The sequence below is a fragment of the Leucopleurus acutus genome (genome assembly GCF_964270905.1).
Source record: "Leucopleurus acutus genome assembly, chromosome: 5".
In the NCBI taxonomy this organism is placed as follows: Eukaryota; Metazoa; Chordata; class Mammalia; order Artiodactyla; family Delphinidae; genus Leucopleurus; species Leucopleurus acutus.
This window is the reverse complement of record NC_139147.1, coordinates 46974871-47046959: the sequence shown is the minus strand read 5'-3', so window position 1 is coordinate 47046959 and position 72089 is coordinate 46974871.

The window sequence follows — 72089 nt, the reverse complement described above, 5'->3', positions numbered from 1 at the left end:
ATAAGTCAGAGAGAGGTAGACAAATACTGTATGATATCACTCATATGTGGAATCTAAAAAATAGTATAAATGAATGTGTATTGCAAAACAGAAACAGACTCAGAGAAATGGAAAACAAACTAGTTGTTACCAGTGGGCAGAAGGAAGTGGGGAGAGACAAAATAGGGTTATGGGATTAAGAGACACAAAGTACTGTGTATAAAACTGGTAAGCAACAAGGGTATACTGTATAGCACAAAGACTATAGCCATTATTTTGTAATTACTTTTAATGGCGTATAATCTATAAGAGTACTGAATCACTGTGCTGTATACCTGAAACTATTATAGTATTGTAAATCAACAGTACTTTAAGAAAAAAGGAATAAAACCTTACAAAACTAGAAAAAATGTTGCTATTTAACTGGTATTGGGATAAGAAATATCCTTTCTTTTCAAACATGAGTATTAAGAAATTATTGGTAAAATTTATTACACGTTTTTTATTATTTACAAATACTAAAATTACACACAGTTTAAGAGCAAATCTTGACCTGGGCATAAATATTTGCAAACGATAAGCATAGGATTAATTCTCTTAATATATTAAGAATGCTCGTGAATCAATAAGACACATTAACATTGTAATATAAATGTGAACGATGATTATACAGAAGATTCAGAGGAAAGCTACAAATGACCAACATGAATTTGAAAATATGTTTTCTTTAAATGAATGTAATTAAAATGACAGTAATATAGTATTTCATGTCTATCAAATAATTTGAGATTTCTTTTTTTTCTTTTTTTTTTTTTTTTTTTTTGCGGTACGTGGGCCTCTCACTGTTGTGGCCTCTCCCGTTGCGGAGCACAGCCTCAGCGGCCATGGCTCACTGGCCCAGCCGCTCTGCGGCACGTGGGATCCTCCCGGACCGGGGCACGAACCCGTGTCCCCTGCATTGGCAGGCGGACTCTCAACCACTGTGTCACCAGGGAAGCCCTGAGATTTCTTATAAAAGGTAATATTTAATTTTATAAAGAGCACAGTGACATATCTACTAACTGACCATATTGTATAAGGAAGAAAATACATATAATCAAATAATTACACAAAAATATATAATTTCAAAGTGTATTCATTTCTATGAATGAAATGCACACAGTTCTATGAGAGCATATAATAAGGAATCTGAATTCTGGACAGTTAGGGGAGGTTTCCCTTGAAAAGTGATGATTGACCTGAAACTTGAGGGATGTTTAAGGGTTAAACAGATGAAGAACGTGAATTCTCGGAAGAGGAAATAACCGTAACAAAGATCCTGTGGTGAAAGCCCAGGGAATAAAATGGGCATTACATTAAGATGAGACTGGTGGTGGAGACAGAAACCAAAACATACAGGGATTTGTAATGGTAATGAAGTCTGGTGTTTATTCTAAGAGCAATCATTTAGTTTTGACAGTGGTATTTACTACACTGTGGAGACTAGATTGGAGGGGATTAGGAGAAGTTGCAGGAGATCATTTAAGAGCCTGGTGCAGATATCCAGGAAACTGGTGATGGTAATTTAACAAAGGAAATGAATAGAAAATTCTGTAACAGTTTTATTTTTCAAATAAGAAAATGTCAAAATGTTCTTTAAGCTGCATTCATCTAATATGATATTATTCAATTAGTCACTGAAATTGCTTTTCCTTTGAAGAAATAGGCAAATAGGCAATGATATAAAACGGAGTGAAAGCCATACTTATAGAATGCACCCTAACACTGTAGGCATAGAAAAACTAAACAAAGGAGGAAGAGGAAAAGGAGGAAGGAAAATGAGGAGGAGAAAAGTCTATGAAAATATTACTGGTGTCTTAGGTAGGAGTATAAATGAATTTTATTTTCAATTGTACAGCTTTCACTATTCATTAGATTTTATGCATTAAGTTCACATTGCTTTTAAAATCAGAAAAAAAGGATGAGGTATGATAATATAATTTAGTTCACACTTCCATTAGAAAAATAAAGCCAAGAAAAATGACTTAAAGAAGACCAAGAATCACAGCTGCTAGAATTGCATGAGTAGTGCATTTAGTAGATTAATTAGGTGGCAAAGCAAATATGCCACCTAGGTAATTGAAAGCTTTGAAAGGAATGGTCTTGGTAACAGTATTTTCTAGAACATCACTAGCAAATTTATCTATTCAGTTCCTTTTAAGTGTCTGAAACATTTATGGTCCTTTGAGGCTCATGATTCTTATGAAAATTTTCAAATCAAATGCAGATGCCTGACTGGGCCATAAAAAACAAGTCAAATGAGGGTAATAAGCTTCATTTGTATGATTTGTATATTTTTAATTCCTGATTATTCTCATTTACTCCAAGTTTTATTAGTATTGTTAGTAAATAATGTGAGCAGAAGTCAGCACTGCCAGTTAATTAAAGCCACAAATTCTCCATGCAGACCGCTGAGGATTGAATGATGTCTCCTTTCTCACTAGATTTTGTGACTTGGGACAAGACATTTAACATCTTTGTATCTCAGATTCTTCATCTCTGAAGTGGCAATAATAGTATCACCCTTATCGAATCTTAACAAGTGGTGGTATGACTTGCATAGTGATGAGGAACATGATTCTAGAGCCTGAAATATTTGCAGTGCCTCTTCTATACAGAAGGCAGCCAAGCAGTCCCACCCCCAGGTTGTTTTGTCCAGGAAAGGTTGAAGCTTCTGCATAGTCTCAAGTGTTTCCTTGAATGTGGGATCCAGAAGAAAAGTCTGGAGAATTGACACAAAGCAGTTCACTGACTTTCCAGATGTAATACATTTTCATTTTCCTAAACACACGGCAAGCCCCAAGGGAAGAATGCACTGTGTATAAAACCAGTGTCCCTGAGCTGTTTATTATTTATAAACAACTTAACATGAACTCACATACTTATTTCTTTATATGTGTTTAAACTTATTGGTTTATTTAGATAGTGTTTGGATTAAGTCTTCAAATTTAGCATTCTGAAAGTATTTAAATATTTCTGACAACTAAAATGTTTAGTTCTCTGCTCAATCCTTGACCAGTTCTCATGACTTATGGATTAACAGCAATGCATGATTGCTTTCGTCTTCATAGGTAAAGCTGTCCTACCAGTATCTGAAATGGGGAAGGGAAGAATGTGGTGGGTGCTTCTAGGTATGAGGGACTCACTGGTATCTTTGAAGACTTCAGGGACTGGTATCTAAGTTGAACTGAATTCAGATGTTGAAGTTAGAACAAGGAATTCGTTTCTGAACTTTGTTAATTCTTTAGTTCTAGGAAGTTGATGTGTCAATGAGTTCTTATTGATTAAAAAGTGCATAGTGAAAAATCAGATAAGTCACATCTATCACATTAAATGTTGATGGAAGAAATCATATACTTTGCTTTTGGAAGTCACTGATATTGCAACAGTCCAATATGTTATAGTTCTTGTCATAGGTACACAGGAATTTAACAAACATTTTGGTTGACTGGATGATGTCTTTGTTACAGAGCGTTGACAGAAATCCTCCTGAAAAGTTATATTGTGAAGGCTCAGTAGATCAGACTCAGAAGATGGTGAGAGGGCTTTGGCTCTGCTGGTTATTCAGCCACCAGAGGTTTAAAAAGAAGTTTAAAAAGAAGTTCAATTGTAGGGCTGGCTTTACTGGAAACTTACCAATTCATTCTATTATTCTAAATATTATGACATTTCTTTCTCACTTGTAAAATTGGAAGAGATTTTGTTGGGAAGAAATAAGTGAGTAATTGTCTTGGATCTTTAGAAACAATTGTGAATTACACTGAAGGCAGCTACAGTAATGTAAAACTCTTGGACACTTGAGATAAGCCATTTCTTGTGCAGATCCTGTTTTCTCAAAGTGTCTACTTGATCACACATCCAAGAACTCTCAGCTCCAAATTTCTTTGCCACTTGAGTAATTTCAAAAGATGGATAGAGGTCGTTATTCACTCAAAAGTAGATTCAATAGTGATGGTATAGAGAATACTGTAGTGAACAATCTAGTGCTTCTACAACCACAGCACTAACTGCCCTGGGTTACAAAAGTATTGGTTACTTATAGCTCTTAGCTGAGTCTTTCTCTGGGCATTGGTCTTGGCTGAAGGATCCACCTCACCCAAGGTTGTACTCCCTTCCCTGGGCAGCCTGCATTCAATATAACTGATTATTGAGGAGTTACAAAGACCCAACCTCATTGCTTCCACTTGGGCCTACTCTGAAGGGCCATTCCCAGTTCCAGAACTTCCTGGAGGACTGGCTGAGTCCTCTGGTAGAGGACTGTATTGCAGTTCAACTAGTCCCAACTTTGCCTCCCACAAAATATTGTCATTTGGTGGGTTTTCCAGACATACCAGGGCATATCTCCTCTAGCCTCTTCTTTTCTCTGCCTGTTGATCACTGTCTCAGCTGTTTGTCACAGTGGTTTTAGAATTACCACTTCATTTAAAACAGTCTTTTGTTTTTTCCAAGCTTCCAAGGATCATCCTAGCAGTATGTTAACACTTTTTTCCTAAAGTCTTGCCAGGGAGTTAAAGCCTATGTCCCAGAAGAGTGGCAAATAAACTCTCACTTATCCAGCTTTGTGTTCTGCCAGCTGATCCAGCACCTTGGGAAAAAAATGTCTTGACCCCTGCTAATATATGTTAATGAGATCTTACTGATCCTTTGGCATATACTCCTTTTCCTTTTTGAGCAGACCTAACTCTTCCCTAGTTGGGTTATATTGTAAATTGACCCTAGATATTGGTCTGGTGGTCAGGAGAGGAAGTGAAGACAGATCCTGAGAGGAATGCATATTGTCTTGCAAAGCAGAAAGGGAAGCACTGGGATATATGGGCCACTTCTGTGAGCTCAGAGGGATCAGGAGGATCTAGGAATTCAAGGTTTTTGATAAATTGACCCAAATGGCCCCACCCCTAGATTCAAGATTCCATGCTTTACCAGTAGGCTTCTAATCTTGGCGTATCAGATTTGCCAACTTCCTCTGGAGCTCTACTACTCTTATAAAGTTCTTTTCTTCCCTTCAAGCTGCAGAGTCTCTTTTTGTGCTACCAAGAAGGCCCTTCGACTTTCAGAGCTCATATTTAATTAATTATTAATTACTGTCCACACTTGCCATTAATCTGGCAAATGTGTTATTTTCCACCTCTGCCCATATATGAGCTCCTTGATAAGATGTGTATCTTATCAAGGGTAGGAGGTATACACTCAGAAAATTCATAGACTGACACATCAATGAATTTCACAGTGGTCAGGAGTATATCTATGTATCATCTCTAAAATAAGAAAATTTTTACAACTCATAATTCTCACCACTAGGAAGGTAGCACAATGCCTTGTAGGCCTCTTTAGGTACTGGGAGGCAAAACATTATACACTTGGGAATATTTCTTGGATCCATTTACCAAGTGACATAAATGCTACCTGTTTTTAGTGAGGCTCAAAAAAGATAAGAGGTCTGTAGCAAGTTCAGGCTGTAATATAAATAGCTCTTAATATGTGGACCATAAGGTCCAGCAGATCTTAAGTTACTAGAAATTTTTATGATGAGGAAAAATACCATGTTGAACTTGTGAGCCATCTGGTATCAGATAGCATCTGTCATCCACTGCTTCAGTGCTGGGACAATAGGCTCATGAATGGAGTAGCCACGATGGCAAGATGGCCATGCAAGGGCCCAAGCCATCTGTTCCACTTATCAAAACTTATCTAGCTACTGCCCCTTCTAAATATCCAACCTGCCAGCAAGAGAAACTAATACTGAGCCCCCGTCACTTGAAAGGGTACCCAGGCAACTGATATTAAATTGATTATATTGGGTCCCTTTTACCCTGAAGAAGGCAGCCTTCATTTTATCATTCCCGCTGACATAGGCTTGGTCATCACCACTATTTGAGGGCTACAGAATATTTAATCTGATGACCAGATAATCAAATATCCATATAACATCAAATCAGACCCCAAATCCCACCTACAACAAAGGGAGTGTGGTAGTAGGTCTTGACACATGGGAGCCACCTGCCCAGAAGCTGCCAGCCTGATAGGGGGATGCAATGGCCTTTTGACTCTGCAGCCCTGGCATGTGCTAGGATATGTTACTCTACAAGAATGGAATGTCACTGTTCAGGAGGCACTATACCCTCCAGGTCAGGGGCCAACAAACTGCAGTCCAAGCACCATATCTGACCTGCCACACTCATTGTAAATAAAGTTTTATTAGAACACAATCATTCTCTTTCATTTACATTTGCCTATGGTTGCTTTCACACCGTAGCAGCAGAGCTGAGTAGTTGTGACAAAAAAAAAAAAATGTATGGTCTGCAACACCTAAAATATTTACTGTTTAGCCTTTTACAAAAAAAAGTGTACTGACACCTGTTCTAGATCAGTTATTTCATATAGTGCTATGTTCCCAATAGGTTGAATAAATTGGTTCATGAACCAAGGTATGGAAATCAGTATAGCCCCATATATCATCACTTCCAGTGACCCACATGGGGGAAATGTATACTTTCCAATCCAACAGCTTTATGCTCTGAGGCTAGAGGGGGTAATGCTTTTATTAGGGAATATAGTAAAAAGTCCCATGTAATTTTAAGGTATGGCTGTCATCCAGTTACTATGGGCTCCCCATGCAAAGAGATTAGCAGGAAAGCGTAAATGACCCTGAATACTAGGGGAAAGTAAAGTGGCTATTATACAGTGGGAACAGGAAAGAATATACTTGGCAGCCAGATGATCCAGTGGGGCATCTTTTGGCATGGCCCTGCAGCCCTGCTTAATGTTGATGGTAATAGTAAAGTCTAGTAGTCATGGCCTGAGAATGTCATGGTGACCAGGGACTTGGATTCCTCATGAAAAGGGGTCTGGGTCACCCACCAAGTAAGCCACCTAGACCAGCAGAAGTGCTAACTGAGGTTGAAGGGAATCTAGAATAGTTGGTAGAGGAGAGAGATGCTGAGCATCAGTTGCTGTCTAGAGACAGCAATATGCGGCCTGTAGTTTATCCCATTAACCAATCCTTGTATAGTTTCCCAGAAAAAGAGACCAGCTTTAATTCTGGAAAAGATGCTCCCAGATGGGAGGAATTTACAGTAGGAAGAAAATGGATCCGAGTGGCATAACGAGGGATAATTTCTTTCTTCTCTAACTTTGCCAGTATCATTTCGTACCATTCTTCTCTCTCACTACATTCTAATTACATTGGTCTCCTTTATCAACACGCCAAGACCTCAGACTTCTAAGCCATTGGATTTTCTTATTCTTCCTGCCTGGAATGCTCTTCCCTTAGCTTTTTCCATAGTGATCTCAATTTCCTCCTTCAAGTCTCAGTTCAGATGTCATCTCCTCTGAGCAGCTTTTGCCAGACCACCTTATCTAAAGCAACCTTCCCAGATTATGTTCTATATTATCAGCCTGTTTAATTTATAACACTTACCACAGTCTATTGATTATGTTGCTTATTTAGTTATTTGTGTCTTCCCCACTAGAATGTAAGTTCTATAATGGCAGGGAAGTTGTCTGTCTTATCATTGTTTTCCCAAGGCAGACAGTGACAGGCATATACTAAGGGTGCAGAAATACTTGTCAATTCACTCAATAGATAAATGGATTAAGAAAATTAAGGAGATCTGTGTGGGAGGCAGAATGAGCAATTATTAAGCACCCTACACTGTGACATTGATGCAAATTTCTTATGCCACATTTTGAGAAAGAGTTGTTTAATGGTTAGGAGGTTTAAAAATGTCTTTGAATTATTTCTTACAAAATTTTCTTTTTTCTTTCTTTTTGGCTGCTTTGGGTCATCATTCCTGCACAAGGGCTTTCTCTAGTTACAGTGAGTGGGGGCTACTTTGTTGCGGTGCATGGGCTTCTCATTGCAGTGGCTTCTCTTGTTGCGGAGCACGGGCTTCAGTAGTTGTGGTGCGCGGGCTCAATAGTTGTGGCGCGTGGGCTTAGATGCTCCACAGCATATGGGATCTTCCTGGGCCAGGGCTCGAACCTGTGTCCCCTGCATTGGCAGGCGGATTCTTAACCACTGCACCACCAAGGAAGTCCCCCAAATATTTTGATGATAATAATAATCTACAATTTTATTGAGTTGTCTGCCATATGTCAGCTCTGTGCTTACTTACCACTATATGTATGTTACCACATTTAATCTTATGACAACCCTATTATTGTTTCCATTTTACTGATGAGGAAGCTGAAGCTCAGAGTAGTTATGTACTCAAAGTTTATACAGTGGTAAGGAGGTTCAGAACCAGAACTGAGAACTGTCTGATGCCAAAACCGATGCTTTCTTGTACACAAGTACATGAGTGGGTCCCCAAATCTGTTGCTCAGAGTTGATTCAATAATACGGTTCTCTGATCCTCTCCACTTTTTTTCTTTTGCCTTGTCACTAAACAGGAAGGAACTCATTACTTCAGCCAGATGGCAGCCAAATCACACCTCTCTGATGACAAACTGACGGCCTTTACTCTAAATGATACATGAATCTGAATGTTCAAATCACCCTTTCAACATACTGCCAGGAAAAAATACAGGGGACATGATTGAATATATCAGACATAGTCTTAAATCCCTTAGTGTGGAAAGGTTTGAAGCTTTCAAAAATGGAAAGGATATTTCAGGCTGTTAGATGTCTTGCTTCAGACTGCTGGTTGAAAGACGTTACCTTCTCAGAAAAGGTAGACTTGAGGATTCTTAGGTGATATTTCAGGAACTCATGGTACTAAATTGAACTGGAAACCTTGCCAAAGCAGAATTTTCCTAGGACATTAATTTTTATTCTGCTATTTGTCATCATGAATATATATTTGTTCCATAAATGTACATGTAGTGGATGCTTTCTAGCAATGATGACTGACTACTCCCAAAAAACATTCTATTTTGTTCTTGAGGCTGTTTCCTCTCTACCTGTTGGACTCATCTTTATCCTGAATAACTGTCTCACTGGAGAACATAGAGCATGACTTTGTAGCTGGATTTTCATCAAAGGAGTCAACCAGAATAAGATATTGTAGATTTAATGTCTTGAGTTTAAGTTCTAAATTCAATTATCTTTTTGTTGGCTGTTATCATTATGGTAGTGACAGAAACCAGAAGAGGAGACAAGGAGATTGACTGTTAACTCTGCTACTTAGAAATAAAAGTAGAGGCAACATACTAAAGAAGCTTTCATTTATTATCTAAGAAGTAAATGGAGAACAATAAATGAAATAACTTTTGTTAGTTTTATAAACTTTATAACTTAGTTCTGTTTAAAGGCTACTTAAAGTGAATTTACTTCAGTAAAGACCAAAATTTCACATTTAATAATGAACTAAAGACTTGTTGAAATTTATATTGAAAAATAAAACTAAAAATTATAAAAGTATATTTATTAAACCAAGTAATATAATTAAGTTATTAAATTAAATATACTTAAACCTATGCTAATATTAGGAAGAAATAAAATGTAAATCAAGTTCTCCCTTTTGTGGTGGGGAAATCAGGCAAAACCATTTGATATAATGTTATGGCATCCGTCATTCCACCTTTGACATTTACAGACATGAAGTGTCATTTTTGCGAAGAAATATGGAAGCTTCATTAATTTTTCCCAGTGGTCTTTTACAATTTATTATTCAAAACCATTTTCTTTTAGAGTATTCTGGCATCATTCTTGCCTTGATTTTCATCAACTTTAAACTGGACTAACTCTTCCAAGTCGTTATTTGTCAATGGCATTACTTGTGATTCCTCAGCACCTTTTTCTTATACTTGTAAGATTGGATAATCATCCATAAACTGATAAGATAGTTTCTTAGAATGGGCAAAGGATTAATGTAATTACTAAATAGAAAAAGATGTTTGAGTGGAAACTAATCTTTAAATTAATATTCTTATCCTTTGACCTTCGCTTTCCTAAAGAAAAACATGTCTGCAGAGACTTAGTGAATAAAAATTCATAGAATAGAGGAGTAGTTTAAAGAAAAGGTTGTGGACTGAGAAAGCATCTATAAGTCAGCTCAGGCTGCCATAACAAAATACTGCAGGCTGGGTGGCTTAGACACAGAAATTTACTTTTTTTTTTAGTTTTGGAGGCTGGAAGTCCAAGATCAAGATGCCATCAGGGTTGGTTTCTGGTGAGGCTTGTGTTCCTGGCTTGTAGATGGCCCCCTCCTCATTTGTCCTCACATGGCCTTTCCTCTCTGCCTGCAGGAAGAGAGACATCTCTGGTGTCTTTTTCTTTTTTATAAGGACACAAATCCTATCAGATTAGCCCCCAACCTTATGACCTCATTTAACCTTAATTATCTCCCTAAAGGCCCTATCTCCAAACAGAGTCACATTGGAGATTAAGGCTTTCAGCATATGGATTTGGAGGCACACAACTCAGTCCCTAGCAACATGTCCTCATATCATAGCTCTATTGCTTCCTCCCTGTTTCATCTTGGACAAATTATAAACATCATTTAGCCTTAATTTAATAATCTATGTGATATGGATAATTATTCAACTCATAGGATTTTGACATAAGTGAAAATAAGTCGTGTGTTTTAAGGACTCAGCACAGTTCCTGGCATAGAATAAGTGTACAGTAAATACTGGTTGTTGTTATGGGTTCCTGTTGATACCCTAGTACTGATTAACTATGAACAGTAAGAAGGAATTGACTCCTTTTCTTCATGGAAGTGAGAAATGGGGAAGCTGGGTTTGTGGATAAGGGATAGAGTGGGTGGAAAAAGCTACTAGGAAGAGGGAAAAGCGGACTGAGTCCCTGAGGCGTCTAGCAGGTGTAAGAAGAAGGAACCTGCCCAAGGAGTCTTGGTGCTTAGTGACCCAAAGACATATGGCTCTGTCTGTCTTTCCCAATAGGCTCAAAACTCAAGGAGAGAAATGGCCATGTTTTATGTACATTTGTATTCCTAAAATTATCTGGCATATTACTTTACCTATACTCAATGATCAGTTTGTGTTTATAGAATTTATATGGTATTTATTGATTTAGTTATTTATTATTTAATTATGATCAGCCTGGCTCTTTGCCTAACCAGTATTTTGGGGGTCCACCCACCATAGATGATTAATTGGATCACCCAGGTTATTCTGAAGTATCTAAGTATGCTGGAGTTTTAGAGAAACACAACTGTGTTAGTCTAACTCAGGGATAATGATGGCAGTCCTTCAGTTTGCTTAAGAGGAATATTGAGATGAATCTGGTATTCTATTGTGCATAGAAAACAAAAGTCATTAAATAAATACCCAACCTCTCTCTGAAGTCATTCCCTCTTCAGCCTTGCTTTAAATTTTTTCCTGTTTATTGATACTGGTGCATTTTAGGGAGGTTTCTCTCTCATTTGTTCTTTTGCTCATCATTGCTGTTCTGTGGTTTCTAGATTAAAAAAATTTTTTCTCCAGGATATTCTACAAGGTTGCTCCCTTTTTTTAGTTTTCCTCTTCTTTCTTTCTTTTCCAAAACTATAGAAATTAAAGACGGAAAAGACACATTGCTCATCAAGTCTCTCTTCTTCCAGGGTTGGATAGTCCTCTTTAATAGAGCAGTTTTTCCACTGAGCTGAAAATGATTCAAGTGATGGGGTTTCCACCACTTCCTGTGACTGACTCTTCCACAGACTGACAGATCCCATTACGTGTTCATTTTCTCCCTTATGCTCTGCCTACATTTTTCTTTGCTCAATTTAATTCTGTTTCTCTTAGTTATACCCCTTTGGATAGCTCAAAGAAATTCCTCTCCCCTTTTTGTTCCATAATTCTCTCAAATATTTGCAGATGGTTATTACTTCTCCTTAGTCATTATTTGGCCCAGCCATTTCAATTGGGTCTTTCATTTTTTCCTGTTATCCAGTGCCTATAGCTTTTTCAGTTTTTTGGTATTTGTGCTCAAAACTTATCATTTAAAAAAATGTTCTGACTACTTTGAAATGGAAAGGTCCAAATCTCAGCGTGAGACTTTTCTTTCAGAAACTTCAAGGTGAAAGCCACACACCTTGTGGTCTCATATACCTATAGTTTCTGTTGTAATATCAAGCAATTGTGCTTCTTGATTCAAATGTTCCAGGTTCAAATTCTGTCTGTTTCATGAAACCTCATTCACAGCATTTGGCATTGTTAGGGGAAAGGATAAATACTGTACTGTCTGAGGGAAAAGGATACTGCTGTCACAGAACATTTAGAAATATCCTAAAACAGGTACTATGCCTCTGAAAGAGGGATACAATTTTTCCTAAAATAAAGTTTTAATTAAAGGAGATAATTTTCCCTTAAATTGTTTTTAAAATCTAATTTACTCATCCAATGTGCTCCCAGATTTCTAGGTTCATTTGTGGCAGAGTTCCTTACTAACCACTGCGAGAAATACCGTTTGAATATTGTGTTCTGAGAAATAGATAGTTTCTTTAGAACTGCCATATTATTTTATTAGCAACATAAATAAGGATGGTGTGAAGTATATGTACAGCAAATATTAAAGGGCCCAAGGTGTGGAGAATTTCTGAACATCGCAGGTTCCCTGAGTCTCCTCCTTCTTGGTCTCCTGGGTAGTCATTGAATAAGTCAGATGTCCTTTTCTCATATCTAATGGATTTTTCTGTTTGTCAGTGACTATTGCCATGAAACATAATTACCATTTCTTTCTTTTTCCTTTATTCTTGTTGCTGCACACCCCTAATATTTTGCAGTGCCAATTGAAGCTACAAGGGCAAGTTGTTAACAACATTTGCTTTGTTTTCTGATCTTGGAAATGATGAAAATGTAAGATAGTTGCTTGTTAACGTGAGATGTCTTCAGTATAGACCTATTAGGACCATCGATAGAGGCCAAATAATAGTGTAAAAATACATGGGTTTTGGAGCCAGAGGGACCTATTATAGAGACTTATTTCTGCCTTGCTGTGAAATCTAAAGCAAATACCTTCTTGTTTTCTTTTTCTCTCCCTCTGAATTGGGAAATATGACTAGTGGTTTACTAGTGATTGCTTTTTCATCTTTCATAGCTTATTTACAATAGTTATCTCTACAGAGTGTATCAAAATTAGGTAACGTTGTGATCCCTACTCACTGGATTTGTTTGGCCAATCCTGCCCAACATCCTCATAGAAATCAGACCTTTAGGATGGTTATACTTTCCAAATAAATTCTTCACCTGTCTTTTGAGTCCTGAGTTTGCTGAAGTATTTTGCTTCCTTGCTAATATATTTTTCCCCTCACAGAATGACTGTTTTATGGCATCAATTCATGCTTACTACCTATATTATAATTTTCAACTACATTAAAACCATTTACTCAGATTTCACTATGACTACCATGATTCATTGCTCACGATTGTCTTCTATAAACACTTGTTATGTCTACAGAGTTAGCACATAATGTTCTTAGTGAGGGTGCTTTCTCATGTAATTGCTTCAGCCAGAATACGTGGAAAGAAAGGGCATGTAATTTTTGAATCCTTGTGAAGTCTGATAATGAAGGATATCTTGGGGAAGGATATGAATCTTTATAATTGTACTTTTTTCTTGTTAACACATTTATAGCTCTCTTTTATTATTTTCTATTGTAGTAGGTGGAAAAGCTGATACTCAGTGGGTGGCCTCCCGGAAGTGCATGATCCAGAGAAAAGTAAGGTAGAAGCCATAGTGTTTTTTATGACCTCCACAGTGGGTGAATACCAGGGGCAGACTCAACAGGAGCCACCTTGGAGGATGGCTACTGCAGTAGTTTACCATTTTGTTTAATTGAGATTTTAACTGATGTAATTGTAGATTTATATGTAGTTGTAAATGACTATATGGGGAGATGCAGCGCACACTTTGCCAAGTTTTCCCCAATTTTGCATTTTGCAAAACTGTAATATAATGTTACGACATTGACATTGACATGATGCACCAATTGTATTCAGCTTTCTCAGTTTTTCTCCTACTCATGAGTGTGTGTATATGTGTTTGTGTGTATTAAGTTCTATTCAGTTAAATTAGATGTTGGTTTATGTATCCAACACCTCAGTCAAGATGCTGAACAGTTCCAACACCACAAGAATTCCTCCTCTTGTCTTTTTATAACCACACCTTCCTCCCTCTTGTACCAACTCCCCTCTCCAACCATGACTCCTGGTAATCACTAATCTGTCCTCATTTCACAGGCAAATGATTAAACAACTGTAGTATATACATACCACAAAATACTACTCAGCAATTAAAAAGAAATGGACAATTAATGTAAACAGCAACTTAGATGACTCTTTAAGGAATTATGCTGACTGAAAAGTTCCTTCGTATTCTCTCTTTTTTCTTTTTTTCTCTCTATTGATCATTTCTCTTCTATTTGAAGAACTTCTTATAGCTAATTTTTAACAGGAGGTTTGCTAGTAACAAATTCTTTTACTTTTCTTTCTCTTGAGAATGTTTTTCCCTTAATTCCTGAATAATGATTCCTAAAGATATAGAATTCGCAACTGATCCTTTTTTTTCTTTTAGCACGGAAAACTATTGTGTCACACCCTAATGGCCTCCTGATTTCCAGTGAGAAACCCACTGTTATTTGAATTGAGGTTCCCCTACAGATAATGTGTAGTTTCTGTCTGGTTGCTTCTAAGATTTTTTTCCTTATCATTAGTTTTCATAAGTTTATGAAATGTCTTGGTGTGGATTTCATAGTTTATACTTTTAGGGGATTTGCTCAGCTTCTTGGAACTGTAGGTCTGAGTCTTTCATCAAATTTGGAAAATTTTCAGGCATTATTTACTCAAATCCCTTTTCAGTCCCACTTTCTTTTTCCTCTTCTTCTGGAATACCAGTGATATGAATGTTGATTTTTCTTACTGTCTCTCAGGTCCCCAAGATTCTGTTTCTTTTGGTCTGTTTTCTCTGTGTTGTTCAGCTTAGGTAAATAACCAGCCTACTGTTTTTATCCTCAGGTTCATCTAGTCTATCTTCTGCCATCTCCACTGTACTATTGAGCCCATTCAGTAAGTTTCTATTTTTGTTATGGCATTTTTCAGCTCTATAATTTCCATTTTGTTTATTTTTTATAACTTCTATTTCTTTGCTAATATTTACTATTCTTAAATTTTATTTTAAGAGAATTTGTAATAGATTGTTAGAGTATTTTTATGAAATTTCTTTATAGTTGTTGTCAGATAATTCCAACATCAGATTCATCTTTTTTAAAATTTCTGTTGATTGTCTTTTCTCACTCAAGTTGCAATTGTCTTTGTTCTTGGTATGGTGGATGGTTTTCTATTATATTCTTGATGTTTCTTGTCCATTATATTAGAGGACACAGCATTTTAATTAAATCTTTTATTTCTGGAAGCAGTACCCTGTTTAGATTTATTGCATGAGATTTTGTGTACTTTGTAGATTGTGATTCCCATGATAGTTTTATATTTAGAGCCTATGTGGTATTATTTTGGTCTACTTGGTTGACCTGGTAATGCTGGGGCACGTGTTGTTCCTCCCAGTGTTGCCTGAAGGTGGAGAAGGGATACCCCAAGATGAGTGTGCTGAGTTTTTCTCAGTGGATGAGGGCTGATACCTCCTGGTTGTCCCAATATCTCTGGGCGGGGATGGGAGATTCTTAGGCCTCTGGGAAGTGAGCTTCCCAGACAAGGCTGAGTCTCCTTTGCTGGTTCCACATCATGTCTACTGCAAAACAGGAGTATCAGGCTCTGCAGGGAAGGAGAATGCTTCCCCAGGCTCTTTGTTTTTGGTATAGCTCCCAATCCATTCCCCTTACCTAAGGAGTCTGGCTCATTTGATATTGTCAGAGGGACTTCTGTTCAGTCCAGGGAAGTGATGAGCCTACCTCAGCTGCCTTCTTTTGTTAGGTTGGGGATCAGGAAACATCAGGCCTCTGCTGGGTAGGGCTATCACTGTGTCATTCCTCCATTCCTGGGCTCCCAAACTAGCTCTTCTTCTTCTCCCCATCTTTCAGAGTTCTTTCTTTGTACCTTATACCATTTCCAGTGTTTATAGCTGTACTTGCCAGAGAGGAGCAGAAAAAAACAGGTCTACCTCATCTAGTAGTGTATCTTTTAAATTTTCAACTTAGGTAACTTTTCTCTAATTCATTTATTCCTTCATTCATTCACTGAGCACCAACTGTGGGTTTGGCACCATTTTAAGTATTGGCAATGCTAAAGAAGTACAAGATTCCTGTCCTCATGGAGTTTACATGCTAATATTTCTTTGATTATCACTTTTACCACATCTATTTCTTTTTATTCTTTACATCTCTTATGTTTTTGCCTATGAGTTTCCTTTCTTAGTATTTTGTAATATATGTTTAAAACTATACAAGCTATTTCTTAGTGATAGCCAAATTATTTTCAATTTATCTAATTAATTTTAAAGTTTTTCTGGTCCAAAAACTGTTATGTGTGTGTACTCTAATTTATCTCCTTAATAAGATTTTGATTAGAGTTTTCTTCTGTTTCTGCCATTAGCTATGCTTCCACTATTCTGTTTATTTGATGCTGCCATTTTCCCACAAGCAGTTACATCCCCTTAAATGACTCTATTATTGCTCTTATCCGTAGGTGTAGATGGGACAGTAAATAATGGCATAAGGAATTTTTCTCTGGGAAATTGGTGGAGATATGTTTGGCAAAGTGAGGCTTCTCTGTTGAGGCATCTCAGAGGAAGTCTTTTTCTAATTTAGTGAAAGTAAGAATGGTTTGCAATTTCTCTCTGGGGCAGTGGCACTAGGGAAATGGCTTGTTTTTCCCAGAGCTGCATATAGCAAGCTATATTTTACCCACTCCAATAGATTTAACTTAATGGCTGGCCAGATCCCCAGTATGATTCCCACCCCAGGATACATGGAGAATTGGTGCTTTGTTTTGCAGAGAAGCAGCCCTTTTTCCAGGACACTGGGCTCTCAATTACACCCTGTGCATATACCTGATTCATGAGGCTATAAGGTTTAAGATATATCTGCATTCTTCCCAGCCAGGATTATTTTGGTGGTTATGTCCTCCAACAGGGAATGGTCAGGGAAAGTACCATCTAATTTAATTGCCTCTGCCAGTTGGAGGAAAGAACTGGAGTATCTGTAAATCATGGCTGAATTCACATTGGAATGGACAGAGAGTTACTAGCAGAAAAAAAAATATGAAGGTTACAGTAAGGGTGAGGACATGAAGAAGTGTGAGTGCTTCTATGGACAAATCTTATAGCATTTGTATTTAGAATGTGAGAAGAGGAGACACTTAGGGGAAAACGTACAAGCATGGGGGTTACTGAGACCAAAAGATGTAGAAAAAGGGATATAAATCTTTACCTTGATGTATGATTAGAAACTCCTCCCACCTGGAGTTTTCTTGAGTGACAGTAATGTATACTTAATCTTTAAAAAATGATGTCTGAGTATTGGATCAAAGTTTCTCTGAATATAACACTTGGTCAGGAAAAGCCAACCAGTGACTAAGTTTTATGCAGATTAGAAAAGAGGCCCTAGGGACTTCTCTGGTGGTCCAGTGGGTAAGAGTCCACACTCCCAATGCAGGGGGCCTGGGTTCAATCCCTGGTCAGGGAACTAGATCCCATATGCAGATCCCACAACTAAGAGTCCACATCCTCAACAAAGATCCTGTGTGCCACAACTAAGACCCTAAGCAAACTAAATAAATAATAAATAAATAAATAAATATCTTTTTTAAAAAAAGAAAAGAGGACCTAAATTAACAGGTAAAGGGGCTTCCCTGGTGGCGCAGTGGTCGAGAGTCCGCCTGCCGATGCAGGGGACATGGGTTCGTGCCCTGGTCCGGGAAGATCCCACATCCCACATGCCGCAGAGCAGCTGGGCCTGTGAGCCATGGCCGCTGAGCCTGTGCATCCAGAGCCTGTGCTCTGCAAGAGGAGGGGCCACAACAGTGAGAGGCCCACGTACTGCAAAAAAAAAAAATTAACAGGTAAAAGTCATAGATTTTGGAGGTAGGCAGTACTTGTTTAAAAACCTGGCTTGACCAATTACTTGCTGGATTTTTAGGAACATAGTTAACCTCTCCAATCAAATTTTCATACCTGTTAAATGAGGATATAGCTTCCTATGTGGTTTGGGATAAATTCTAAAGTCCCCAAACATACTTTTAAAAGACTATTATAACATGGCCATGGCCTCCAACCTCCTCTCATTGCGCACACCAGCTCACGGAAACGAGGACTCATTTTAGTTCCTTGAATATACTATAATCTTTCACATGGCTGTAATCTTCCCAAAGGTTGTTCCCATTGCCTATAAATCACTCCTCTTCTCTCTCTTTTCCTGTATAACTTCCATTCATCCTTCAGGTCTCAGTTTAAACATACTTTTCCTCTGTCTGCATGTCCCTTAGTCTAATTCTCCTTCTGTTCTCTCATAGTGCCCTGTTTCTTTATTATAACATTCAAAACATTTTCCTATGATTATCTGATTCTTTTCTGTTTGGGTTCTGTCTTCCCCATTGGTTAGGGACTGTCTCAGTCTTGCCATTATAGCTTCTGTATTTAGCAGAGTGCCCGTCATATATTAAGTACTCAGAAAATATTTGTTAAATGTAAAAACAAATGAGCAAATGATTCAGTGCCTAAAATGAAGTAAGTGTCCAATTAATGGCATCATTATCGGATCCTCTCAACTTCATTATTGGCATGATTATATTAGCCATTAAAATGGCTGTAAGAAGAGAATGCTAGAGTTCCCTTAATCTCAATACATCCTTTGTTATAGACTTTCAATTCCACAAAGTAAAATTAAAAGCACTGTATTTTTTTATTCAACACAGATAATAACCCACATATCATGTAGGGAGTCAGCAGCCCTTTTGCTAAAATTTATTCCATATGTCATATCAACAATAAGTCACACACCAATATTTTCTAATAGACTTAAAAGAAAACCTAGCAGTTACTTCTAAACACCATGAAATTGCTAATGTGGAGAGAAAAGCACTGCTTGTCATACTTAAAATCCCAGGAGTCAATCAGATTTGTTGTTACCATATAATTTTTCCTTCACAATCCTTCCTGTCTGCAGAGCCCACACATATGAAAGAAAAGACTTCTCTTTTGTAACAGTGTACAAAATAACCATAGAAAATTCTGCTGTTTCCCACAAACCAGAACTAAGGTAGCTCTGTCACATTTATCAGACTACTGGGTAAGTTGCCAGGAGCCAAAGTACTTTCCAACTATTTAGCTCAAGGGGAAAGTTCAAGAGCCCACCAAATCCTCTTGAGATATGGGAAAAATAACAGATGAGGACAACTCCTGTCAAGGTTACTTTTGTTTCAGCTCATCATTCTCACCACCGAATTAAGAAAGATTGAACAGCTCCTCTGAAATCTAGCGTGAAGAATATTATTTCTCTCAGGACCATTAATCTTTGAATAATTTTCTGGCCAAGAAGATGGATCTGGACATGCCAGACAAATTCAAATTAAGAGACTGTTGCTTAAATAAAAAGAGAGAGAACCTGGATATACTGTGAGTTGGAAAGTAGCTTACACAAGCAAGGGACTTCATCTTTCTTGCAGTCAGGGGAGTTGGGAAAGACTTCTAAGTTGGGTGATAAGAGCCCATGACTACAGATCCCATGGAGCCAGGCTTTGACATCCAAGATGATTCAAAGGTCCAATTCAGTGAGAGTTCTTAAATCTCAGACTCACAAGTATCTTTTGTCATTTATTGTTTGCTTCTGTCTTCCCTACTGTCCTGTAAGTTCCGTGAGGTCATGGACTGTCTGTGTCTTCGTTGCCACCACAGGCTTGCCGTCTTGTCAGGTCCACATCCTGAGGTGAAACTCTGGTGTCCTCATTTTGTCCTTGGCAGGCTGACTAGGGGCCCAAGGCACTAGTGCTCATCTCATCCCCTCATGTAAAAAAATACTTTTGCAGTCCACAGTGGTTATGAAAGAAAGCTTCAAGTCTTCCCATTAAATTAAAGCAATGACTATCCTTCCAAATGGAGGGCATGCAATGTCCTCTCTAGTGGAGACATAAACCACATCTCTGTACTGTTTTCAAACTCTCATAGTGAAGGGATCAAACCAGGCTGTTTTAAGAACTGGATTTCATTTATGAAATGTCCTTCTTTGGACCATCTCTCTCTCTATTTTAGGTCTTAATGTTAATAGAGGCAAATGCTATTTTAAAATAACATGTTCTTCAGATAGTACCAAGTGCTGGAGGCTGTGTGATTATAGTAGGAACCTTCCCGTACCAGTAGATTGCCTGTAGCCCATTCTAGTAAGCAGAACTCAGTTTTAAAAACTATAGCTTTACCATATGGCCCAGAAATTCCACATCGAAGTATATACCCCAGAAAAGGTCTCACACAAGTCTACAGAGGAATGGTGTTGTTTGTGGCATTGAGGTATTGCAGCCAAACTTGGTGTCTGCCCCCAGAGGTTGTGATTTAGAGCACATTGTGGAATATTTACAACAAGAGAAGAAATACTTAAGTACACATGAGTAGATTTTTTTAAATTAATATTGAGTATTGAGTGAAAAAATTTGGAAACATAAGATATTCACCATACCACGCATCCATGCATTTCCCTTTCTATCCCTCCCTCCCTCCCTCCCTCTCTCTCTCTCTCTCTCTGTCTCTCTCTCTCTCTCTCACACACACACACACACACCAGTCAAAATAGCTATTCTAAGAATACAAGTAGAATTAACTAAAAACACATTAGGATGGGAGCCCATGGAAGGGCAAGAGTAATAGAAGTGGGTAATTGTGATAAATGGGGATTTAAAAAATAAAGTGAGAAATGAGATGGGTCTTGCATGAACCAATGGGGACAATATACTATGAAAGAATAGGGTGAACTCAATCTGAATTCCTCTTTCCACCTGAACAATACATATATACATACATATACACACATACACACACAAATATACGTGCATACAGGCAGGTATTATGATAATCTCTCAAGGCCCTCAGCCTCCTAAAGTCACCTGCAAGAGTCAGAAACCTTTGTGGAAATCATAGGCATCTAATGGGGGTGGGGAGGAGGAGGTAGCCCAAGAGCAGTTCACAAATAAATGTTGCCTAAAATCCATCTTCTAATCCTGGCTTAGTCACTTCCTCTCTCTGTTAAACTCCCTAGGTCTCAATTTTCTTATCTACAAAAATAAGCATATCAATACCTGTTACAGGGGTAGATATTAATGAGATAATATTTACAAAGAGCTTAACATAGGGTTTGGCACATAGTGAGCATTCAAATAATACAAATTTTATTTCTCCCCTCTTTCCATCCCTCCTTCTTCCTTTTTTTTTCTACTTTTTTTCCCCTGCTTATATAGAGAAGGTGACCCATTTTCTCAAATTGGGTTAATAATGATCAACTTTCAAACACTCCCTTATTGAGCCCTCTGTGCTTCATATATGGTGTTTCAAAAGTGAGGTATAGTATCCTAACGATCCTGCCATTTGATGCTAATATTATCTTTTTCTAGATGAGAATACTGGAGCTCAGAAAGACTAAGAAATTCAGTCAAAGCTTATTCAGATATTATCTAGAAGAATTTAACCATACTTTCTCAACCCTCACAGAAAAACAAAAATATTTGAGCACATAATTCTTTTGAGGTATAATTCTCACACTTAGCTACTCTATGTATGTCTAAAAGAGTACCATTAAAGGATACAGTGCAACACTGAGTTTTTTCCTTTCCTCTGAGTGGGCCAAAGGTGTCCACAAATTGAAAAAGGCATGGGTCAAGAGAGATATAAGGAAGGGAAGAAACGAACACACCTTTGAATAATTGTATAAAATGTTGAGTCATTTGTTAGAAGTTTATGAGTCAATTATGAATATATTTCTACTCCTTTCATGGGTTTAGACTGTACAATCTCTGAAAATAATTTATTTAGGGGCGCCACGCTAACATGGCTCAACACTTATTCACTGGCCCAATCAAAGGAGGAAACAGGTTCGTCTGAAACCCATACTGATGGACAGAACCTAAAGAGAAGTTGCTCGAAGGGCCCATGCCTCACCTGACGTGGGTTGTGGAATATCTAGCAGCAAGTCTTTCTCCCTCCAGATCATTTTATGGAACCTGAAGTTTGACAGTTAATCCTGTTTAGCAGAATCTCCCAGATGATTGCTTTAGAGCTGTAGTTCTCATCCCTGGCTGCATGTTGGAATCACCTGGGAGCTTTAAAAAATGCTAAGGTTTGGGTTCCACCTTGCAGAGATTTGGATTCAGCGGTCTGAATATCAGTATTTTAGAAGCTCCACATTAGAATTATCTGTCTGAGGATCACTGCCTTAAGCCTGTTGTGCTTGTACAGCCTTGTCTGTTGGCACCGTGGAAAAAAGAAAGGGCCGTGGCAGTACTGCATCTCACTCAATGTGACCCTTTCCGGGTGAGAAGTAGTAACATCCTTTCTAGTGGAGGGTGTCCTACAGTTCTGCAGACTGCAGGGTGTCTGCAGTCCCCAATACCAATGACCTGCATTAAGGAGATGGAAATGGTCCTAGGCCAGACGTAGAAGCAGTTTAGAGAAGCACAGAGGCTGGGAAGCAATATTCAAGGAGAGATGTCAGGAGCCATTTTCAAATAAGTAAATCTAAACTCACTGCTTTTTTCAGCACATTTTAGAAGGAAGCTGAGGTTATAGTGGCAAAATCAGAAATCAGTCTCAAAACCTGGGTTCTTTCCCCTGTACCACAGTCTTTTTCCATGACTCATAGCCCAAATCTTAAATATATATGCTTCAAGCCCAATGGCCAAGCAGATATACTCATTTCCTTGTACCCTCTGAGCTTTTTACTACCTGTGAGCTCATTTCACACTCTCTTATTTAATGCTTCCCGCCTCCATTCCATTCATTAAGGTGTAGATCAAGTTCAACCTCCCTCTGAGGTCTACCCCCAAATACCCCAGCCCTCATTGCTGCGTCCCATCTAGATATCAAATTTTGTTTTCAACTGGCATCAGATGGACAGTTGTTACTTAATGTCTGCGTGTGCTTAAGTTCTATTTCTACAACTAGATTTTAAGTTTCACTTGAGTAGACACATTGTTTTACTTCTTTTGTGGTCCTCATATTCCTTGGCAGAGTGCCAGCCACATATTGGGTACTTCTAAGATATATGACTAAGTGATGAATTTTAGGTATTAATAATCCTCAATCTTTTCAAGGAAAGTACATAAAAACAGGTAAGACAGAGTCCCAAGAGGTAATATGATAAAGAATTATTATGTTAAACTTAATAAATGAAACTTTTTAATGAGAGTGGCATCCTTGCTGTGCACCTGTGTTCAACAAATGTGTAATCACATCATCAGCACAAGACACCCACCCGCAACCTAACATTTAGACACGACATCATTCTTTCCTATGATTCAGTTAGATTATTTCACTATTCAGCTATCTATGACCATTTGTTCCAGAGTTTTCCTTTCTTGTTTTTTTTAACCATATCCTTGATCTTCCTCCTTGTTTGAAATCTGTGGCTTCAATATATTTTCTTCTTTACTAGAAATTCTAACTCTCAATGTACCACTGCGAATCTGGAGTTTGAAAGAGAGCTTCTGGGGCATTGAGATAATTTTTCCCTCTTTTCCAAGAGCCAAGTTTCTTCCCCCAAATTTTCCCAAATGCCACAGCCAATTATGACCTGAATACCTCAATGAATTCCAAGGAAAAATGCCACTTTGCTCGACTGACCTCACTGTTGGGACTGTCTTGCAAAAGGCTACTTGAACATTTGTTTTTCTCCTTTTGAGAAAATACTACCACTAGATTGTTTAAAATAATTTGCTATTACTCCAGTTCTTTTTAGCTACAATTTCAAAAGTTTCTTTTTTGTTTTGTTTTTTGTTTATATAATATTACCCTTGCTAGATCTTACTAGTCCCTCTCTTTTTATTTAGGAGAACTGAGAAGAATGCCTTCATTAAGCCAATGAAGGGTGTCGTGCATTCAAGACTCACACCCATTCTATGATAGAGCAATGAAAGTTTGGCCATGGTTCAACCTACATGGGAATTTTGATTACAGAACATTGGTTATCCATTCTAGTGTGCATCCAAATAAACTATGGACCTCTGTGTGTCTGGTCCATCCCTCTGAGATGGACTTAGACAACCTTACATGCCATCAGTTAACAATTTTGCCTTTTAAGAAAACAGATGGGTTTAATAAACTGTGACCATTGTTCTTAACTCACCCAGATCTCTCTGCCCCTTCTGCTGAAAATAAACTACTTGTTATAGCAAGGGAGAGCATGTAACATTTGCAGAGTTCCCATTCAAGCTCCAGCTCTATTTAGATATGAGTTCTCATTGTGTTAGGTTTCCATTAGATAATAAAGAAAAACAAGGCCCTTAGAGTAAGGAAAGAGGTAAGAAGGTTATGGTACAATATTCTCATGAACCTTCAATTTCTGGCTCTACGTACAAGCGTATAGACCTCTTCAACACAAGAACAGTTGTTCAGTTGCCTGCTGTTTTCTCTCCACCAACAGTTCGATTGTCAGCTATGTGCAAAACTCCTCTAGGAATACCCTGTTACTAGGAAAACCAGCTCTGCTTACAGTACAGGACTGTATTCACTCATGTCAAGAGGCTGGATAGTTTGGGGTATCATTTGTTTATTACTTAATATCTTGTTTAATAGGAAAAAAGAAGAAAGAGCAAACCATTTGGTTTCTGCTCTGTGATGTCCTGAAACCTGTGTTTCAATGGGATTAGATGATTCATAGTAAGACCTAGCCCATAGAGGGTCTTATTTAGGTCTGACAACAGCAAGACGAGGTGCCAAGATATCTGAATTTTTAAAAGCTCCACAGGTGATTTAAATTTGTCCCAAAGGTTTAAAACCTCTACCTAGAATCACTTGAGGAGTTTGTGAGAATGTGTGCTGTCTTCTGTTTTAGTTGAGAGCTGCCTAGTAATGGAGCACAGAGAGAGGACTGCCATTCGCCAGACTCACTCCTTAATTTCACAGTCATTGTGGAGGCCCTCCTGAGTGCTGGCATTCTCTTAAGTTCTGTTACATCCACAGTCCCTGCCCTCCAGAAGCCTACAGGCGAGTATCTTTCCCTTGGGTGGTACTAGCGAAAAAGAGGTAGAGTTTTCTAGTTACTCCTTGGTTTAGGTCTGGGCACTGTTACTTAGTAACAAGTCATGGAACCTCTGGGACCTCGGTTTCCTCACTGGTAAAGCAACGATAATAAGGCCTTCACAGCATTATTGTAAGTATTAAGTGTGATCATATATAAATATGCATGAAAAAAATTTAAGGTATTATTTCTATTGATTCTCACTCAGATTCTTTTTCTTTAACCTCTTTTTTGTTTTCTTTATCTTTTCCATTTAGTCAGAGACATTTCAGCAATTCCAACTCCATTCATGACTCACTATGCAGACTACAGGAAAGGAGTTAATATTTAGTCCTAGTTTTCTTATCTTGCTAAAGTGGGTATCAGACTCTAGGAATGCTACAAAAATAATTTTTAAAATAAAAACAAGGTTTTACATAGTATAGTGTTTTCCATCACTAAGATTCTATCGTGAATATATCTTTGTGATCCCAGAAACTTGCTTTTAGCTACATTAGTCACGGCTTTGGAAACTGCCTCTTGGGTGTGGACTGTGTTTAATTCAGGGTTAGCCATTTTGCCAGCTTCCCATCTTGTACAAATCACTTGCCCCATTTGCATGGTCTCCTTACCTTTGTGCTGTAGAGCCCCCCTGGAAGATGGGGAGGATACTATGATGCTATTTTGATATGGATATTATTTATTACAAATCCAAAAGGAATACAAGTCTGGAGTCAAGAAAAACAAGGGTGAAAGAGAAGTTGAAGAGTCAGTTTTGTCGTGCTGGACTTCATCTAAGATCCCACTCACTTTATACCTCTTCTATAGCAATTGACATTTTTTAACTTGTGTTAAAAGTATGTATTTATCAGCTTCCTTTTGCTACTAGAATAAATAACTACGAATTCAATGACTTAGACAAAATTTTTTAGCTTACAAGTCTGGAGGTCAGAAATCTGCCATGGTTCTCACTTGGCGAAAATCAAGGTGTGAGCAGGAATATATTCCTTACTGCAGACTCTAGGGCAGAATGCATTTCCCTGCCTCTTCCAGCTTCTACAGGCCACCCACAGTCCTTGGCTCATGACCCCTTCCATCTTCAAAGTCAGCAACAATGATCTGTCTGATCATTTATAGCCCCCTCTCTGATTTTAAGGAATCATGTGATTAGGTTGAACCCACCCAAATAATCCAGCTTAATCTTCCCCATCACAATGTCTGTAACCTTTGTCACATCTGCAAAGTCCCTTTTCCCATGTAGGGTAACATATTCACAGGTTCCAGAGATTAGGGAGTAGACAACTTTGAGTGGCTATTAATCTGCCTACCACATGTATGCATGTTATTTCTTCTCCTAGACTGTAAGCTTCTTGGGGCCCAAAATGTGTATCTGACCTGTTGTTGTACTCGCCACAGAATCAGTCCAAGTGTACTGCATACAACAAAGAGTTTACCTGGCTTTGGTGAATGATCCAGCAGAACTCAAAAAGTTTTAGATTCACTGGAGCAAATGGCAAACTCATGGGGTTTCAAGAATTCCGGAAAGAATGACTATTTAGGTATTTCCAAATCCACTGGAAAATTCACGAACACTTAAATAATTTTGTAAGTATAGGATTACAAAAATTATTTTTTATCTTCAGTGCTTATCCATGATTACAGTTATGTGACCATCTTACATATTCCAGGATGCTGTGATGGTGTTACTTTCCAGCTGGATTTCTATCTGTCAGTAGAACTTATGCCTGAGTGTTTTGCAGTGATGATAAACAAAAGTCAACAATTAGAAATAAGGTGCCACAGGAAAGACTCAGTATTGCTTATCAGATGTCAGCCATAAAAAGGTCAAGGGGAAATTAAATATTATAGGGCAGGCTTGGGTTCTTGCCCTGGGTAATTAACTTGTTGATAATTTGCAATGTTCACTTCTTGTAGAATTGAATGTGATGTGTTGCTAGACTCCCCAAAGGAGTAGCTTTTAAGAAATGTGTCTTATATGGTTTGCATCACACAGAGTTCTGCAAGCTGTGCAAGGCAGTTACAGACTTGGGAATCTATAGCTGGCAAGAAAAATAAATATTTCCGTATTGCATTTAGCAATTGCTATGTATTAAGGTAATTTTGTTTAAAAATTATTAAGGGCTTTGTAGCACAAAGACCCTGCTAAATTACACAAAAAGGATTAGATTTAGGGGGTGGGGTAGACTGGGGGATATTGGATATGCAAGCACAGATGGTCTTGATCAACTCAGAACACTCCAGAGCCGAGAGAGAAATGTATGTTTTGTGTGGTTACATATGTTGTAAAGAAAATTGCCCCTGGTTCTTTCCTGTAAGGAAGTACAAGGAGGGAAGGGAGGGGAGAGAACAAGATCATGCAGGGAAAGATGAAGCAGACACAAGAGCTGCATATGTAGCAGATGTCTGCCAAAGGGAGGAGCAAAGAGAGGGTAGGGAGACAGGGGAGCCAAATTCCTTCCCTGGCACATCAGTGACCAGTGAAAGGAGGGATCTTCTGTGCCAAGGATCAAGGGCGCTGAGTGGGTATCTGTTCTATGGACATTTACCTTGGAATCTAGATGTAACTCCTCAGCTACATTGACTGGTATGGCAAACAGCTCATCTTGCCATGAGGAATACGTTTATACAGAGATGTCTTTAATCTACCCAAATCCTTTCTTTTCCCCAAGGACCTCAGATACCTGGGAAGGGCATGGGCAACCTTAGTGATTCTGAACTCTTTCTAGGCATTACCTCACATAATCCTAACAAGTATACTATGAGGTAGGTTTTACAGTGTTGAGGAAATCTAGGCACAAGAGGTTAAGTAACTGGCCCAGGATCATACAGCTAGTTGCAAGCAGATATTCTGGTCCCAGATGCCCACTTTTAGCCCTTCCCTGCCTCCATCAACATTCTATGGTCTTACTTCTTTAAACCAGTGAGCCCCTTGAGAAAAGTAACTGTGGATTTTCATCTTTGTAGTCCCCATAGAACCTGTCAGAACATCTATCCACAAAATAGCTGTTTCATTTTATAGCAAATAAATCATTTACTTAAGGTTCTATATCATTTGTCAGAAACTGGAAAAAGCCCAACTCTTATATTTCTGTTAACAGAGATGTGTTATAAGAAGGACAGGAACCAGTCTCAGCAACTCCACAGCCAAACTGATAGAAAACTGGGGAACCAGTCAGAATGCAGTAGTGTCTTTAATAATCCACAGCTCTGGTGAAGCATGGCAACCCCAGTGATACTCTGCCATGTTCATGTTCAGTTTCCCCTCTGCCTTGTTCTCTACTTATTCTTGCTGCCTTCAAGCTTTTACCCTTTGGTTGTGCCATCTATCTTCTTTTTTTTTTTCTCCCAAATTCTTTTCCCACTACTGACTCCAACTTTGTACATCTCTCCATCAGATTCCAAGTGACCAATATGATGGGATCAGTCATTGGACCATTTTGTTGAGTAGAGTTCTCCAGCTGGACCCCTTCCTGGACCTTGCCCAGTCTATAGATGACTGCCTTTGGGTTGGGCCACATTCTTTGGGGGTGGGTGGGGAATTATAAGATATAAAGTACAGCAATCTATGGATGGAGAACCACCCTGAAGGGAGCCATGGGCTTGGAAGGGACTCCAATGCCTCTCAGAAGGGTATATCATTTGGTTTGTCTTATAGAGTCACATTGAAAATGGGCAAAGTTATATCCCCAAGAGTTTTAAAATCTAAGAAAATGCAGTGTCCCAGCGTATATAACAAGACAACGGGATAGACTAAGAACAACTTTGCAAACAGTACTTGGAGACCTAGACTTTAAAGTTGCACTAAACATGCTTTGAAAGTGTTGAGATGAAACTTGGATGATTTATCCTTCTTCAGAATTCATTTATGGAGTCAGTTAATCAAACTTCAAAACATGGTAAAAATAAAAACAAAAAGCCTGTAACATACTGTATGTACAGTTATTCTAATTGCCAAGGGACTATATGGCTTTTTAAAAATCACAATCCTAATGATAAACATAGTATTCAGTCTTGGCACAATATAAATCAAACTCATTTAAGAAACTTAGAAAGTACGGAAATAGTTACAAAGAGCATTCTTTTTTGTCACAGTCTTAAATTTGCAATTCCCTGTTCCCTTTCAGAATGCCATATGGAAAAGAAACAACATTTTAAATGGGTTTCTAAAGAACTGCATTTGACATGAATACCAAAAAACTTCACAAAACCACTAAATATTTGGCTAGCATAGAGCCTATTGGAGGATTTAAAAAGTCTGAAGACAAATTGTTATGTTAAGAGAAAAAGTCTTCAGACCATGGCTGACCTATCAACTGACCAATAACTTTCTCCACCGAATATTTAAACCACCCAACCTTCAGAACTAGAGACTTCCCTAATTAAACAGCTTCCCCCCGCCAATGGTTTGGAATGGGTCAGCAAATTGCTTTGGTTCCCCTGGCATGAGCATGCAAAATGTCTGATCTGGCCAGCCATCCAGACTGCTTTCCCATACATCAGGGATCCAAAGTAATTTCACCAGCCACTCTAAAGTGCAATTGCAATTTTCCAATTTCCATCTCATGTATCTTCCTAGAAAACAGAGATCTACACATGGTCCATAATATGTTTGCCCATGGACTGAAGACATAGATAGATCTTGGAGGATGTCTCAGAAACCCGGGAATGGGTATACTGCTAGCGACAGTGCTAAATGAAGCATCTTTCATATTGGGCATTGGTGAACAATTGCAAAGTTTAAATAATAAAAAAAGGGATTCATATTTGGGATTACAGTTTGAACCTTTTTGAAAGGGCATCTAGTTGTAAGAACATAATGAATTCAGAAACAATAGGTGACAAGGTGTTACAGCAATAGGGGTATAATGGACATTCCTGAAGCCATAAGTCCTTGTAGAATTTTCATATAAAACATCCTTAAATTTCAAATTTCAAGTCGGCAGTTTCAGTAAAATTGTGTATGTCAAGGGAAAATGTATCAACGGTGGGTTCATATTCTGATTTCCTTGGACTTTGCAGTGATGTGAATTCTGCTGTTCTCCTTAGAATGCCGGCCAAGACTGAAACATACTTGTTATAGAATTTCAGATGGTAACAAAACCAGTCTAGGTTATTCATAACAAATGCTGTGAGAGTTGAAGACATGCCACTTTAACTGAATGGAGAAAAACGGGGCATCTTTCTGAATATCAGTGGAGAAATCTGTAAATACTTAGCCATTCTTCAATCTGAGGTCTCATGTGTGCCTTAGACTTCATTCTACTTTTTATGAAAAGAACCATTTGTCTTTTGGGCATAGAGAGAACAAGGTTTCCTGCACCCCCACAGATCCTTGCCTTTTCAAAGCCTGGTCAGTATTTGTTGGCCACTCTTATTCTCTGACTTAATGGTGGCTGCCCGGAGTTGAGCTTCCTTTATGCTCATATGTCCATTGATGAAAGCTCTGGCTCAGCGGGGGGCAAGAGAACCGGAAGTTCAAGGCCACTGTCAGACTCTGCCTCTGTTTAGCGACTTAAGCAAACACCAGCCTTGTTCCACATGAATCACTGCCCTCTGTCTTTGGGGGTTGTAAGTACCCAGCTTTATTGGCCTGCTGTGTAGCTGACATTTCTAGCACTATCATCTTATGGAACCTAGCTGTATTTCATCTGGTTAAGAATGTCCATGGTATGATATTGCAGCATTTTGTACAGATCTGATTTGTCTTAAAAAATTGTTAAAAGTATATTCTAGACTTATTTGAGACATATTCCCAGGACTGGAATCACTGGGTCCCACCCAATTTTAATACAGCCAGAGACTTTTCCAGTATATCAGTGTACACTCCCATCAGAGTTCTACCTCCCCACATGCTTGCCAACATTTGATATCTACTTTCTAAAGAAAATGAATATTTTATGGCTATCTTAATGATTATTTTTCTGACTTTGAACATGTAATGAGCATTTTTCAGATTGTCTAAGTGTTAGAATCTCTCCATATATTTGTCAACCATTTAGGAAAACCTTTCTATGAATCACTGATTCATATCCTTTGACCAATTTTCTATTAGTTTAAGCCTTTATGTTTTAAAAGTTTTTTCCTCTAAGTTCCCAATATTTTCTATATTGTTTCTTTTATTAATTTAATAATTTTTCACATGTAAATTGTTAATATATATGGTTTCCAACTGTATGTATGATAATCCAAGGGTCAAATTCTAGATTTTTCATATATAAAGACACTTTCCTAACATGACCTACTAAGCTATCACTTCCCCATTAGTTTAGGGCAACAGTTTTACGATATTTCAAATTCCCATATAAACATGTGTCCATATCTGAGATCTCTTTTCTATTGCAATATTTAAATGTCCCTGAGGCATTATTATAATATTTTTATTACAGTGGCTTTGTTGTATGTTTCAAATATGGATTTCCCCCCTACTTTTCTTTTAAAAAATTGTGTGCAAGTTGTACAATTTTATTCCTCCATATAAATTTTAAAACAGTTAATCATATTTCTCAAAAAAAAATCCATCTAAAATTTTGAATGTATTTAATTAAATGTATAGACTAATTTGGGGAAAAAATGGCAGCCTTATATTTTTATCCCATCTCTTAACATATTATACCTTTTGAATTACTCATATTTTGATGTGCTGTTTATTTTAACTTTTAAATGGTTTCTGTAAAGGTCTTGTACATGCTTTGTTAGGATAAAACTCAGATGTTTTATACTTTGTTATTTTTATTGTATTTATTTCTATTATGTTTGCTAATCATTTATTACTAATATAAAGAGAACTACTGATTTTTCCATTGATCTTACATCTACATGTCTTGCTAATTTTTTCATCAGGTCTTATAAATTTTTAAATCTTTTTTTATTGTTACTTCTGCCTTTTTCTTGTCTTATGATTTTGACCAGGACTACTAAGTCTATGTTAACTAGTAGCTGTAAGAGTAGGCATCCTTATCTTAATCCAGATCTTAACAAAAATGTATAGACTGTCTCAATTAATTATTAGTGAATAGTAATTTCCTATAGATTTTTGGTATATTGGTATTGAAAATCTCCTTTCAAGATTAGGAAGTTACCTCCTGTTTGTGAACTTCAAATAGTTTATATAAAAATTATGAATTGATCTTCACCAAATTTATTTCCAACATATCTTGAAATAATTGCTTTTGACTTTCTTTAGTCCACTGATATCATGATTTACTGCTGATGTTTACCAAATATTTAAGGAAGGATAACCCATATGTCATACGATGATAGTCCTTACTTCCTCGGATTGTTATGAATACAAGCACTTAGAAATGTAACTGGAATAAAGTAATCAATACATATATTGTTATTTTATAATTGCAGTTGCTAATAAAAATATTTAAAATGCAAAAAAAAAAAAGTATATTCTAGAACTGTCCTGCACAGTATGGTAGCCACTAGCTACATGTGGCTATTGAGCCCTTGAAATAGTGCTAGTACAAATCCAGATGTCTTTTTTTTTTTTTACATCTTTATTGGAGTATAATTGCTTCACAATGGTATGTCAGTTTCTGCTTTATAACAAAGTGAATCAGTTATACATATACATATGTGCCCATATCTCTTCCCTCTGACATCTCCCTCCCTCCCACCCTCCCTATCCCACCCCTCCAGTGGTCACAAACCACCGAGCTGATCTCCCTGTGCTATGCTGCTGCTTCCCACTAGCTATCTATTCTACGATTGGTAGTGCATACATGTCCATGCCACTCTCTTGCCCCGTCCCAGCTTACCCTTCACCCTCCCCATATCCTCAAATCCATTCTCTAGTAGGTCTGTGTCTTTATTCCTGTCTTAACCCTAGGTTCTTCATGACATTTTTTTTTCTTAGATTCCATATATATGTGTTAGATATGGTATTTGTCTTTCTCTTTCTGACTTATTTCACTCTGTATGAGAGACTCTAGGTCCATCCACCTCATTACAAATAGCTCAATTTCGTTTCTTTTTATGGCTGAGTAATATTCCATTGTATATATGTGCCACATCTTCTTTATCCATTCATCCAGTGATGGACACTTAGGTAGCTTCCATCTCTGGGCTACTGTAAATAGAGCTGCAATGAACATTTTGGTACATGATTCTTTTTGAATTATGGTTTTCTCAGGGTATATGCCCAGTAGTGGGATTGCTGGGTCATATGGTAGTTCTATTTGTAGTTTTTTAAGGAAGCTCCATGCTGTTCTCCACAATGGCTGTATCAGTTTACATTCCTACCAACGGTGCAAGAGGGTTCCCTTTTCTCCACACCCTCTCCAGCATTTATTGTTTCTAGATTTTTTGATGATGACCATTCTGACTGGTGTGACATGATATCTCATTGTAGTTTTGATTTGCATTTCTCTTCTTCTTTCTCTTCTTTGGAGACATGTCTATTTAGGTCTTCTGCCCATTTTTGGATTGGGTTGTTTGGTTTTTGGTATTGAGCTGCATGAGCTGCTTATAAATTTTGGAGATTAATCCTTTGTCAGTTGCTTCATTTGCAAATATTTTCTCCCATTCTGAGGGTGGTCTTTTGGTCTTGTTTATGGTTTCCTTTGCTGTACAAAAGCTTTGAAGTTTCATTAGGTCCCATTTGGTTTTTTTTGGTTTTATTTCCATTTCTCTAGGAGGTGGGTCAAAAAGGATCTTGCTGTGATTTATGTCATAGAGTGTTCTGCCTATGTTTTCCTCTAAGAGTTTGATAGTTTCTGGCCTTACATTTAGGTCCTTAATCCATTTTGAGCATATTTTTGTGTATGATGTTAGGGAGTGATCTAATCTCATAATTTTACATATAGCTGTCCAGTTTTCCCAGCACCACTTACTGAAGAGGCTGTCCTTTCTCCACTGTACATTCCTGCCTCCTTTATCAAAGATAAAGTGGCCATATGTACATGGGTTTATCTCTGGGCTTTCTATCCTGTTCCATTGATCTATCTTTCTGTTTTTGTGTCAGTACCATACTGTCTTGATTACTGTAGCTTTGTAGTAAAGTCTGAGTCAGGGAGCCTGATTCCTCCAGCTCCGTTTTTCTTACTCAAGATTACTTTGGCTATTTGGGGTCTTTTGTGTTTAAATACAAATTGTGAAATTTTTTGTTCTAGTTCTGTGAAAAATGCCATTGGTAGTTTGATAGGGATTGCATTGAATCTGTAGATTGCTTTGTGTAGTAGAGTCATTTTCAGAATGTTGATTCTTCCAATCCAAGAACATGGTATATCTTTCCATCTATTTGTATCATCTTTAATTTCTTTCATCAGTGTCTTATAATTTTCTGCATACAGGTCTTTTGTCTCCTTAGGTAGGTTGATTTCTAGATATTTTATTTTTTTGTTGCAATGGTAAATGGGAGTGTTTTCTTGATTTCACTTTCAGATTTTTCATCATTAGTGTATAGGAATGCCAGAGATTTCTGTGCATTAATTTTGTATCCTGCTACTTTACCAAATTCATTGATCAGCTCTAGTAGTTTTCTGGTAGCATCTTTAAGATTCTCTATGTATAGTATTATGTCATCTGCAAACAGTGACAGCTTTACTTCTTCTTTTCCGATTTGGATTCCTTTTATTTCCTTTTCTTCTCTGATTGCTGTGGCTAAAACTTCCAAAACTATGTTGAATAAGAGTGGTGAGAGTGGGCAACCTTGTCTTGCTCCTGATCTTAGTGGAAATGCTTTCAGTTTTTCACCATTGAGGACAATGTCGGCCATGGGTTTGTCATATATGGCCTTTATTATGTTGAGGAAAGTTCCCTCTATGCCTACTTTCTGCAGGGTTTTTTATCATAAATGGGTGTTGAATTTTGTTGAAAGCTTTCTCTGCATCTATTGAGATGATCGTATAGTTTTTCTCCTTCAGTTTGTTAATATGGTGTATCACGTTGATTGATTTGCTTATATTGAAGAATCCTTGCATTCCTGGAATAAAGCCCACTTGATCATGGTGTATGATCCTTCTAATGTGCTGTTGGCTTCCGTTTGCTAGTATTTTGTTGAGGATTTTTGCATCTATGTTCATCAGTGATATTGGCCTGTAGTTTTCTTTCTTTGTGACATCCTTGTCTGGTTTTTGTATCAAGGTGATGGTGGCCTCGTAGAATGAGTTTGGGAGTGTTCCTTCCTCTACTATATCTTGGAAGAGTTTGAGAAGGATAGGTGTTAGCTCTTCTCTAAATGTTTGATAGAATTTGCCTGTGAAGCTATCTGGTCCTGGGCTTTTGTTTGTTGGAAGATTTTTAATCACAGTTTCAATTTCAGTGCTTGTGATTGGTCTGTTCATCTTTTCTATTTCTTCCTGATTTAGTCTTGGCAGGTTGTGCATTTCTAAGAATTTGTCCATTTCTTCCAGGTTGTCCATTTTATTGGCATAGAGTAGCTTGTAGTAATTTCTCATGATCTTTTGTATTTCTGTTGTGTCAGTTGTTACTTCTCCTTTTTCATTTCTAATTCTATTGATTTGAGTCTTCTCTCTTTTTTTCTTGATGAGTCTGGCTAATGGTTTATCAATTTTGTTTATCTTCCCAAAGAACCAGCTTTTAGTTTTATTGATCTTTCCTATCATTTCCTTCATTTCTTTTTCATTTATTTCTGATCTGATTTTTATGATTTCTTTCCTTCTGCTAGCTTTGGGGTTTCTTTTGTTCTTCTTTCTCTAATTGCTTTAGGTGCAAGTTTAGGTTGTTTATTCGAGATATTTCCTGTTTCTTGAGGGAGGATTGTATTGCTATAAACTTCCCTCTTAGAACTGCTTTTGCTTCATCCTATAGATTTTGGGTTGTTGTGTCTCCATTGTCATTTGTTTCTAGGTATTTTTTGATTTCCTCTTTGATGTCTTCAGTGATCACTTCGTTATTAAGTTGTATATTGTTTAGCCTCCATGTGTTTGTACTTTTTACAGATCTTTTCCTGTAATTGATATCTAGTTTCATAGTGTGTGGTCGGAAAAGATACTTGATACAATTTCAATTTTCTTAAATTTACCAAGGCTTGATTTGTGACCCAAGATATGATCTATCCTGGAGAATGTTCTATGAGCACTTGAGAAAAATGTGTATTCTGTTGTTTTTGGATGGAATGTCCTATAAATATCAACTAAGTCCATCTTGTTTAATGTAGCATTTAAAGCTTGTGTTTCCTTATTTATTTTCATTTTGGATCATCTGTCCCTTGGTGAAAGTGGGGTGTTAAAGTCCCCTACTATGAATATGTTACTGTCGATTTCCCCTTTTATGGCTGTTAGTATTTTCCTTATGTATTGAGGTGCTCCTATGTTGGGTGCATAAATATTTACAATTGTTATATCTTCTTCTTGGATTGATCCCTTGATCATTATGTAGTGTCCTTCTTTGTCTCTTCTAATAGTCTTTTTTTTAAAGTCTATTTTGTCTGATATGAGAATTGCTACTCCAGCTTTCTTTTGGTTTCCATTAGCATGGAATATCTTTTCCCATCCCCTTACTTTCAGTCTGTATGTGTCTCTAGGTCTGAATTGGGTCTCTTGTAGATAGCATATATATATGGGTCCTGTTTCTGTATCCATTCAGCCAATCTGTGTCTTTTGGTAGGAGCATTTAGTCTATTTACATTTAAGGTAATTATCGATATGTATGTTCCTATTCCCATTTGCTTAATTGTTTTGGGTTTTTTATTGTAGGTCTTTTCCTTCTCTTGTTTTTCTTGCCTAGAGAAGTTCCTTAGCATTTGTTGTAAAGCTTGTTTGGTGGTGCTGAACTCTCTCAGCTTTGCTTGTCTGTAAATGTTTTAATTTCTCCATCAAATCTGAATGACATCCTTGCTGGATAGAGTAATCTTAGTTGCAGGTTTTTCTCCTTCATCACTTTAAATATGTTCTGCCAGTCCCTTCTGGCTTTCAGAGTTTCTGCTGAAAGATCAGCTGTTAACCTTATGGGGATTCCCTTATGTGTTATTTGTTGCTTTTAAAATGTTTTCTTTGTATTTAATTTTTGACAGTTTGATTAATATGTGTCTTGGTATATTTCTCCTTGGATTTATCCTGTATGGGACTCACTGTGCTTCCTAGACTTGATTTTCTATTTCCTTTCCCATATTAGGGAAGTTTTCAACTACAATCTCTTCAAATATTTTCTCAGCCCCTTTCTTTTTCTCTTCTTCTTCTGGAGCCCCTATAATTTGAATGTTGGTGCATTTAATGTTGTCCCAGAGGTCTCTGAGACTGTCCTCAGTTCTTTTCATTCTTTTTTCTTTTTTCTACTCTGCAGTAGTTATTTCCACCATTTTATCTTCCAGGTCACTTATCCATTCTTCTGCCTCAGTTATTCTGCTATTGATCCCATCTAGAGTATTTTTAATTTCATTTATTGTGTTGTTCATTGTTGCTTGTTTCATTTTTAGTTCTTCTAGGTCCTTGTTAAATGTTTTTTGCATTTTGTCTATTCTATTTCCAAGATTTTGGATCATCTTTAGTATCATTATTCTGAATTCTTTTTCAGGTAGACTGCCTATTTCCTCTTCATTTTTTAGGTCTGGTGGGCTTTTATCTTGCTCCTTCATCTGCTGTGTGTTTTTCTGTCTTCTCATTTTGCTTATCTTACTGTGTTTGGGGTCTCCTTTTTGCAGGCTGCAGGTTCATAGTTCCCGTTGTTTTTGGTGTCTGTCCCCAGTGGCTAAAGTTGGTTCAGTGGGTTGTGTAGGCTTCCTGGTGGAGGGGACTAGTGCCTGTGTTCTGGTGGATGAGGCTGGATCTTGTCTTTCTGGTGGGCAGGTCCACGTCTGGTGGTGTGTTTTGGGGTGTCTGTAGACTTATTATGATTTTAGGCAACCTCTCTGCTAATGGGTCGGGTTGTGTTCCTGTCTTGCTAGTTGTTTGGCATAGGGTGTCCAGCACTGTAGCTTTCTGGTCATTGAGTGAAGCTGGCTGCTGGTGTTGAGATTGAGATCTCTGGGAGATTTTCGCCATTTGATATTATGTGGAGCTGTGAGGTCTCTTGTGCACCAGTGTCCTGAAGTTGGTTCTCCCACCTCAGAGGCACAGCAGTGACCTGACTGCAGCACCAGGAGCCTTTAATCCACACGGCACTGTTCACCATCCCTTATGAAACCAGAAGAGCAGCTTTCTTATGGAATGACGAAGAACTTGTAAAGATAAAACACCAGTGTCCAATTGCATCATCTGACCACATGCCTTCTACATCAATCAGATATCTGCAGATGTGGTAGCCAGTCCTGTTTAAACCATGGTTACAGTGGACACCAATAAGTCTGTCTGCAGTTGAGGTAGCCAGTCCTGTTTAAACCATGGGTACAGTGGACACCAATAAGTGTGTCATTATCTTTATTTTCTTTCAGAAACCCATTAACAGCACATTGGAATTTAAAAATAGTGTCATCATCTGGCACCTGATGCCCAATTGTACAAATTTTTAAATAAGGAATAGTTTCTGGTAAGTCCTCTGGCTTATAATAGTGGCGAGTATATGTTAAGTCAATAATCAGCCCAAGTTCTTCATTCTGTTCTTGTGTTTTGTTAAAAGAGATCTAAGGGGGAAAACATTCTTTTGGAGCAAGATTCTTTTCAAAACTCTTTTTTAAAGGAACTTTGAAAGCAATGAAATGAGTCCCAGGCATCCGCTGTTCAGCTGGGAGATAGTCTTTCCACCTTTCCGTGATGTGCTTTCCGCCTTTCCTCTTGGCCCCAGATGTCTTGTAAGTATAAAACACACATTGGGGCTTCCCTGGTGGCACAGTGGTTGAGAGTCCACCTGCCGATGCAGGGGACATGGGCTCATGTCCTGGTCCATGAAGATCCCACACGCCGTGGAGTGGCTGGGCCCGTGAGCCATGGCCACTGAGCCTGTACGTCCGAAGCCTGTGCTCCTGGCTCCACTGGCCACAGTGGTGATAGGCCTGTGTACCGCAAAAAAAAAAAAACAAAACACAAAGAAAACAAAAATAACACAATATATTGAAGATCAAACACTTACTACAAAATATTAATGTAAAAATCCCAATAATGTTTACATTGTTACATGGTGAAATGATAATATATTGACTATATTGGGTTAAATAAAAATACAATGAAAACTGGAAAAAAACAAAAAATGTTCATGGATGAGAAGACTGTAAGCTGAAGCTAGTGCCTAGTAAATGACAGAGCCCCACAAATGTTGTGGAAGATTGCATGAAGTTTATATGATGGCTATTACTTTTTTTTTTTTTTTTTTGCGGTACACGGGACTCTCATTGCTGTGGCCTCTCCTGTTGCAGAGCACAGGCTCCAGATTCACAGGCTCAGCGGCCATGGGCTCAAGGGCCCGTGGCCTGTGGGATCTTCCCGGACTGGGGCACGAACCCGTGTCCTCTGCATCAGCAGGCAGACTCTCAACCACTGCGCCACCAGGGAAGCCTGATGGCTATTACTTTTGTAAGCCTAGAGGGGAATGGAACTTATTCCTTAGGGGAGGACATTCTTGTCATTTAAGGCTATATTGTGTAGCCTTGGATAATCACGCACAGCATAAAGACACTTAATGAATCTGGTAAAAGATAGTGGGGAGGACAGCTGAACAGTGGGATGGGGATGGTGGGAAGGATGGGAATGGATGGAAAGTTTCCAGAAATAAATTTTACAGTAGTTCATGGCTACTTCTGTTCTCCCAATCAACCTCTCATCTTGGACTGAGCAAAGAACCCCAGAGTGGAGGAGAGCAGTGGAAGCAGATCAATGAATTCTCCGTTCTGTATTATTTCCAACCCTCTGACAAAGTGTTCTAGAGATATAAATACACGTATGTGTATGCAAGTCTCTAATAGCTGCCAAGGTAGATGTGTTTAATACACCTTATTCTATATTTCAAAGCTAGATTACCTGTCAAGGCCTCTTTTTGGCTCTCTCGATCCATTATTTTATAGTTCTTCATGTCTTCAGTGCTCTTTTTATTTCATTCATTTGTATTCTTCATAGCATCCTGGTGATCCATACTGTTAATTCTGTCTGACAAATGAAAATTGGACTTGGGGAAACTATGACTTGGGCAATTCATCCCAATAAACAGAGATAAGACCAGGAAGCAAGCTTAGAAGTTTCCGGAACACATCCTGTTGTGTAAGCTACTAAACCCCAAAATAGCTGCTTTTTACCATCCCTACTTTTTGTTTCATTTGCATTCATTCAGGATCTTTTTGTTGCGAGGCCCCACTGGCCTGTGGTTATTCTGAATTAGAAACTCTTAAGCGTTGTTGATCTTTCTGAGCTTGGCAAAGTGTCTCTGGGGAGTGTTCTAAGAAAATAAAGTATGTCCTGTCATGTAACTGTTGCTGAAGAAGAGACAGAGGACTCAAAACCAGGAGTTCCTTGCTATACATAAGCCCCGTGACCTGGGTGAATCCTCTTGGTGCCATAGATTCTCCATCCGTATTCTCTGCCTCTCCTAATCTCACAGGGATATTATGCAGCTAAATGAAATGAAATTATTTTGACCTACTTGGATTTGACGAGCTCTTAGTTCTCTTCCAGTTCTGAAATTCTATAGCTCTTTATGGTGGGTAGAGAAGTTGAAAAAAGAGAGCCAAGAAGAGATTTTTTTAGAAGATCTATGTTTTTTATTCCTACTAGTAAACAGGTGATGACAGCTCTTCAGCTCCTAGCTCATCCTTGTCAACAAGTCATTCAGGTGTAGGAATTTTATCCCCAGAGGTATTGGGGAAAAAAATCATTGGTCTTTTTAGTCCAGCTACCAATGCTGCAGTTTCCATGAACAGTGGATGCTTTGGTTGAGGATTTGAAGCAGTATCTCTGGCAATTATATACCTCCTACAGGGAAAATACAGGTAACTCTGTTTCTCAGTGTTAATTTACTCCATTCTTTTCTTCTGTCCTTTTTATATTTCCTCTCTCCCACTGAACTTCCTTTCTTCCTCTCTCCTTGTGCAAATAGCTCTTTCCACTTGAGTTTGGCTCACCTATAAGATCCATTGTCTACAGATCATTGACCTCTTAGTTCAAATTCTTACCAAATGGGAACTGGATAAATTAATCAGGTCTTGGGATACTCTTTCCTCTTGGGTTATGGGTCTATTTGGGTTAGAATCAGCTGTAGGAGGTGGAAGGCATGGGGGCCTTCCACTCAGGGACCATAAACAGTGCAGACCGTAATAGATCTACTTTGGTTTTCAGTCTATAATAAAAGAACTCTTCCACAAAGCTCAATACCTAGCTTCAGTTATAGATGATAAACATTGTACTTTGAACACACACTGTATCTAGAGTCAGGAAGTCTTTGTTCGTGATCCTGGCTCTGCCTCTCCCAAACTATGTGAATTTCTTATTACCTAACAGTTTTACCATCTGCAAAAGGGGGAGAGGATGATAATAATAACTTCTACGCACCTCACAGAATTGTTGTGAAGAAAATATGCCAAAAATGTTTATAAGTTTGTGAATTTAGATGCCATGCATTTATATATATTTATATATGTTTTAATATATTTTTCCAGTTTTATTGAGATATAATTGGTGTATAACACTGATTAGTTTTAAGCGTACAACATAATGATTTGATATACATATATACTGCAAAATGATTACCATAATAAGTTTTGTTAACCTTCATCACTTCAAATAGTTACATTTTTTTCTTGTGATGAGAACTTTTAAGACCTACTTTCTTAGCAACCTTCAAATATACAGCACAGTATTGTTAACTATAGTCACCATACTGTACTTTTTAGCCCCAGAACTTATTTATCCTATAATTGGAAGTTTGTACCTTTTAACCACCTTTACTCATTGGTATTTTTTAAGTTTTTATATCTTTAACATTTGTTCTATCTTCTATAAAACATACTGTGTATAAAATATAAATCATACTCTATGCTCTTAACCCTTATTTGATCATTTGATTGTTCAGTTTACTTCTTCCACACACCTGGACCAAGGGGGCTTTCTCTAACAGCATCTAAAGAATACTTGCATTGTAGCTTCTTCCTCTGCTTTTCAGCACTTACATTACATGCTATTATATCATATATTTGATTGTTTACTGATTTATTTTCTGTTCCTATTTTTAGATTTGAGCTTGCTTAGGGCAGGGTCTTTAGCTGTCTTCTTCATTTCTGTATCCTTGGTGCATAGTATTTTCTTGGTGTATAACAGATGCTTAATAAATATTTGTTAGTAAATATTTACAACTATGAATGAATGTCCAATAAATAATAATTAACTGCTAACTTCTCTCCCTGCTTCTGGTTCTATTCTTGGGCTCAAGTGAAGTATTTTTATAGAAATACCAGCATGGACTGAAGGAGCAAACCATTCTACAGTCAGTCTATATACATTTAGAGAAAAAAGGAACCAAATCTCTGTGGAGGTGGAATGTCATTTAAAAAATTGCTTTGGCATAGATTTTGAGAAATTGACGCTATGGCTCTAGGTGTTACTACCATGGTCAAATCCTATCCATAGTAAAACTTCACCCATTCACCTGCACTTGCAAAGTATATAGTTATTATTGACTCCTCATGTTAGCGTGTAAGTCTCATGGTCTGGGGGCAAGCAATCAAAATTCATTCACGATGTATGTAGTATGTGATATGATTTCCCTTTCCACCAAAGCAAATGCTCAGAGGGTAAATAGCAGACACAGTTTTTTGATCTGGGCATGGTATTTTCTTTTCAAGTTATTTACATGGTAGATAAAAGAACGTGAAGGAAAATCAAAGCCATGTTGTCACATGCAAGCTGCTCTAGAGGTGAAGCAAAGCAGATACCTGTCCTGCCTTGAGAACTTGTTGCTGTCTCAGCTTGTTTTCTGTCATCTGGGACCAGGTATCTGAGAAGGTTGATACGATGAAAGTTATTCCTAAATAAAAAACAGACAGAAAAAATCAAAACTCCATATGGTGAGATGTGTCCAAGGAACACCTGAATGTCAGACATATAATCCATGATAGTTTTTCCTTCTGAATCAGAATAGATGCCTGTCATACTGTACATGGTTCAGTGACATGTCTCAAGACAAAGGAAGTACTAAAACATGTTCCAAAAAAACTATATAAGAAACTTGCCCTCTTGTCAAAAGAAAAACAAAAAACCCTTCATTGAATATAGAAGCATAGGCTTTTCTATCTTCCTGTCCTCAGCGTCCTCCTGTAATTCCATTTTCTCTGCCTGCTGAGAGCTGGATTTCTGAAATTCATATAAATTTCAGCAGGCTGCTGCCTGGAGCCATCAGTCTCTGCTCTGGATGGAGAATGTCCTCCAGAGCACATCTACTGTTCTTAGCTTGTCCTTGCTGCTCAGCTCCCAAGCAGAATGACTGTCACCTTGCGTGTTTAATACTAAATTTATCGGGCCACCATTCCTTGCACTTTACACAAGAGGTCATCAAAGTTAAAGTGTTCCAAAGTTTGCAGGGCATGGGGCAAGGGGTCTGTGCACTACAGTGGCGGGGCTGAAAGCTGACTGCACTGTTACCTGGGTACTGGCAAGAGCAGAAAAGGCTGGAAAGAGTATAAAAGTAAATGGAGATTTTTTTTCTTGGTTGAATTATAGATATCTTCAGCATTATTGAACTTGGAAACATTCCAGGAGACCAGGTCTTCCCCATATCTCCTCCCCAGATGTAAGGCAGGAATGCTCATGTGAGTGGGTCAGGAAGGCTAGGTTTCCCAAGGGATGCTTAACTGCCAATGGACAGTCCTGGTTTCCTCAAGGCCATTCTCCTTGATAGTTACCATACAATATGTTGTCTTCATGTAGTTATTCATTTTAGTATATAAGCAGTTCCTCAAGGACCCTACTTGCTGATTAGTCCCACTGATTGGGAAGAGAATATTGTAACATCAGGATTTCTCTTTGCAATATTCAGCTGGGACCAAACAATACTGCTTGACCAGGGCTCTTTTCTTGTCATTGGGTCACATTGCTGGTATGGAGATGTTTCTGGGGATGTTATTCGAAATATTTAACAATCTGAATGGCAGAGACACATCAATCAAAATGAAAGTCTGACCAGAGTGGACAGCCGTTCACCCCTAAGAAAAACCCAGTGCATTGTAACCAGGATGGGAAGATGGATGTGCTCACCACCAGCAGCCCAGGCTCTTATCCTAAGCTTCTAAACCCCATCTTAGCATAATCATCCTATGCTAGAGGCCTCTGATTAGTAATTACAGTTTGTTATGCTAAAAAATATTTAATTACCTTTACCCTTAAAATTACTCTACATTAAAAATTCAACTCACATAGATAACTGAGTGCTTTCACCTCCAATTCTCACCTTATTCCCCAGATATTCTAATTAAAGATGGACTATTTCTTGGAAAGGTATATGATTTGCACAACTCTCATACTAACTTCCCTTTTTCAGTATGTAGATATGGCCTTAGCCTAGGACATGACCTCAGTTGGCTGTTCCCCTAGGCTTGTGAACAGCCCCCGCCCCCAACTCTGTGATTGAGATATATGTAGAATTTCTCTTTCACCTAAACTTTAGCACTAACAGACTCATTCCTTTACCATTTTTTATCCTTCCTCTCTTCCATCCTGTCAACTGTCTACTCCAGATAACAGTCTAGTCACAGTGTCCTGTTTATAATTTGAAAACCCCAAAGCCATTGATTTATTCATTTATTTGCTTATTTATTTATTGTCAGTGGGTATATCAGAACTGAGTTGCACTGGTAGATTAAGAGATATTTATTTGATTTTTTTTCCTTTGGTATCTCTGCTAAAGGTCCTCTTATGAGAGGATGTCAGAATGCTTCAAAAATAAACAATAAAAATAAAAAAGAAAGAAGAAGTGAAAGAGCAAAGAAAGACAAAATCCTATCGATAGTGGAGGCAGAGTCAAGATGGTGGTGTGGGAAGACACAGAGTTAGCGTCTCCCCATAACTAAGGCACCTGCCAGCTGCTGGTGGGGTACTCTAATGCCCAAGGAGATGGAAGGAACCCCAGAGTGAACTGGCTTGTGGGATCTTGGTTCATGAGCCTGGGGTTGGGCAGAAGCTCCTGCAGTGGGAGCTCCAAGTCTGAACAACTGGACTAACAGAGAACCTCAGGACCCAAGGAATATTCATAGGAGTGAAATCTCACAGAGGTCCTCATCTCAGCACCAAGACCCAGCTCTACCCAATAGCCTACAGGTTCCATTCTTGGAAGCCTCAGGCCAAACAACCAGTGAAACAGGAGCAAAATCTCACTCAATTAAAAAAAAAGAATTCAGACAGCACAAAAAATATGTCACAGATGAAGGAGCAAGGAAAAAATCTACAAGACCAAATAAATGAAGAGGAATTAGGCAATCTACCTGGAAAAGAATTCAGAGTAATAATAGTAAAGATGATCCAGAATCTCAGAAATAGAATGGAAGCATGGATTGAGAAAATACAAGAAATGTTTAACAAAGATCTAGAAGAACTAAAGAACAAAAAAGCAGAGATGAACAACACAATAACTGAAATGAAAAATGTGCTAGAAGGAATCAATAACAGAATAAATGAGGCAGAAGAACGAATAAGTTAGCTGGAAGACAAAATGGTGGAAATAACTGCCAAGGAGCAGAATAAAGAAAAAAGAATGAAAAGAATTGAAGACAATCTCAGAGACCTCTATGACAACACTAAATGCCCCAACATTTGAATTATAGGGGTCCTAGAATAAGAAGAGAAAGGGTCTGCGAAAATATTTGAAGAGATTATAGTTGAAAACTTCCCTAACATGGGAAAGGAAATAGTCACCTAAGTCCAGGAAGCACAGAGAGTCCCATACAGGATAAACCCTAGGAAAAACACACCAAGACACATATTAATCAAACTAATAAAATTAAATTCAAAGAAAAAATATTAAAAGCAGCAAGAGAAAAACAAAAAATAACATGCAAAGGAATCCCCATAAGGTTATCAGCTAATTTTTCAGTGGAAACTGCAGGCCAGAAGGGAGTGGCAGGATATACTTAAAGTGATGAAAGAGAAAAACCTACAACCAGGATTACTACCCAGAAAGGATCTAATTAAGATTCAATGGAGAAGTCAAAAGCTTTTCAGATTAGCAAAAGCTAAGAGAATTTAGCACCACCAAACCAACTTTACAACAAATGCTAAAGAACCTTCTCTAAGCGGGGAAACAAAAGAGAAGAAAAAGACCCACAAAAATAAACCCAAAGCAATTAAGAAAATGGTAATAGGAACATACATCTTGATAATAACCTTGAATGTAAGTGGATTAAATGCCCCTACTAAAAGACACAGACTGGCTGATTGGATACAAAAACAAGACCCATATATATGCTGTCTACAAGATACCCACTTCAGACCTAGGGACATATATAGATTGAAAGTGAAGGGATAGAAAATGATATTCCATGCAAATGGAAATCAGAAGAAAGCTGGAGTAGCAATACTCCTATCAGATAAAATACACTTTAAAATAAAGAATGTTACAAGAGATAAGGAGGGACACTACATAATGATCAAAGGATCAGTGAAAGAAGAAGATATAACAATTATAAATGTTTATGCACCCAACAAAGGAGCACCTCAATACATAAGGCAAATGCTAACAACCATGAAAGGAGAAATCGACAGTAACACAATAATAGTAGGCAACTTAACACCCCACTTACACCAATGGACAAACCATCCAAACAGAAGGAAACTCAAGCTTTAAATGACACAATAGACAAGATAGATCGAACTGATATTTATAGAACATTCCATCCAAAAGTGGCAGAGCACTCTTTCTTCTCAAGTGCACATGGAACATTCTCCAGGATAGATCACATCTTGGGTCACAAATCAACCCTCGGAAAATTTAAGAAAATTGAAATTGTATCAAGCATCTTTTCTGACCATAATGCTATGAGATTGGAAATCAATTACAGGAAAAAAAACTGTAAAAAAGACAAATACATGGAGGCTAAACAGTACGCTACTACATAACCAAGAGGTCACTGAAGAAATCAAAGAAGAAATTAAAAAATACATAGAAACAAATGACAATGAAAACACGACAACCCAAAACCTATGGGATGCAGCAAAAGCTGTGGGAAGTTTATAGCATTCAAAGAAACACTTTGAAAACTTCAAGAAACAAAAAAAAAATCTCAAATAAACAATCTAACCCTACACTTAAAACAACTAGAGAAAGAAAAACAAAGAAAACCCAAAGGCAGGAGAAGGAAAGAAATCATAAAGATCAGAGCAGAAATAAATGAAGTAGAAATGAAGAAAAAAATGGCAAAGATCAATAAAACTAAAACCTGGCTCTTTGAGAAGATAAAATTGATAAATCATTAGCCAGACTCATCAAGAAAAAAAGGGAGAGGATGCAAATCAATAAAATTAGAAATGAAAAAGGAGAAATCACAACTGACACTGCAGAAATGAAAAGGATTGTAAGAGACTACTACAAACAATTATATGCCAATAAACTGGCCAACTATGAAGAAATGGACAAATTCTTGGAAGGGTACAATTTTCCAAGACTGAACCTGGAAGAATTAGAAAATATAAACAGACCTATCACAAGTAATGAAATTGAAACCATAATTAAAAATCTTGCAACAAACAAAAGTCCAGGACCAGAGAGCTTCACAGGTGAATTTTATCAAACATTTAGAGAAGACCTAAAACAGATCCTTCTCAAACTCTTCCAAAAAATTGCAGAGTGAGAAACACTCCCAAATTCATTCTATGAAGCCACCATCACCCAGATACCAAAACCAGTAAAAGATATCACCAAAAAAGAAAATTATAGACCAATATCACTGATGAACATAGATTCAAAAATCCTGAACAAAATACTAGCAAACAGAATCCAACAGCACATTAAAAGGATCATACACCATGATCAAGTGGGATTTATCCCAGGGATGCAAGGATCCTTCAATATACGCAAATCAATCAATGTGATACACCACATTAACAAATTAAGGAATAAAAAACATCTGATCATTTCAATAGATGCAGAAAAATCTTTTGACAAAATTCAACACCATTTATGATAAAAACTCCAGAAAATGGGCATAGAGGGAAGCTACCTCAACATAATAAAGGCTATATATGACAAACCCACAGTAAGCATCATACTCAATGGTGAAAAACTGAAAGCATTTCCACTAAGATCAGGAATAAGACAAGGATGTCCACTCTCACCACTGTTATTCAACATAGTTTTGGAAGTCCTAGCCACAGCAATCAGAGAAGAAAAAGAAATAAAAGGAATACAAATTGGAAAAGAAGAAGTAAAACTGCAACATGATACTATACATAGAAAATCCTAAAGATGCCACCAGAAAACTACTAGAACTAATCAATGAATTTGGTAAGGCTGCAGGATACAAAATTAATGCACAGAAATCTCTGGCATTCCTATACACCAACAACGAAAAATCAGAAAGAGAAATTAAGGAAACACTCACATTTACCATTGCAACATAAAGAATAAAATACCTAGGAATAAACCTCCCTAAGGAGGCGAAAGACTTGTACTCAGAAAACTACAAAACACTGTTGAAAGAAATCAGAGATGACATAAACAGATGGAGAAATATACCATGTTCTTTGATTAGAAGAATTAATATTATGAAAATGACCATACTACCCAAAGCAATCTGTAGATTCAATGCAATCCCTGTCAAACTACCAATGGCATTCTTCACAGAACCAGAACAAAAAATCTTACAATTTGTATGGAAACACAGAAGACCCCAAATATCCAAAGCAATCTTGAGAAAGAAAAACAGAGCTGGAGGAATCAGTCTCCCTGACTTCAGACTATACTACAAAGCTACAGTAATCAAGACAGTATGGTACTGGCACAAAAACAGAAATAGAGGTCAATGGTACAGGATAGAATGCCCTGAGATAACCCCATGCACATATGGGCACCTAATTTATGACAAAGGAGACAAGAACATACAATGGAGAAAAGACATCTTCTTCAATAAGTGGTGCTGGGAAAACTGGGCAGCTACATGTAAAAGAATGAAATTAGAACACTACCTCACGCCATCACAAAAATGAACTCCAGATTGATTAAAGACTTATATGTAAGTCCGGACACTGTAAAACTCTTTGAGGAAAACATAGGAAAACCACTCTTTGACATAAACCACAGAAAGATCTTTTGTGACCCACCTCCTAGAGTAACAGAAATAAAAATAAACAAATAGGAGTTAATTAAACTTAAAAGCTTTTGCACAGCAAATGAAACCATAAACAAGACAAAAAGACAACCCTAAGAATGGGAGCAAATATTTGCAAATGAAACAACAGACAAAGGATTACTCTCCAAAATATACAAACGGTCATGGAGCTCAATATCAAAAAAATAAACAATCCAGTTACAAAATGGGCAGAAGACCTAAATAGATATTTTGCCAAGGAAGACATACAGATAGCCAAGAGGCACATGAAAAGATGCTCAACATCACTAATTATTAGAGAAATGCAAATCAAAACTACAGTGAGGTATCACTCATGCCAGTCAGAATGGCCATTATCAAAAAAGCTGGAAACAATAAATGCTGGAAAGGGTGTGGTGAAAAGGGAGCCCTCCTACACTGTTGGTGGGAATGTAAATTGATACAACCACTATGGAAAACAGTATGGAGGTTCCTTAAAAAACTAAAAATAGAACTAACCATATGACCCAGCAATCCCACTACCGTGGGACAATAACCAGGACATGGAAGCAACCTAAATGTCCATTGACAAGTGAATGGATAAAGCAGATGTGGCACATATGTACAATGGAATATTACTCAGAAACGAAATTGAGTTATTTATAGTGAGGTGGATGGACCTAGAATCTGTCATACAGAGTGAAGTAAGTCAGAAGAAGAAAAGCAAATACTGTATGCTAATGCATATATATGGAATAAAAAAGAAAAAAATGGTACTGATGAACCTAGTTGCAGGGCAGGAATAAAGAGGTAGAAATAGAGAATGGACTTGATGACATGGGGTGGGAGGGTGAAGCTGGGACAAAGTGAAAGTAGCATCGACATATACACACTACCGAATGTAAAATAGTTGGCTGGTGGTAAGCAGAAGCATAGCACAGGGAAATAGGTTGGTGCTTTGCGGTGACCTAGAGGGGTGGAATAGGGAGGATGGGAGGGAGGCTCAAGAGGGAGGGAATATGGGGACATGTGTATGCATATGGCTGATTTGCTTTGTTGTACAACAGAAACTAACACAGTATTGTGAAGCAATTATACTCCAATAAAGAGTTATTAAACAAAAAATCCTAGCGATAGTTAACAAGTAAATCTAGTTTACCGGTACTCAGGTTTCTAAAATTCATTCTTGCTTCCTAAAGGGCTTAAAATTTTTACTCAGGGGTTTTCCCTGGTGGCGCAGTGGTTGAGCGTCTGCCTGCCGATGCAGGGGACGCGGGTTTGTGCCCCGGTCCGGAAAGATCCCGCATGCTGCCGAGCGGCTGGGCCTGTGAGCCATGGCCACTGAGCCTGCGCGTCCGGAGCCTGTGCTCCGCAACGGGAGAGGCCACAACAGTGAGAGGCCCGCGTACCGCAAAAAAAAAAAAAAAAAATTTCTGCTCAGGGAAAAACAACTGGCAAAAATGACACACTGCCCCTCTACCTTTCCTCTCTGCTGCACTTGACCAGGGCCTTGTCTCTCTTGTATTTTATTTGTGTACTTTTTCTTATCCCTCAGGGTGACCAAATTCTGCCTAATCTCTGGAAACATTTGTGGGGCAGAAGAAAGTAGTCGAGTGTAGATTTGCCGCAGGCCCTCCTTCCCAGAACACCAAGGTGGAAGATGGCTGGAACCCCTCCCGCCCACCCATTTACCTCCAAGTGCCTGTTGTATACTTCTTTCTCTTCAAAGTTGTCCCGATGCTAACTTCATCTCTATGAAAACATCTTTGGTTGGGGGAAGGGGAGCACCAACTCTTCCCAGCCCCCATTTTCCACCTTGTCCCTGGACAACTTGCAGTGGTCCTGGTGGCATTTTAGTGGAAACAGATGTTTCCTCTTTCTCAAAAGTTTAGTGTTGCTGTAGGATCTGGGCTTTGTATATTATGTCACTCCCCTGGAAGCCTTCCTTGGACATTTCAGAGCAGTCAACTTAAAGCATTATATTATAATACAGCATTACAATTGAGATCTCCCATTGGACACAAGCTCTTTGAGATCAGGTTTGTTTTATTTTTATTTTATTTTACTTCACTTTATTTTATTATCATCTTTAAAATCTATTTTCCTAACACCTATTCTAGAGCTTAGCTCATCATAAATTCTTAGTAAATATTTTGTTGAATGTATGAACTAATTAATTACCCAGTGTATTTGAGAATGAGCATTTTCTACCAGTTCAGAAAAACTCTTAATACTTGCTTGTCTTTGTACCTTGATTATGGGGATTTTTTTCCTTGTCTGGAAGGTGGTGGGGATAAAGGGTGGGGCAGGGACTAGACACCTTTTGTTTATCAGCCATGTAGCACTAACTAGGATCCAAGAAGTAATGAAAAGGAAGTTCATGGGGACAGATAATATAATTTGAAGTTGTGTGTTCATTGATCAAACCCTAGGACTCTCCCTTATGTGGCAGGGCCAAAAGGATGTATGAGAAAGAGTAAGTACTTCTTTTTTTTCCCTTTTGCTACAAATGTAGCTGTGTAAAATATAAATCAATGAGAGGTTAAGACATTTTCTCTAAACAGTTTAAACCCTATTCTTTGCAGTTTAACCAGCAGTTGTGGAAATTCAAGCTTTAGTCACGAAGATTAGAAAGAGAATGAAATTGAGAGTCAGGAGAATTGGAATTAATATCATTTGGGGTGTGAAAAGGTGATTGAATAAAGCATTTTCAGTCTTCAAGCCACAGTTTCCTCATCAAAAGTAACAATGACAACTGCATTTTCTACTTTATAAGCCTATTGTAAAGATATATGCAAATAATCTACGTTAAAATGACTTTTGAAAAAAAAACTTTGCAAAACATTATAGAAATATAAAGTATGGTATGGTATGTCTGTGATCTTCTATTCCAAGTCTAACTGGGTACTCCTTTTTCAGCTGAATATGTAGGTGTGAACTTTCTGACTTTTCTTTAGGAGAAAAGAGAGTACAAAATTACCCTGTGAATAAAAATGAAACTAGTAGCTGAGTGATTTAAGGAAACGTGGTTATCATGTCTAATTTTCTACTGCTTTCCAGCAATGCTGCACTGACAGTTATCTCTGAAAATCTCAGGATATTGAGCAAATTTATCCTCCTGACACCTTCAGGGAGAAAGAAGCAATGATACACACAGGCCTCCCCTGGCTAGTGGAGGCTTCAGATTGCAAAGCAGGCAGATGTAAAAATAGGACACAGACAGAGCTGCAATATTTTGACCTAAGTTGTCAGCCTGGATGTGAGGTCTTCTGAACTCTCTAAGAGAGAGTTCACCTCACTCAAAGAAATGGGAGGATCAGGTCAATGTTATCACATCATATATTCTACTGCATCCTGGGCATACTCAACCTATCTGTACCCTATGTGCCTTGGATTTTTCATCCAGCAATTGTGGATTTCCAATTGTGAGGTACTGTGCTGGTCTGTTATTCCCAAATTATACTGATGACTTGGGGAAGGTCAGCTATGTGGTGGTAGAAACCAGAAATGATAGTGAATACTTCATAATATTACCACCAGCCACTGTACTAGAAATAACAGTGAATACTTATGTGGTACTTACCGCAGGCCCTATACTAAAAATGATACGGCTTTAATTCTCTAATCCTATGAGGAGCATTCTAGAAATATCTCACTTTGCAAATATGGAACCTGAGGCACAGAGAGATCAAGTAACTTGCCCAAGGCCACATATCTAACAAAGGCAAAACACGATCCCAAGCAGCCCAGCTCCAGTGCTTGGGTGATGACTTAAGCTCTATTGAGAAGGGTTCAGCTCTGGCAGTTTGAATAAATAAGATGATTTCTTAGTAATTGCTTAGGTTGTCAACAAAGATTGCTTGTGCATGTCACTGATAGGAAAACCAAAGATGACTCTGTATAACAATATAACACACTCTATGCCTTTTTTTGAACACCTGTTACACTTAATATGAGTATCAGAGTTAATTATAATTTTGCCTTTTCATGTAAGTAAATTTTGCCTCTACACTAGATTGCATGCAAGTGGAGAATCGTGACTGTTTTAAACTTCCATTACATACACATATTTTTAACAATTTGTCTATTTACAGTGCAGTGCAGGGCACATGGTGGGCACCCATAAATGACAGTAATTAGTTCAGTCACATTTTTTTTCCTTCTTTTTGATATATTTACTTTTTGTCTCCTTGTTCTGAGAGTATTTACAGAATGTAAAGTTGTAAAGAATTGTCTCCACTGGACTCTGTATTCACCCCTTTGGTCAGTGTTCTCTTCCAACTAAAGTGAGAAATCATCAGCTGCCTTTAGGAACTGCACTAACCAGAAGAGAAGGGACTAAAAGCCAACCTTGGCATTGGTGGGGGGTAGAGTGGTCTGGACAAGCCATGATGGCATATGTTTCTCACATATAAGGGAATCGAATACTGAAAGATCGATACCTCACCCCCCGCCCCAATAGTACTCCATCAGACTATTGTTTGATAGTTATCAGGACTAGTGCCTGAGTTACACGGGTCTCCTTCTGCTGAATCATTAGTGCAGTTGGCATATGGCTTGGGGAAGCCTAACTACTCCAGATACTAATTTTAAATATGAAAAAAAAGAGTAAGTCATATGGGATCTGGGATTAAAATGACTCCTTAAATTATGCTTTTCCTCCAGGCACACTATGTCTATGCTCAAACTTAGGTGGACTGGGAAAGAAAAATATATTCAAGCATAATACAGGCAAGTCTAAAGGTATTCTGTTTAATAAGCTAGGAGAAATTCCCCTTGATTTCCTAGGTTTTGAAAAGAAAAAAGAAGCGGTTTTTCACTAATAAAAAAATGAATTATAAGAGATTGAAGATTAAAATGGAACGTTGATTCTCCCCTTTGGGCCTTTCTTTTCCTTATTAGTGGAGGAGTAAAACAAGTAATTTTTTATCTCTTGTATTAATAATTTTACCCTAGCCATACTTGGATGATAAAAAAAAAAACCAAGGAAGTATGGAAAATTTAGCTTCAATTTCTCAAATTAATCTTGTAATAGATGGTAAAATAGAGTAAAATTAGGAGATGGAATGCAAAATCTTGTAAAGAACTTCTAATTTATCATTTTAAGAGTACTGATTCACTTATTAAATAGACATATTTGTGCTAGACACTGAGAATACAGCAAAGAACGCCACTTATTTTAAGCATATATCTCAAAGTGCCAATTAAATATTAACCAAAGGAGAATTAGGTTGAGAGGTAGAGGCACTAAAAACTACAGGTTTCTGCCTGCCTGGGTTGATACTTTATATTCCTTATAACTTCCATTTTGGAAGTCATTTGATTTAGCTGAGAATACCCTAAACTTGATAATGTCGTATAGGAGGGAGAAACACCAGGCTGCTTTTTGAGGGCTCACTTACCACCTCAACACAAACACTGTCAAAGGGATGGTAATGACCAACACTGCATAGACGAATGGAAATGGAGGAGTAGGGTTCAATCCTCATGACTTCAAAATAAGCCAGACTGAGCCAGAAATCTCTTCGGCATATCCAACAAAGCATATGCAAGCCAGTGCTCTCCCACAGGGCAGAGATGTGTGACTTTATGTACACTAAATGTAGCGTCTAGGGAACTATAATCATGTGATTACTTTGGTGATCGGAGCGAGCTTTTTTTCACTGCTGAAGATACACTGGCCCTAGATCAAGAGAGCTTGTCAATGGATTTTGAGGGAGAATGGATTGCTGTAGAAGTATTTAGCTAACATTTTAAAACTAACTCTTAATTAAAAGCACTTGTGATGTGCCTTAATACAGGTATTTGTTCTTGGATTAATTCTTTACTGCAGTCCTGACCAAGTAGCCCAAGTAAGTGTTGTAAATATGTATCTGTACCAAATAGGGCCCCATGCATATTCTGTATGCTAGATTTTACTTATTATTTTTCATTGTGTCCATTCATTCAGTCTTAGGAACCAAAGAAAGAGGATTAACACTACATGGACGTCTACTCTTCCTTTGACTATGCTGCAAACTACCTGATCATTCCAGAAAAAGCTCAAGCAAAGGTTTAAGTGCATGCCCTTCTCTTTGCTGAGATTTTTTTCATCATAAGCATTAATTGGATACTTCTTAAGAAGTTAAAATTAATATCATCTTGATTACCATGATTATGATCAATTTTTCTTCATCTTTTGTGTGCATAGAAATGGGAGATTTGTGTGCACAGAAATGGGAGGTTCTAGTCCTGAGCAGTTTAATAGTAGAAAGAAGGCTAATATACAGATAACGTTGCTTGGTAACTCCCCCAAATGCTTTCATTTAAATTTCTTATTTATTTATTTATCTAGAGTAACCGCAATTTATTAGAGTAAACAAGGTGGTTTGGTTCTTCCACTTCTAATTGTAAAATATGCTTTAAGCAATCTTTTGAATGAAAGAAATGTTAGAGCGCAAGGTCAGTTAACCATGGCCCTCTGGCCAAATCCAGGCCACAGCTTGTTTTTGTCAATAAAATTTAATTTGAACATGGCAGACACCCATTTTCTCATGTATTGTATGTGACTGCTTTCAAAATAAAACAGCAGGGTTGAATGTTTGCAACAGAAACCTCAGATTGCAAAGCCTAAAATATTTACTATCTGTACTTTTACAGAAAAAGTTTGTGAACTCTTGTATGTAGAAAAAGTTTGTGAACTCTTGTATGTAGAAAAAGGAAGAGAGCATACCAGCCAAGAGCATAATTCTATATATCAAACATGACAGCATTCAGATAATCAAGGAACAAATTGTAGATGGCTTTGAGGTTAATTTCTAGGACTATTGATTTGAGTAATAGTTGGTATCTGGAGTAAACTTCTGAGGAGGAAAACAAAGCCCAAATGATTCTTGAATTCTGGATAGAACCGGTCAGAGAATCTAGAGGTAATAAGGAATTTCAGATGGAACTTGCTAAATACAAATAATAATTATAATCTAGTATTTATTCATTTTTACTGTTACCACCCGTAGATAATAGATGAATCTGGAAATGATGCTTTATTTTTGGTACTTTCAATTTCAGGTGTCACTAGTATTATCAGATGGAAGGGAAATCTAGACCTGGAAAGTGGCATTCCATGTATATATACAAGGGACTCTAGTCTTAGTATAGCTTATTATCAAAAGAAGAGGAAGTATTATTCTTTTATTTCTTGCTTGCTGAGTTTTTACCAAGAATGGATATTGAATTTATCAAATGTTTTTCCTATGTCTATTGAAATGATTGTATGATTTCCTCCTTACCTGTCAATGTGGTAAGTTATATTGATTAATTTCCTTATGTGAAATCAATAAGCCCTACTTTTCCTGCTATATTATGTTTTTTAATACATTACTATATATGATATTCTAATATGTTAAAAATTTTGAAGCTATGTTCACAAGAGGTATTGCTCTGTAATTTTTGTTTTCTTATAATGTCTTTGTTTGGCTAATGAGTTGGTAAGCATTCGCTTCTCCTCTACTTTCAGAAGGAGTTTGTGTGGGATTGGTTGTATTTCTTCCTTAAATAATTGGCAGAATTTACCAGTGTAACAATCTTCCTACCAGTTTTCTCCATGGGAAGATTTTGAATTACAAATTTAATTTCTTTCACTTGGTTATTTTGTCTTAGTTTTGTTAATATGTATCTACCAAGAACTTTTTCCATTTCATCCAAGTGGTTGAATTTTTTGGCATTGAATTATATACAATATTGTTTTATTATCTTAATATCTGTAGTGATGTCCTTTCTCTCATTCCTAATATTGGTAATTTGTATCTTCTCTCTTTTTCTTGAAACTAGAATTTGTGAATTTCAATGATTTTTTTCAAAAGCTCACTTTTTAGTTTTATTAGTTTTAAAAAAGTTCCACTTATTTCATTTTTTGTGCTTATCTTTATCCTCTCTTCTACTTACTTTCAGTTTAATTTGCTCTTCTTCTTTTTATTTATTTATTTATTTTTTAAACTTTTATTGGAGTATAGTAGATTTACAATGTTGTGTTAGTTTCAGTTGTACAGCAAAGTGAATCAATTATACATATACATATATCCACCTTATTTTAGATTCTTTCCCCATATAGGTCATTACAGAGTATTGAGTAGGGTTCCCTGTGCTATACAGTATGGCCTTATTAGGTACCTATTTTATATATACTGTAGTGTGTATATGTTAATCCCAATCTCCCAATTTATCCCCCGCTCCCTTCTTCCCCCTGGTAACCGAAAGCTTGTTTTCTTCATCTGTGTTTCTATTTCTGCTTTGTAAATAAGTTCATTTGTACCAGTTTTTAGATTCTACATATAAGCGATATCATATGATATTTGTCTTTCTGTGTCTGACTTACTTCACTTAGTATGGCAATCTCTAGGTGCATCCATGTTGCTGCAAATGGCATTATTTTGTTCTTTTTTATGGCTGAGTAAAATTCCATTGTATATATGTACCACATCTTCTTCATCTATTCCTCTGTCAATGGACATTTAGGTTGCTTCCAAGTCCTGGCTATTGTAAATAGTGCTGCTATGAGCATTCAGGTACATGTATCTTTTCAAATTATGGTTTTCTCCAGGTATATGCCCAGGAGTGGTATTGCTGGGTCATATGGTAGCTCTATTCTTAGTTTTTTAAGGACCCTCCATACTGTTCTCCATAGTGGCTGTACCAATTTGCAGTCCAACCAACAGTGTAGGAGGGTTCCCTTTTCTCCACACCCTCTCCAACATTTATTGTTGGTAGATTTTTTTTGATCATGGACATTCTGACCTTGCTCTTTAAAAAAAATAAGTTTTATAAAGTCTTAAGGCAGATTATTGATTTTAGACCTTTTACTTTATAATATAAATATCTAAAGCAATAAATTAACCTAAAAAACTAATTGTAACTCACTGATTTTGATATATTGATTTCATTTTCACTGAGTTCAAAATATTTTCTAATTTCCTTTATGATTTCTTCTTTAATTAATGGCATACTCAGAAGTATAATATTTAATTTCCAAATATTTGAAGATTTTCCTGATAGTTTTCTGCTATTAATTTCTAATTCAATTCTTTTTTGGTCAGAAAATATAATATGTATTTTTTCAATTCTCTCTAATTTATTAAGACTTATTTCATGTACCAGCATATAGTCTATCTTGGGCAATATTTAGTTTTCAATTATAAGGAATGTATATTCTGCAATTATTGGATGGAATGTTCTGTAAATGTCAGTTAGGTCAAGCCATTTGATAATGTTCAAGTCATCAATATTATTTACTGATTTCCATCTACTTCTATTAATTACTGAGAAAAAAAGTGTTAAAACCTCCAACTGTAATTGGGATCTTATCTATTTCTCCTCTGTTCATTATATTTTTGCTACATGCATTTTGACACTTTGCTATTAGGTGAATACACATTTAGAATTTTTTTTTTCTGATGAATGGACTCCTTTATCATTATGAAACATTCCTCTTTATCCTTAGTAATATTCCTTATTCTAAAGTCTACTTTGTTTTCTTTTGATTAGTTTTCTTTCAATTAATGCTTCATGGTGTATTTTTTACTATTAATCTATTTTTAAAATATTTAATATAGTTTATTGTGGACAGAATATCATTAGATCTTGCTTTTCTTATTATCTGATAATCTGTGCCTTTTAATTAGTGTTTAGACTATTTGCATTTAATGTAATTATACATTTGGTTTAAATCTACCATATATTTGTTTTCTAATTGTTTTATTTGTTCTTTGTTTATTTTTCTCTTTTTACATAGTGATGAAATACTTGAAACTGAATATGCCATTTTATTTCCACTATTGGCTTATTAGCTATACCACTCTGTTCAGTACATTATATTTTCTTTAGTTAATTATCTTTGTAAAAAAATTATAAATTAGAGAAAAATCTTTTATTTATTTTTTGAAATTTCTGGCACTCTTCCTTTGTGTTTTTTACTTGCAATATTCTATTATTTTCCTCATGCCTGATGGAATTCCTTTAACATTTCTTATAATACAAGTCTGCTGATGATGCCTTTTCTCTACTTTTTTGTCTAAAAATGTTTTAAATAATATATCTGCTAGATGTAGAATTCTAGATTCATTCTTTTTCTTTCAGCCTTTTGAAACATGTTGGTCCACTGTTTTCTCACCTCTACTTTTCTGATTAGAAGCTAATTGTCATTTGAATCATTTGTTCCATCATCCCAATACTCTGGGTGCTTTCAAGATTTTACCTTTATCTTCAATTTTCAGCAGTTTGGTTATGATGTACCTAGGTGTGGTTTTCTTTATATTTATCCATTTGGACTTTACTGATTTTTTGAATATGTAAATTTATGTCTTTACCAAATTTGGGAACACTTGGCCATTATTTTTTCAATATTGCTTCTGCTCCATTCTTTCTCTCCTATTGTCCTGGAACTACCATAACATGGAAGTTAGACCTCTTAATATTGTCGAACATGTCCCAGACACACACACACACACACACACACACACACACACACACACACACACACACAAACACACACACACAATTTTCCCTCTCTGTTCTTCAGATAGCAATTACTCAATTCATTTTAATGTTAACCTGTGTTTTTTCTTTTTCATCTCCATTCTGCTGTTAAATGAACCAATACAATGAACTTTTAAATTTCAGATATTTTATATTTTATTTCTAGAATTTTCTTTTGATTCTTTTTCATAGCTTCCATTTCTTTCCTAGATTTCTTTTTTCATTCATTATAGCATTTTTTTTCTTTTTCTTGGCATGGTTATAATAGCTGCTCTACAGAGCCTGATAATTCTACCTTGGGTGCTGTCTCTTTTGATTTTTTTTCCCCTTGAGAATAAGTCATATTTTTCTATTATTCCATATGTTGAGTAATTTTGGATTGGATCCTTGGGATTGTTGATATTATGTTGTGGATACTCTGGATTCTACTATATTAGTTCAAAAACAGTTTATTTTGTTTGTTTTTGCAGGCAATTACCTTGGTTGGACTCAGACTGAAAATTATGGGTAACAATTCAATTCTGTTAATCTTAGCTAAGTGGCTTAAAGTAGGTTCCATTCATTCACAGTTCATGGGTCATCCAGAGATTTTGGTAAAGTGTATGCACAGAGTCTGTGGCTCTCCCTCTCTATGTTCTGTTTTTCTGGGTGCCCCCTCACTTTCTAGCAGCTGTACTCTGACTATTCAGGCCTGAGAGATGGTATGTTTTCCATGAATTTTAGCCACTTCACATGGTACCAAGTATAGCTTGCTTTCAATCTAAATGCTGTATAAAAATTTTCTTTTTGTCCAGGTTCCAGAATCTGTCTGCTGTTTTGCACTATCCAATTCTTTCACGTAATTTCTTTTGCATTTTGTCCAGAGTATATGGTTATTATCTGCAGGAAAGTCAACCTAGTAAGAATGTATTTGTCTATGCCAGAAGCAGAACTACTTCTATGCATGTCAGGCCTGGTTCTCAGTAAGACACAATGCGACCCCTATGCAGACCTCTTTTTCTTCATACTATCTACTTTTAGAAACTTTGTCCCCAAATTTCCAGCTGCCTCAGCTTTCCCAGTTTTAATCTTCACCTCCTCAACTCAGGGAGGCCAACTGAATTCTCTCTGTATTCTCCCACCCTGTATTTATGTTTTGGTAATTGACTCCAGGCAGAAAGGCAATATAAATGTAGAGCTCACCTTAATTTTTCTTATTCTCAGGAATACCAATCCTGCATTTCCTATTTTCCCGTGTGTGAAACAGTTGTTTCATATATTTTGCCCAGTTATTTACACCAGGAGGTTAAACTCAATTTTTGTTATTTCACCATGGCTAGTGGAAGAAGTTCTAAGTTCTGTGGATTTAGAATATTTGGAAAATATATAAAAGAGAAAATAAAATCATTCTAAAACCTAATCATCAGCAGACAATTGCTGTTAACATATAGACATATTTCCTTGGAATTTGTGCAGTTTATTTCTAGACTTTATAAACATTATAACATTATAAATATATGTGTGTACATATAATAATTTAAATATAAATATGTATAATTATTGTTTATAATAATTTAAATATGTATAATTTATATAATATATATAAAATTTTAAACAGTTAATAAAAGATCATTTACAGATCCTATTTAGAAGACAATAGATTTAGGGTATGGTGACAACTAATATTTGTTCCTAGGTGGTCCCTTTTAATTAAGCAAAATTACTCAGGTCATTTAGTGTGACTTTTGACCATGCAAAAAAATATTTATTCAAGACACTTGGCAAGGTTTGCTCTGTGTAGCTCTGTTTTATGGAGATAGTTGAGGAAAGTTTCTCTTGGCAAAATGTCTCGTGCAAATAGTTTAGATACTTTTTGTAAGTGCTAAATAAAACTAGCAGAAATATTATATTTTATTATTATAAAAAGTAACAGGAGATTCCAGCCCAACTCTGGGATAAACTATTTGGTAGTAGATACAGGACCTGGACTTGACAAAGGAGTGGAATCCAAAGGGAAAGTTAGGAGAGAGCACTTCAGGGTGAACTTTCCTCCAGGGCTGCAGAATTTAGCCAGCGACACACAGGCCAACTGAAGCAGATTGGAGTTCAAAATATATTGCAGGAGAGCTTTTTATGTTTGTCCTTCAATTGCTGATCTATCTTCTGCCTTTTTGAATTTCTTTCCTTTCTACTTTTGATAATGTGTTTTAAGTTTCTTTCTCCTGTCCTTTTATTTCCTTTTTCTCCTTCTCTTTCTTCTGTCTTTTTCATCTCATCTTGTTTAGCCAAGGCGTTGCAGACTTTTTCGCTTATGTCTTTCTGAATCTACTTAAAGGAAAACGTCTTATATTTTAAAGAGGAGATCAAGAAATGTAATAAAAGTTTTGTTCTGTTTCTGTAGTATGTTGTTTTCAGAGGTTTATTCTTCTCTTCAGAATCTTGGGAAATTTATCCTTTCACTTGTGTTGTTTTCCCACAAATCACATGTTATCATCTTTCTGTTTACCTACCTCTCCTTAAACAAGGAAAACTGTATCAAGATCTAGTGTTTGTGAACAGACCAACAGGTAATTGAATTGCCTTTGTCTCTATGTTTTCTCTACTTAGATGTTACCCTCTTCTCAGATATACAGCCAAAGGCAGGTGATGAGTATGAATCAATCCAATTTCCACTGTCTTTCAGTTTTGCTGCACTGATTTGGGACCTTTTTATCAATGTGTAATATATGGCTAAGTGGATAGAGTATATAAAAAGAAAAAAAATACAACTCCATGTTTGTGTCATTACAATGGGGCTTAGATGACAAATGTGGTTTTCAAACTATAGTCATGAACTAATCAACATCAGAATGCAGAGCCTTAGGCCTAATCCCAGGCCACCTGCATCATAGTCTTTAGTGTGGGGAGGAGGAAGGCCTGCAAACCTACATTTTGAACAAGTTCTCCAGGTAAGTCCTACATACACTAAGAACATCTTCCATGAAGATTTACTTGTAGAGACTCCACTACTCGGAATGCAACTCAGTACTGCTTGTCCATCCCTGCTTCTCAACTCAGTGTGGCCTCTCAATAGGTGAGATGTAGACGAAGAAATACTTACAGCTGTAGCTATAAAAAGGGCCTGCTTTTGGCCATCCCCCCCCCAAAACCAATATCACAGAGGAGAAGAGTCTGCCAAGTACTTGTAAGGTTTTTGTGTCCTCCCTACATCAATGAACAGACAACAGGGAGGACTAAAGAAATTATTTAATTACTTTTTTGGTGAATAGATTTGCTTTATTGCAGTTCCATTACATAAACAGTCCACAGATTGTAATTTTCTCTTCAATTCCTTTGGTCTGAAAATTAGAGGAAATTCTGCCCAGGTTGTGACTGTGTTGCTGGGAGATTTTTCCCTTTTTTGTTCTCTGCATTCTCAATTTTCATAGTAGGTTAGAAGTGGCTATGTTAGAGCTTATTGGCTAGATGCCATATGAAATCGGAAATTCTAATAGATATATAAAAACATTTGCTTATCATGGAGTAGAGTTGCAACAAATTCACCAATATTTCTTACAATTTTGCTTATATTCAAAAGTCTTTTTAAAAATACAGAAAACATTAAAAATAATATAACAAAGTTATACCCATTAATTGAAACTGACACTTATTAACATTCTGCCATATTTATTTAATAAATTTTTACAAAGTAAATAAAACAAAGATGAAGATGAAGTTACTTTTGCTCCCTATACCTGTTTCCATTCCCTTCCAATCTCACCACATACAGCCAGTGTTATACTTTAAATGGAGATCGTCGTAATCTATTTATTTAAAAAATATTTTATACATCCATAAACATATATATGTATATACACACACTTATATACAAGAACAATATATAATATTTATGTAAATTTTTATTAACATGATTTATTACATGCTCTATATTCTACCAGTTGCATTTCTTCCCCTCAATCTATGGTTGAGATGTAGCCATTTTGATATATTAATATCTGTTTAATTTCTTTTACTTCATAATATTCCTTTCTTTGTATATACTCATATTTATCAGCTCCCTGATTTCTTCCAATATGTAAGATATTACAACAGTGCTGTAATAAACATTATTGTTTATGTTTCCTTGTGTGCTGTGCAAGAATATTTTTAGGCTATAATCTTAGAAGTGGAATTTTGGGGGTAATATGGTATGCACATTTAATACTGCAAGATATTATCAGGTTTTTTTTCTTTCACACTTTTTGAACCACTTTTTACACCTATCATTAAGGCATGAAATTTTCTGTTTTTCTGAATCTTTGCCAAGAGTTGATAGGATCAGACATTTAATTTTTGTTAATATGATTGGTGAAAAAATAAGCCTTACTTGCAATAATTTTACCTCCACATGTGCAGGCTTCCATATTTAGTAAACTCATGTATCCCAAGTACCTAAAACAGCACCTACGCTCAGTAGAGGCTCAGTAAATATTTTGTTGAATATATTTACTAATGAGCTTAAGCATCTCCTCATATTTATTTGCCATTCAAATTTCTTTTTTGTGTATTGCCTGGTTTATTTCCTTTGCCCGTTTTTGTATTGAACTGTGTGTCTTTTTCTTATTGAGTTGTGGAAGCTCTTCATATGTTCCAGCTACTAATTTCTAGCTCTATATCTTGCAAACATCTTTATCCTTTTGACCCTTATGTGTTTTTTTTAATTTAACATATTTTATTGTTAGAACAATTTTAAGTTTAAGGAAAAATAAATGGAAAGTAGAGAGTTTTCATATACCCTCTTAATCCCCCCAACAGTTGCCCTTATTGTTGACATCTTGCATTAATGTGGTACATTTATTATATTTGATGAGCCAATATAAATACATTCTTATTAACTAAAGTCCATAGTTTACATTAGAGTTCACTCTTTGTGTTGTACATTCTGTGGGTTTTGACAAATATATAATGATATGAATTCACCATTACAGTATAATACACGATAGTTTCACTACCCTAACAATCTGTGTGCTCCACTGATTCATCCCTCCCTTCCTCCTCCCAAACTCCTGGCAACCACTAATCTCTTTGCTCTCTTCATAGTTTTGCTTTTTCCAGAATGTCACATAGTTGGAATCAACCAGTATGTAGCCTTTTCAAATTGGCTTCTTTCACTTAGCAATATACATTTAAGTTTCCTGCATGTCTTTTTGTGGTTTGATAGCTCATTTCTTTTATTAATGAATAATATTCCATTATATACATATATTACAGTTTATTTATACATTCATTTGTTGAAGGACATCTTGGTTGCTTTCAAATTTTGGCAATTATGAATAAAGCATTAATTTGGCAATTGTGAGTAAAACACACATTTTTCATTTCATATGGGTAAATACCAAGGAGCACAATTACTGGATCATTAGGTAAGAATGTGTTTAGTTTTGTAAGAAGCTGCAACTGTCTTCTGAAATTGCTGTATTATTCCTTATCTTTTAATTTTTATCATGTACAAGTTTTAAATTTTGATTTAGTCAAATGTAACATTTTTATGGTTTATAATTTTTACTTTTTTACAACAAATCCTACTATATAATCATCAAAATATTCTATGAAATCTCTGTGGCTAATGATGTTAATTTTTATTTTTATATTAATTTCTTGAGCCTGGCATTCTCAGCCTTCTACATTCTGTCCCCAATCTAATATTTACTCTTATCTTCAAAATAACCCACCTACTCAGGCCAAACAGGTCTGCCTATTGACTCCAAAATGAGTCATGAGCAGCCCCACCCATGGTCTTTTGATAATGCTGGTTCTTCTGCCTGAAGAGTTCATCTTTCTCTGTATCTAAGTTTAAGTTCAAGTTCTCTTCCTCCTTCAAACCTGAAGTTCAACTTCCCATTGTGGCCTCTTTTGACTTCCCTTCATTTGCTCTTAAGACTCTATTCATATTTTTCAGATCCAAGATGTGATATTCACATTTTGGCAAATAATTTGTAAGTATTTTATTTACCAGTCTAAATATCAGAAATGACCAGTCATGGAGGAAAATACAGCATACTAGGGATTTTCTAGATGTATTTTATTTATTTATATATTGTAGGAACTCTTGACTTCTGATACTTACCCTAATTTATTCCTCCATTATAAATCAGGTGGTGTTCTATCTATCTTGGAAAAGCAAAGTCCATATTTTATTTCTTATTAAAAATTATGCTTGGTTCAGACATTCATAATGAAATAATAATACTTTGTGGTTGCAAAACATCTTCCATCTACTATCTATCACCACACAGTGCTCAGTGGATAGGAGATTCTCTCTCTCTCTCTCTCTATCAATCTATATATATACAGGTTTGGCCAGAGAGTTGTTTGTTCGGGTTTTTGTAAGATGTTATTGAAAAACCCGAATGAAATTTTTTGCCAACCCAATATATATATTGTGTGTGTGTGTGTGTGTGTGTGTGTGTATTTTTTTTCTTTATTCTTTCCCACATCAGTGACATTTCACACATACTTTGAGAAGCTACAGCCCAGGTGAGCCACAATAGAGAAATAGCCAGCATTCCTATTCTAGAGAAGCTTATATTCTTGGCCTGGGTGTGATATATTACTTTCAGTTTAGATCTGATCTGTTCACATATTCCAACAAATTTCCTAATGAAGTTCCAGTCTTCAGACTGTATCCACCACAATCTCCCCACACCCAGACTCTGCCTTCTACCAGAAAGATTGAAGAGATGTAGAGCCATGCTATCCATTAAGTGTGTATTTGGGTGGAGAAAAAAATGATTCAGTAATATCAGTATGCTTGATATTCAACTGATTTTTCCAGCTATGATAGGCATTTCTAAAGGAATGTATCCTTGTAAAATTTTTATAAATATTTATCAAAAACATTCTGCTATCTCTAAAACAAAAAGGATAGTGATCTACCCCCACCTACCTCCCCCCACCAACAGAATGTCATGGCCCTGGGTAAACTATGAAGTTAAAAAGATCATGTCCCTTAAAAGATTGGACACATTTTCTGAGATAATAAGAAATTCTGATGAAAGCATAGAGTAGGACACAGTCAGGATGACATGAATGACATCATTCACCAAGGTCAAAGAACTTGAAATATCACAGAGCAGATTCTCTATCTTCTCCAAGTTTTGCTATTATTCTGTTGTTTTCCTCTTGAAAAATGCATGCCTGATGATGATGATGATGATGATCCTTTTTAGAGAGGGAGATCACAAGGATAAGTGTTTATTAATATTAAATAATGCTGTGTATTGGTAGAATTATTGCATCATTGACTCTTTTGCTTATTTTCTCACAGTTTTAATTTTAGTTATTAAAATTTTTAAAAACCCACATAAACAGAATATCATGGAGTTACATCTTTCACCTGAGTTAGGATCCGAAGTGGAGAATGTAGAGGATGAAATTTTTATGAAGTCAAAATTATCCTAACTCTCTTAGGAAGGTGCACATTGAGGATCAATATAACATCTCTTGAGTAGTCCAATGCAGTTCATTTTTCCTCCAGCATTGGAACAGGTCATTTATGTGCCGGTCAAGCACTAGGTAAGGCAGTTAGCTTGTATTTAGATTGTATAAAAAATTGTGTTTTAACACTATGTGTTTATTATACAATCTAAATCTACTAAGGATATATGCTAAATCTAGTAAGGATTGCATTTTTTTTCCCCACAATCTTAACCTAGTAAGCAGAGATACACTGTGAGTGTCGAACTGAAACTAGCAGAGGAAATGGCAGAGTTCAGACTCTCATATCATGCTCATGCTATGTAACATGTTATTGTTGAGTGGAAGAATAGATGGACTTGATGAGTTTGGGTTTTGTTGTATTTGTTTTGTCTTGGCTTCTTGTAGAGTCTGTATAGTAGTACCTGTATAGTAAATTTGTGTAAGTTAAATAATGAAATTTATAACTTCATAAAAGTGATAAAATTGTCACCAAAAATTTAGGAGACTAAAAATGTCTTTATTTGATATTCAGTGTCTGCTGTTGACATTCAACAACTGAATTATATGTCTCTGTCATAAATTGGCTTGAAATATCTTACCTATAGCCTACCTCTCCAGCTTACCCTGCCAACTTCCTCTCATACCATAAGCTCCAAAATTACTGAACTACTTTCTGCAGTTGCCTAAAAGACTGTGGCTTTCTAGTCTTATGTGCCTTTGTATGTGCTGTTTCCACTCCTCAGAGTCCTGATTCTTTCTTATTTCCTCAACCCAAGCCCACCTGGAGAAATACTACTCATTCTTTCAGAACCAGATCAAGCCTTGCTGCCTCAGTGAAATCTTCCTTGATTCTGTATTATCACTGCACTCAATATATACTTTAGTGGGACATTTGTTGTGCTGAATTTACTTTTATGTCTATCTCTTCAATTAGATCATCTCTTTAAGGGCAATGTTTGAAATACTCATTTTGTATCCTCTGCATTAACATGGACTCAGTATACACTCCAAAATATGGTTATTCAATGAATAAATAATTCATAGATGTTTATTCTCAGGATATGAGGAACCAAAAAAATGATGGAGGCTGATTTAGTATGGGTAATCCAAGCTCAAATACCTTTTTCTCTCAGTTTATGTTGACTCTCTCCATGCTTTTACATGTTCACACCTCAGATGAAGCCTGGCTATAGAATCCCCATAGGAGATGATATCTATTAAAAGAAGAGAAACCACCATGTGTTTTCCAAGAACATTCCCTGGAGAGTTCTTAGTACTTTTGCTGCAAATCCTCCACACTCTTATGTGCCAGTGACCTGGCAGTCATCTTCGCTATCAGTTAAAACTGCACAGTTTAACTCAAAATTCAATAAAAAGCTAATTTCCCACTCATACTGGGACGTAAGCCCAGTACCAGTAGGGAATCTGGAGTAGGGAGGGAAGCTCTGCTCCCTCCCTCCCTCAATGAGCTTACTGGATTTTTTTTTTCTAAAGAAGATGTTGGGGGTAGGAGTTAATTAATTAATTAATTTTTGCTGTGTTGGGTCTTTGTTTCTGTGCGAGGACTTTCTCTAGTTGTGGCAAACGCAGGCCACTCTTCATCGCGGTGTGCAGGCCTCTCACTATCACGGCCTCTCTTGTTGTGGAGCACAGGCTCCAGATGCGCAGGCTCAGTAGTTGTGGCTCATGGGCCTAGTTGCTCCGCGGCATGTGGGATCCTCCCAGACCAGGTTCAAACCCGTGTCCCCTGCATTAGCAGGCAGATTCTCAACCGCTGAGCCACCAGGGAAGCCCTGAGCTTACTGGATTTTAAAGATAAAACATTGCATGATGAAGGGAAGATGTCTTCCCTACTCTACATCTTCTGACATTTCCCATCACTTTATAAGCTAGGATTGTAAAGTGATAATATTAGAGGTGGCTTCATTTCTTCCTAGCCATTCCTATAAGTATTTAAAATTGAATGTACTTTTTTATTCACTTGAATTAAAAAAAATAAATATTGCTAAAATAAGAGCATATACATAACTAGTATTAAAATAACCCATTCTAATTGTAGAATATTCTAATTGATTGTCGTTTCAGAAATTATGTTCTTTAAAGCCTCTATTGGCATCTAAGAAAAAGGAACAGGCCTAAAGAGATGTTATGACTTTGCTTAAGATCACCCAGCCATATTTAATTACTGGAGTTCAACCAGTTCTTGTGAGCTTCAGACTAGTGCTCTCTGTTTTAAAATGTGATGAAATTTAGGGTGGGATTGAAATAAACACCAATAATTTGGTACAATAGAAGATTATTAAAAATAATTTGGGGCCATAACTTAGAAATGATACACATTCTCATCAGAGAGTATGTGTATAAATAAAGTAGATGGAAGTTAGAAATGCTATTGGTGTGTAGCCAAAGGAAAATTACTATCAAGTGTAGAGTAGTGTAAGTTAAATAAATAAATCCTGTTAAGATGTCTAGATCCTCAAGTGGCTCAGTGCCAGCTATCATTTTTAAAATCCTTTTTATTAACTCATTAATTGTTGAGTAACACATAAAGAGAAATGACCAAGATTAAAAATAGGTAAAAGTGGGCTTCCCTGGTGGCGCAGTGGTTGGGAGTCCGCCTGCTGATGCAGGGGACGTGGGTTCATGCCCCGGTCCGGGAAGATCCCACATGCCACGGAGCGGCTAGGCCCGTGAGCCATGGCCACTGAGCCTGCGCGACTGGAGCCTGTGCTCCGCCACAGGAGAGGCCACAACAGTGAGGCCCGCGTACCGCAAAAAAAAAAGGGTAAAAGTAATATTCTCATGAAGATAGCAATTTTTTCCCAGGTAATAACTGTTCTTGTTAACACACAAAAATCCTTTGCATGTTTAAGTTATGTGGAATCTCTCTATCCTAGGGCCTTAAAATCCTAGACTACTACATGGATGATTGTAATTTAGGGCCATGAGGTTTTAGTTGCCTACACTTGCCTTACACACTTAGAGAATTTTGTCCTAAAGTTGCCAACCAAGTCAGATATTAGTATATTGTCTTAGCAATTGTCTTACAGCCAAGAAGTACTCTGCTGATTCTGTTCCTAACAGCTGGATTCACCACATGAAAAGTGACCAAAGGAAATAGTTCATGTCTGAAAAATGTATACAAAAATATTACCACATGAAAAGTGACCAAAGGAAATAGTTCATGCCTAAAAAATGTATACAAAAATATTACATTTATTAATTTCTTTTAGAAGTATGTGTAAACTAGACATCAGTTAAAATCATCAGTGGAAATTTCTTTTTATGCTGGGCCAGTCTAAGGAAAAATTGATGACCAGCAGTCTTTTGTCTGCCTTCTTGTACCCTTCCACATCTCAAACATCTCATGCCACCCCAGAATTTCTAAAAGCCTGAATTATGGAAACTTACCAGAGCCTAATTTCCTGCCTTGATTCTTTTATCAGAATTTCTACATCCCACATCAAAACATACTTCCCTGCATCTCACCTACTCAAAGTTCTGGTAGTACAGTAAAAATTGTTCTTGAATTCATGTATTATTTTCTCATGTATTTCTCACATAAGTTTACATTTAACCAAAGTGTTATGCAGGTACAATCCCTTTTTCCAAACTGGTATAGTCAATACCAGTGATTTCTGGCAGGCCAGAGAGGATAAGGTATATACGGGATATCAGTTGCTCTTATATCAGACTACATAGGGAAATCCCTACCTGAACGATGTTGCATTGTACTAGTCAGGGTTCTCCGGAGAAACAGGACCAATGGAATAAATATTTATAAAAAGATTTATTATAAGGAATTGGCTCATGTGATTATGGAGGTTGAGAAGTCCCCGGATCTGCAGATAGCAAGCTGGAGACCTTGGAGATTTGATGGTATAGTTCCAGTCTGAAAGCCTGCAGGCTCATGACCCAAGAAGAGCTGGTTTTTCATTTTATGTCTGAAGGCAGAAAAAGACCAATGTCCTAGCTCAAGTAGTCAGGAGGAATTTCCTCTTACTTGGCCTTTTTGTTCAATTCCCATCTTCAGTTGATTAGATTAGGCCTACCCCTGTTAGGGAGGATAATCTGCTTTACTCAGTCTACTGAGTCAAATATTAATCTCTTGTGGAAACAGCCTCACAGACACACCTGGAATAGTGTTTGATCAAAATGTCTGGGCACCCTGTGGGCCCAGTCAAGTTGATAAATAAAATTAACCACATGTGTTCAAAGGATTAGTTTTTTTGTTTGTCTGTTTGTTGGTTTGTTTTTCCCCCCACATTTATTAAGATATAATTGACATATAATACTATTAGTTTAAGGTATATAATATGATGATCTGATATATATTACAAAATGATTACTACAACAAGGTTAATATCCATCACCTCACATAGTTACAATTTTTTTTCTCAAAGGATTAGTTTTAATCTGTGAGATTCTAGAGAGCAGGACATGGAATAATGGACAAATTTCATGGGAGGCCCATCTGGACTCATTATAGGAAGAATTTATAACTGCTGCAACCCTATAAAAAAGACTGTTTTGTAAAAGAATAACCTTCTAGATCTTCAAGCTAAAGCTGATCTGTAATGAATGCTTAGAAGAGGTTCCTGCTTTGAGTGAAGTTTGGATTGCATACCCACCTGAGATCCAGAGAGCTATGATACGCTCAATATTTAGGAGGCCAGTCTTATTTTTATATGATCTCAGCCAACCCTCTTTTCTCCATATCACAACCGGAGGAATCTCTTTTAAATGCTTATCTGATTGTGTAGGTGATTTGTTAAGGAAGTTCTTCCAGGAGAAGTTGACGAGGGAATAGCAAGGAGGCAAGTGAATGCAACCTCAACTTGTCTCCCAGGTGGGCTAAAACAGAAATTACATCCCAGAGCTGATCCCATAAGCTGTGAGCTACGCTGAAACCCAATATCTCCTAGGCATCCCCAGCTCTCTGCACCTGTTGGCAGAGCAGCTCA